At 30.2% G+C, this 72,089-nt stretch overlaps 1 protein-coding gene and 1 pseudogene across 5 annotated transcripts; one reads left to right on the top strand and one right to left on the bottom strand.

The window, feature by feature from the left end:
- Positions 1–15,837: 15,837 nt before the first annotated feature.
- Positions 15,838–59,868, top strand: LOC132942872 (tubulointerstitial nephritis antigen-like). 5 transcript variants are annotated; one of them, XM_061011550.1, is made up of 9 exons: positions 21,212–21,364; positions 21,504–21,574; positions 50,209–50,482; positions 53,803–53,866; positions 54,591–54,789; positions 55,703–55,998; positions 56,577–56,791; positions 59,078–59,229; positions 59,429–59,868. In XM_061011550.1, exons 3-9 carry the CDS (start codon positions 50,209–50,211, stop codon positions 59,618–59,620), a joined length of 1,392 nt encoding a protein of 463 aa, XP_060867533.1. In that variant the 5' UTR covers positions 21,212–21,364; positions 21,504–21,574; the 3' UTR covers positions 59,621–59,868. The 5 variants fall into 5 exon arrangements, with proteins under 5 accessions (XP_060867536.1, XP_060867533.1, XP_060867535.1 ...); XM_061011553.1 differs by lacking the exons at positions 21,212–21,364; positions 21,504–21,574 and adding an exon at positions 15,838–15,858; XM_061011552.1 differs by lacking the exon at positions 21,504–21,574 and having other exon boundaries at positions 21,220–21,364.
- A 3,560-nt stretch (positions 59,869–63,428) lies between these two features.
- Positions 63,429–67,754, bottom strand: LOC132943596 (uncharacterized; annotated as a pseudogene).
- Between the last annotated feature and the right edge of the window lie 4,335 nt (positions 67,755–72,089).

Below are 72,089 nucleotides of genomic sequence, written 5' to 3'. Positions count from 1 at the left end.
TAATATACATATTTGATCAGATGGCCGTATTATATACGGCGACAAAACATTTTTCTCGCATTGTATATTATTTATATACATAAATGTAACATAATATTATAGTGAATTACGTCCAAATTGAAATATGCATTATGTATACGCTGCGATATGTCGTATCGCGTATTGTTGAAATCGGCCAAATGCGTCATACTATATGCAATATTATGCTAGCATTTCGTACTATAAAGATCGATGATGTTTAAACGACTTAGAACTTGAAAGTATATAATTATTTATGTTCAGTTATTATTTATTAGACGTGCGCCAACTCCAACACGTGTTTACAAAGTTATATTTCGGCCCAGTAAATAATAATAAAAACAAAAATGGTAAATTACCACTTACGACAAAAAACGCGATATATTTTCGTTAAAAATTAGTCATCGCAGATGAGCTCTCTCGATTCTCAATAATAGATTTGTAGAGGCCGTCAAATCCGTAAATTTGGGTCCCTGCAGATTTTTACAAGAGATTACAAGTAAAGTTGACAAGACAAGACATATTTATAAAATGTAAACATAACTGGCTAAAAGTATGTTTGATTTATTATAGTATTGTTCTTCAAGGTTAGGTTAGTTCAGTTTGATTAGTAATAAAATAATTTTGATCATCCCTCCAAAAGTATCAACTAGATCCTATTCGAAACAAGAAACCTCATTCAAAGTTGAGGATCGAAACATTTTTTCTATCATAAAATGTGCCACACACACACACCCACACACACACACACACACACACATACAAATCACTGCACATCTTTGTAAAACCAATGAAAAACTTGATTAAATTTGAAAAAACTTAGGTCTCTTTGATATAGTTACCAAAATATTTTGCCACAACAAAGTATTGTAACTGTATCCCGAACCTGATAGTATACCTGTTTAGTGCTTAATATATTCAATACCTATATTGAATTACTATACGCAACTGATTTATATAATTTTTAGTCGATTATAAACTACACAACATGTATACCTATCTCTGTAAAATATTTTTTTGTACAAGTACATAATATATTTTACATTCTAATATTCTATAAACTAGTTATTTTTTTTTTTGAAATTTTGGTTTTCGACCTGTCCAATTCGATTTAATCAGCGTAATGTATACAAAACCAATTCTCTCCTCATATAACTAATGCATACATTTTAACACATAAACGCATGTTAAAGAAAGAAAAAAGTAAAAACAAGTTCATGTTACGGCGTACCTATATCCAATATTAAATATTATAATAGATATTCGAATAAATATTATGTCAGTAATATTACAATAATATCAAATTAAAATTAATATAATAAATGTGTGAAATAGTAATTCAGCCGACCAGCCCGATTTAAATATTATTTCACACGATTTTATTTTGACACCTGTCCTAATAAAATATACTGTTTTAAAATGTCATAAATTATTATATGGCACTATTGTATCGATATCTGGCGTACAGACAATTATTATGCCGGCGGGTGACTGCACATCTACGAATACAATTATTAATATAATAAGTATGTGGCACTAAATAATATAGCTATTGACAATACAGGGTTATTTTACACGTAACTTCATAGGTTATATATGGCGGAAAATATATCACCTCATCGGTGGCCTTGATTTTTCTCGCCCTACATAACTTGCTTACTGGCGTATCCGGAGTGGCGCACTCGCACGTTAGTACAACGTAACATTATAGGTATACATCATTTGGTAGATCGGAGATCCTCTGTATTCCTGTGAACCAAATAACATAGTATGTAATAATGTATGAATGCTATTATTTTTGTGAACCACTGATGCAAATGCGATTCAATATGGAAAACAGGCGAAGGGGATCTAAAACTTTTTGAATCTATTAAATAATAATTAGAAAATGTATAATACCCATCACACTTGTAACTGTGGCCCAGTGGATAATTTTCAGGAATCGAACTTGGAGGGAATTCCAGAGAATGCTCGGGAATAACAGGGAATATTGAAAAATTCACGGTAGTCAATTTATATTTATTAATCATTATCTAATCCATGGAGTATTTCAATAATAAATAGAAATTCAAATATATAAACACAGTTAGGTTACTTATAAGTGAAAAATATCCTTCTGGGTATTCTCGAGAATATTCGCGTTCCCGAGAAATTCATGGAGTTCATGAAAATCCTTTCTATTATTTTTAAGAGTTATGGAATTGTACATAGTACAATATCATGTACAAAATGTTTGTGAAATTACGAGGCAATGTACGTATTTATTTTTTATTTTAAAACAAACCGCTAATTACCACTTAAATTTAGAGTGATGATTGAAGATTCGTAGCCCGTAAGCGAACATTAAAAAAATAAAAGCAAGTGGGTCACGTCATGTTATACTCAAAATAATATACATAAACATATTGTATAAATTATTGCCTATATATGATACAGAATTTTGGCAAAACATTCTTATTTCTTTGTGTGGATTTATAGTTCTTATAGACTATTATAGTTGATAATAAAGTAAATACGGCTGTATGTACCTTTGTACATATAAATTAATAAACAGATAAGCCCCCGTTGTATATGGCGATCGCGTTTGAATTTGAACTACTGTACCTTCTACGCAATGTTCATTTGCTAGGACGGCAGGACCCGTAAAATCAAGTATAATAAAACCATAGGAATGAGTCATGAGACTAATAGATGACAATGCGTTCCGTTCACAATCTATATCAGCCAAAGTTCGAAACGATGTGTAACATGTTAAGGTATAGTTACTATAGTTAGGTACCGGCGCTAGCGACCAAAAATGTGGCAGCCTAGACACTATTGTAGCTTTAAAAAGTGATAGACTACTAACATAATATAAAGTAGGTACTCGTATTGCTGTAAGTTAGGTAAATGGGAATTGTCAGAGACTATTAAGTATAAAGTATTACACCTTTTTCAAATTAACTAATATAAACGAGAGAAAATCTTTAAAATAGCATCGAAAAGGAGGGCTTTGTGTCTACACCTGGTTATATACCTATAAATATGACTGCTAAACACCGTATTGAGTCATTCAAGTGATAATGATACTTTAAAGTTTCTCTTTGGCATTCTAACATAAATTTAAACGTATATTAGTCATATTATTTACCTACGAAATACGAACATCTATACCTACGAGTGTGATGACTGATGAATTTATTGTTATTACACTACATGACCGTGTTATAAAATAAATTCCATTACATATAGGTAGCGTGGGTGCGGTACATTTTTATTCTAGCAATAAATAACCAATAAATTAATAATAAGTTTGATTAGCAATGCAATATTGCGATCTTGAAATTAGTTATTACCTAATTATTATTGTTTAAAAATAATCATTGTGAAATAAAAGGGTTAAAGACTGCAATATAATTTTAATTAATTAAATAATCAAGAAACATAATTTATTAAAAACCATATTGAAAAAAAAATACTTATTTGTAATATTAATTTCTCATTACAGCCAACAGGTTTGGCAATCACTAATTTAAATACAATAAAAACGTGTTTATAATATTATGTTTTGTAATATTATAAACTATAACTTTTTAACACTATTTAAACTATATGCGCACGAAAAAGTTAGGTGAAAAATTATATTATTGTAGGTTGGGTACATTATTTATTTTTACAATTATTTTATTTATTAAAAGTACGAGCCCGATGGTAAATAGTTACAATAACGATATAACAATTAACCAATGTATCTCAAATTAATATAAAAAAGAATACGAGCAATAAATCAAAATTAAAATAAATAGTAATTATTCATTTATGTACAGTGCATACGTATTTATTTACTCTGTATTATAATGTTATACCTGTATAATAATATTACTTTTCTTCGCCAGAAAATTATTATCAATTTTTAAAATGTACCTAATGATAAATAAATTTTAAAAAAATCATGCTTTAATATTAGAGATCTGCATTTTGAAGTTGCGATTTATCATTTTTCGTTAATTTAACTGGAGTTTTAAATAAACCTCTGTTTGGTGTTCTTTAACTACTTCAATAAATTTTTTTTTTTTTTGAAATTGAGCCCGACATCTATGACCTAATAGCTATATTTCTAGGAATTATTGACTATGGTTGGTAAGGTTTGGTAGAGTTGGTCCGGTAAGATTGTTACGGTTGTTACGGTTGGTAAGCAACACGTGCATGTATGGCAAGGTTTTCGCTACTACGAACCCGGGTGGTCACCCATCCGTGAACGAGTAGCAGCGGACGTTGCTTACTCTCAGTCACAAGTGACTGGTAGCAACCAACGCGCCACGCCAAGCCATTTCAATAAAATTATAAACTGATAAATGTGGATTGTAAAATTGGTCTTTCAAATGACGTGTTATTATTCTGGACCATTGCCGGTATAGTCCTTCGTTCGTTCGAAGGTGGCTCAGTCTAAAGATTGGTAGCCGGGTAGGATGTCTGCTTTAATTTTCAATAAAATTATACGAGTACATGTTGTCGAAAATCCAATTTAATGGCAGTTTATACTTTATAGATACCGTAGGTAGGAATATACTGTAAAGTTATCTTAAATGAGTATCAACCACCGTCGTAATTTGTTACGATAAAATACGATGCATTAAAACTAAATTTAAACGGAAGTCCAATACGACTGCTGTTTTTGAGATAAAAAAAAATACCTTATATTTGAGAACTCAACAACAGCGATATCATGCGTTCGACAAATTTAAACTGAAACGAATGAAACTTATAAAGTACAAGGTAATATAATTTATTTTTGAGCTTTTATCTTGCACTAGGTACTATAATAATAATAATAGGTACAGTGCACCTGGTACACTAATCAATTTTGCACTTTTAGGCAATCGAAAAAATAAAAACAGACGATTGGACATCTTCAAATACGATACATATTATACTCAACCAATAAAGGAGGCTATAGTAGATACTTAAAATTATAATATTATTTAAAACGACAGTGACGAACTTCGACAACAATAATAGAGTACCCGCGTAATACGCGCAGTGTTTCGGTTTGTATACTGCACTGTGACAAAATGATTTTTGAAAAAATGTATATTTCGTATATATTATTGCATCCGTAAATTCCTAAATATCATATCATTATCATAATACTATATTTTACGACCGGCGGCGCGTACCAACTGTCATAGCTATTATAATAGAGTATATTGTGAACGTATACATTCCACGGACGAAGTCGTGTCCGCTTGATTGGTTTATTGTTCGGCGGCGGCGACGACAACGGTAATATATTTTGTGATCGTATACTTATATAGTATACTATCTTCTCGTTCGACTCATCTCGGATCGAGCACTCGTACATGCCTATTTTAATTATATTGTTATTTTTTTTTTCGCCGAGATTTCGGGATTTACTTCCACGATTCGGTATCAATTACCTACTATATTACCGCCTACCGCAGTTGTACCTATCCCGCAGTGGTCGTTCCGGATATTCGCTCGAAATTCTAATACGGCAAGAAATACGGTGTCAGATTGGATATAGCCATAGGCGCAATTTGGACAACTGATTTGAGAGGGCTAAATTTATAAAATCAACACAGACCCGTTGGGGCTCCGCCCCCACACCACCTCGCCTCTTGTTACAATTTTTACGGTAATAATATATTACAAAAACATTTAGTTTGGTACTCAACAGCGAAAACAAAATACTTGATAAATGAAATACAATAATATACAACTCAATGCTAATTAATTATTTATTTGTAATTTATTATAAAAATAAAATAACATAGTTACCATGTGTTAAATCTTATAATTGCAAACGTTGATTAGACATAGCGAATTTATTTAATTTATCTTAATTTTAATACTACCAGAAATGTCCTTTTCTTTATATGTCACAGAAGCATTTGAAAATCTATCTTGATGCATAGATGTGCGCATCAAATTTTTTATCTTCCTCATAGCTAAAAAAGACCCCTTATTTTCCCCTTTAGGGGTTGAATTTCCAAAAATCCTTTCTTAGTGGACGCCTACATCATAATAGCTATATACCATCTGTATACCAAATTTCAGCCCGAATGGTTTGAGCTGTGCGTTGATAGATCAGTCAGTCAACTGTTTTATATATACAGATGACATCTCCGTAAATTCCATATTCTAAAAAAAAGCTAATATGCGATAATAATATTTGAACCCGTGTTACTACTATGATATCAGGTTATCTATACTCAAGCTGTTATTCAACGATGTATCATATTATATTAATATCATTAAAACTAACATTAATAACAATAATTGATTATATTATATTCTATTAATTGATATTAATTATTACTTATTATTTATTAGTTATTAGACAACATACGTACACTGATTATCGAGTTGGCTAAAAAATTCCATATTTAATTTTTTTTTTAATTTGATAATTTTTTTATTAGGTGGATTTAAGAATGAATATATTTAAAAACTTAGGGAGCTCAAATAAAACTAGAGGGGGTTATGCCCCCTCTAGACCCCCCAAATTGCGCCTATAGATATAGCACTTGGTATATTTTCAAACGTGGTTGTAACTATAGACTAAGGAACGGCACTTAGCGGACCGCGGTCTATATATCTGAACCACGAAGGGAAATAACCGGATCGCTAAAAATATGTTAATTTAATGCTGATTTTTGTTCATAATTTGTTGAATATAATTATACCTAAAATAACTTGCTATAAAAAAGACCTCAAAATTTATTTTCATACCATCGACCCCCTTCGAAACTAATTGCCACCCCCTGTTCTAGACTTAGGAACTTTTCTGATATTTATAAGAACAATCTCTGAAATGTTCGTGAAAATCGGTCTAGAAATGTTGGAGTCTATATTATGGTACAAATGGTAGCCAAAAGGTTTAGTAGTTTTCAAGTCTATAAACTTCATCCAAACGTACGTTAGTTGATTTATATATATAAAATACTAGCTGATCCCGAGCACTTCGTTGCCCGTTAAATGTATTAACTCTATATAACTCAAAATTTATTCAATTCGGTGTATGGTGTTCAAAATGTATCTTAAATTTTCCGTTGCCCGGAATAAAAATCCATCTACAGTGAATTAATATAATCAATTTATACAAAAATCCTATTCCAACCTAACCGTACTAAAATCCGATAAATAAAAAAAAACAAATTTAACCCTTTGTAAATATTAACCTATCTTCTTTCCAGAGGTCTAATCTACCAACTAACTATATAAATACACAAACTATAACTATACAGACTAAACTCTGGAACTACTAATCAGATCTTCTTGTACATATTATAAATGTCTTGATTTTTTTTTTAAACGAAAGAGTATTTCACGGAGAAGGTTTATATATAAAAGAAAATTTTAGGAAAATCCACCTGTGTATAATATATTGGTTGCTATTGGTTAATCGGGCATATTTGTTTATTTGTATTATTGTCTTTTGTCAATATACATATAACTATATAAGCCTATCTCTGACTTGGTTGAGTCACAAAACGAAAATTGTATCATTGAAATTGTTGTATTATTATCATTGACTGTTACGATACACTATATTATATGCGTAGGTATATAAAATGTATATTATATTATTATGTTGGGTAGTAAATAAACATTATAGTGTGGGGGACGGAGTGGCCGAGCGGAATAAGGCGTCGGTTGTGACTCACACCGTCGTTGGTTCAAACCTCGGTTCACGGGATTTTTCTTCGGGCAGGTCACGGTGTCCGGAGAGAAGTTCCGCCATCCCCCACCCGGGCATGGCAGATACCCACAGGTACCCACTAAAAAATCTGCCAAAAACTACACACACGTGTTACACCTACAGTTCCCTCCCCTACAAACAAAAACAAACAGCTAATAGCCATAGTTGCTGGGCTTCACGATCAATAATAACAAAAAAAAAAAAACATTAGTGTAATACTGTGCTGGCTTAAAAGAAGAATATATATTGTTCTGTAAATGTTTAATCAAATTAAGTATTAGATTGTTTATTTATATCGTAATATTTCGACAGTGAATTGTTTTAAATGTATCTAAAAAGTTTTTGAATTTTAGATTTAATATAGAGTGTTTAAAGTAAATATTTAAGTTAACTAAATGGTTTTTCTTCTACTTAAAATAATCAACACAGTACACTATGCGTGAAGTGATATTATATCAAACATTTGAGAAATGGTTACAGGTCGTATGCAATAGTTTTAGTTAGCCCATATTTTACTTGCGTTAATATTATTTAACAATAATTACTGTAGTTGAAATTAGTTGTAGAATTATGGGTGGACTTAGAATAGATAAAACAAAGAGCGCACCTGTCCCCCATCCAAAATCTTCTTTTAATTAAGCAATGCATTTTTATATAATTTATTAGTGAATGGCATTGGCCATTATAGTTGGTAAATTCCCATTCCCTTCCAAAGATAAAAGATAATAAAAAGATTGAAAAACTAAAATGTATTGGAGTAATACACTAAGTTAAATAATACATATAAATGAAAATATTTGGTGACTTAGTATTTTAAATATTACAATATAAATTTTTTTTTTTTTATTGTAATATTAAATGTATACTTTAGGTATACTTTCTTTTCAATATAAAAAATCACAGTACATAATATATACGTATATCACGACTGACCGCAACTTTACAACAGTTATATCACAAAATAAGTTTTTAAATAGGAACTTAATTTTGGTGTACCGTAGGCAGTAAATAAAATCTCTGATGAACCCGTATAGTAATGTATATATGAGAACTTATGTGCAAATTTATTGTCAATTTAATTGATTTAAAATTACTTGATTGGTTTATACATTTATTGAAGTGTTGTAATGTCGGTTTATTGTTATTGCTACATTTTTCACCAATATTTATGTTAATATTAAGAAACCCATAATTCTACAGAAAATGTTATAAATGTCATGTTCCTAATGATGAACCTACGTAACTATTATATGACTTCATGAGCATTGGCAGAAATATTTAACAGAATCAAAATTGTTAATACAAATATTCACCAGCGTGTGCGTTTAATAATTAAAATAATATTAAAGTCTTATGACATTTTCTATTTATTTAAAATTAAGTCCACAAATTCACCAAATAATCTCAAAAACTCAAACTGCAATAATTGAATTCTATAATGTTCAAGCCGATCGTAGACAGATTTATGAACATTTTAAATTTTACCATCATTACATTATTATTTTTCTAATTATTGCTAACCGTGGTGTCCTTAGCGATCTAATATATAGCTAGGTACCTATGAAAAAAACAAAAACTTTTCCACCACTGATCATTTACAGTAAATTACTTTGTGGTGAAAGTGTGGATAAAATTGACGCTCTATTGGTACGTGTAGATTAGGCCCTAACGGGGATACCACAATAAAAGAAACTCGCCATGTTTAATACCTCATACATTTAAACGGAATTCAATATTTCAATTTTGCCGTTTTTGTGTTAAGGTGGTGAGTAAATGTACACAGCTACTTGTGTAATAAATAAGTTATGAATATATAATATGTTTATACGTTTACCTACATGTTTGGTCTACGATGCACTCTTCAAACATTAAGTTATAGGGTTCGTTATATCATATAATTTGATAATTTATCGTGTAGGTACCTATTGAATTAATTGCTAATGTGTGAAAAAAAGTCATTAAAAGTGTTTTGGACCGTGGAAAGGTTTGTGAGTTTCAAAACAGACCCCCATAGAAATTATAGTTGGTGATACCGCGTGAGTACATAATATTATTATAGGTACCATCAGTACTGCGCGGCTCACGCAACAAGTGTGATAGGTGTTTGTAAATATAATTATTTTGGAGGTTATAACCATAATAATCGTTTCGCTAAACGACCTTTATGCAAACGTACAGTCTATAAAAATTAATATTAAATAAAACTATTGGAAATTGTAATAGAAATCGTTCATATTATTATTTTATACTCTTCAGTCCGTAATAACAACATATAATAATTATGTCTCGAGTGGTTTTATATATTATTATTTATGAGATCTCTATTTTTAAACAATAAAAACGTATGTAAGTTATACGCAGAGCGTGCACTACCGATGTGCATATCACAATATCACAAGCATAATATTTATTATTTTTTTCCTTTATGAATCGATGCTGCGTGATTTTCAAACGTAACTCTCATATCGTTAAATTAATTATAATAATATTAATTTTCTCATTTCACAGTAGTTGTACTTGCCACGAGCCCGTTGTAATAATAATAAAAAAAAGAAACACAAGTCATAACAGAAACATTATACGTCTTATGTGTGCATATATATACATAATAGTATATGCACCAACACAAATTATTATTATAAAACGTATTCGCGTTTACTACCCGCGGCAGGGTAGAATTAAAACAAATGGACTTATAATTGTTTATCAAATATTACAGTAATAAAGTGTCACGCTGGCCGTTCAATTGCAACGATGAGAGTTAAGTACGACTATCATAACTATTATTAAAGACCATTAAAAAGCCATTGTCGACCGGTGCAGGAGAAGAAAACTATGAGCATGTATGTCACGTTTGGCGTCAAGAGTAGCTAAAACCGCCGCCATTGTATACGGTCTTGTGTGCAAATTGCAAACGGCCTGAAATTTATTTTCGTACTAATTGTTCTGATCGCACTAACGATACTGAGGCGTTTGCCACGCTCTATTGATATGTCATAATCATAATAATAAACGTCGTGTTATTGTGGTTCGTTAAATAACTAACTGGTCTACCTAATTTATCATAAAATATGTGAAACATCGATTAGAGTTATTTGAGTTATTTCAAAACGGCGACGCACAGCGGCGAGTTAGGCCAATATTCTTAGGAAAAATGTATTTATATTTTTAATGTGAATTGTGTATAGTAGTATAGGTAAACCTGTAAAAATGCACTGATTGCGAATTTGTTGCCAGTTATGTATTACTGTACTTTTTATTACAGTTTGCAGATTTCATGGTGAAACGTACGTTTTAAAAGGGTATATATTAATAATGTAATGTATATATACTTATACATAAAGATGTAAATTATCATGTAAAATTATTTTATTTAAATAGACGATTTTTCCAAAGTAGTAAACAATAGCAGCTGGAAATTGGTTAATGTTAATTAAACTAATGAGTAGGGCTAGGGACTTCGTGCCCTTAAGAACCTTAAAATATGCATTTATTTATGCCCTTAAAAAATCACTAAATATACCCTTAAAATAAATGGGTAATCATTTAAATATGCCTTAAAACAGCAACATTTTGACTACACCAAATATCAGAAAAATATTTTTATTGATAATATTATTAATTTATGTTGTAAGCTGTACCTATACATAAATCTACGTTGTATACAAATCTAATTAGCTTATTAAATCTATGTAAATCGATATTTATATTTTCAGACTTCGGGTCTTTTTAAGCTAGTCTAAAAAAAAAAACGAAAATTTTATTTATTAATTTGTCTATAATTATTCAAAAATACTAATTACTACCCAAATTAATAGTTGTAATAAATATTAATGTATTAATGTATGTACATCGTGAGTTTATAATTGATAAAATCATGTCGGTGGTTCATATAATTTTAACTATAAATGGTCCCGCCGACGAGAAAAACATAACCCACACGAGTTTCTTTGAATATTCTTTTAGGCATAGGTACCAACATTTAATTTTTTTTACCAATTTAAAGAAAAATTCAATTCTAATTTAAAATATATGTAAAATATGCACCAACACGTGAAAAAGAATAAAATATGCAAGATATGCAAAAACAATGTCTGTAGACTTCTGGTATTACGAAACAGATTTCTATATCACTAAGCTATATTTTTGAATGAATATTATAAAACATGCAAACTCCTATAAGCCCCTAGCCCTACTAATGAGTAACTTCTATGCATAAAATGCATAAAACGCATAGCTGGGCAAGTTAATGATTTTTTTAAACTCAGTTACCAAAATTTAGTTAAATTAGAAAAAGTTAAAAATGAATATAATTTATGGTTAACTTAGGTTAGTTACAACACTATTTTTAAACTTATTAAGTTAAGAAAAGATTTTTTTTTTGTTTATAACACTAGCTTATTTAATTTTTAATATACGGTATATTTTATGCATAGTAATAATTTATTAATGTTTTTTTATCACTATAAAAAATAATTCACATCAAATATAAACAAATATTTTTTGGCATGAAAATGAAATCGATTGAAATGTAATAAAATAAATTAACTTAACTTAACTTAAAAGTTAAAACGATGAATTAATTCTTCGATTTTACATTAGTTAAGAAACAATTTGATAAAGTTAAATTAGTAGTTAAATCAACGGAAACCCAAAATAAACTAGTTGGGTTAAAAAGATAAAATACACTTTTCAACTTAAATTAACCTTTATAACTAGGTATTATATTGTATATATTTTCTACATTTTAATACAATATGTAGACATAATATTATAGTAATGGGTAATCATTTTTTCACACATTTTACTCGAGTTAATTTTTTTTGCATAGTCAATCGTCATCGTGAAAAATAATTTAATGCATCTACTGAACAGTTGACCGAATATCACGCAAAAGATTCTTAAGTCAGAAAACTCGATGAAATTCTAGTCGTAATTCTGTGTGGCGGCGAATACAATCCGTTGCCTAACAATATCTTATTATAATTTAGTACCTACCGACCTATCTATAATGAGTATCATAAAAATTGTGTGACAGCAAATGCACTCTGCGTCGATAACAGCGATTGAGCAAATTGTCTCCGTGATAATAAATTATGGTTTTTCACGTATTTATACACCACCTATTATGACCTAATTTTACTACCTAATACCTACTACATAATATTTTAATATTATTATACCGGGCGATTCTCTTATTCATTATCTTAAAAAGTATTAACTTCTTCAAAAATTCGTTTGTTATTTATCGAAATCGTCTAAAAATAAACTTCACAACATGATTTTAAAAATATATGTTCATTTGATAACTATAAAAATTACAACGATTTTTAAATATATTATGATAATACAAAGAAATAATTGATTTTCATATACCTACTGGAAAATTCGCATTCGCGTGTATCTTTTTTAAATGTAGGTAATACTTTTTTTTTAAATAATGAGTGTTAACTGTTCAAATAGTCGACCTGTATATTAGCTATAGATACTATTTCCCGTTAAGTCACTTCCCATAAACACATAATTATTAAATTGTATTGGTAGGTGCGCTCGTTCTTACGCGAAACCAACGGATATAATCGTGTGCGTATACTTATTACCTACAATATTAATATAAAATAATGTGACATGATTATAATATTATTATGATATCATATTTAATTGTCTCTCGATGTAGCTACTATCCTTATTACTTATCCTTATATTCGACTTTGCCGGACAGAAGGAGCGTGGGAAAGACAGACGGGGGACTCCCCGCGGTGTATATTTAATATGCACGTTTTGCAAACTATATTACAACATTATAGCAATATATAGGTACTATCTGTTGTGAGTTTGGGATTTTGTTCTTAGCATTGTTTTTACGTGTGTAAATGATATTCTTACCAATTCGACTCATAGTATTTAACTATTAGTAAGTATTTAACTATTATATCTATTCGTGATAAATAAGTAATTTAAGGCCCGGATTTTTATGCAAATCTCAAATGCATATTCTTCTACAATTTACGAGAATAATTTTCATTAAAAATGTCAACGTTTCATAATGTGTAAACTGTAGAGTATATTATAATGGGTACATTTTTTTTTCATATTTTTGCACAATTGAGTAAAAATTACTAAATTGCATATTTCTATATAATTGCATAACAATATAATTTTTTTTATAAATAATAAATACTAAATGAAATTTTTTTGTAAATTTTGCTTTGATTAACAAAGTAATATATTTTTTTTATTTGGCTTGATTCAGCCTTCTATTATGACAAGAACTTTCAGTTGTTAATACATTTAATTAAAATGATGCAAGGTTTTAGGTTTATTTCTAATATCCGAGGATTATTTAAAGATAGTTAAATACAAAATGAACGTACAGTAATGCTATCCAATTTTAAACACATCACAGAAACCATCATACAAATAGAAAACCTCAGAGAAACTCTCGCGTTGGTACAACATGTTGAACATGAGTTAAGTGAAGAAGCATATAATTTTCTAAACTATCTCAAGTATCGTATAGTAAAAATTTGAGGAATATTAGCTTAACATTTTAGATTCAGAACTGGAGCAACTTTATCGGAAGTGTAAGGTATACATTAAAATATATAAAACGTAAAATATACACAACTGGTAAATATATTTATAAAAATATTTGGGTGGACATTTTTTATTCTTCATAGTTCCAAACCCAGTCGACCACCTAAATCTCCAACGTCGTGTTTTCTCTGTTTCTCTATTCCAAAAGTTTTGGAAAAATGAATGCTCATAATAGGAACCACAATGGCCACCAACTCCGAAACAATGACAAACACACAATTTGGATTTCACAACCACCACACCACAATTTCTGAATTAAATAACATTTGAAATATGAACATAATATATTGTTATACTGTGATTTTTAACTACGATGGCAGCTATTTAAGGTTGCCTACTTAAATCAAAAGTAATAACAAGATTTATCTGTAAAATAAAAATATATCCATTCTTGCTTAAATTAAAAAATAAAGAAAACAAGTAGGTGTGTAGGTACGTCTAAACAAATTTAAAGTCATATACTATTCATTGCTGAGCAATAATGTTTTAGCGAATCGGATTTGACAGGTCAACATGTCCCGTGTTTTTTGGATGAATAATTGTCAATTTAATCTCAATATATGTAAATTTGTCATCGAACGTGTTTAACATCGTCGAATAACTGTAGGTAATGTTGTTTATTTTGATGTCATGTTTTATCCTTCAACACGATATATTAATATTATGTTCCTCGAACAATTGCCAAATAATCTGAATCCCTTCGCTATGTGTAAATGTTTGTGCATAATATTATATTTTATCACACCAGCGGCATTTTTATTCTTGTACACTATCATTTATTATTAGGTATTCTGTATTAAATTCACAAACTGTTTAATTTTGAGTTAGTGTCTTTTCCCCGTACTATACAATAACAGTGTATAGCCCGGTGTAGGTGTATAGGTACCTACTAATGAACCTTAGACCAAATATTGTTCACTTTCACTGAGCTACTATATTATGATGTAGGTATACAATATAATATTATAACATTGTCGTCCATGCAAATTTCCCTTGCTCGGAGCAAGCATCTAAAATAATATTATATGCCGTACAGATTATATGATAGGTATGGTATATAGTTTTAGTATAGTTAGGATACACCGCCGTTATATAATAATATGAGACATCTGGTGAACGGGCATAATATTATAAACAATTTTTTTTAAATCAAAATTTCTTTGTAACAGTCAAAAAATGACATTTATCATTATTATTATTTTATTTTACTTTATTGTTCCCTACTGCAATTTTAATCTTTGCACCCGGTGGTGGTTCATTTATAATGCTTAACCGTCGTCGCGGTGAGGTATAATTTATTCTGTTTTTCGTCGTGTGTATAATGCGTCCCCACGAAATGCATTCTAAACACTGCAATGTCCCTGCTGTTATCATCAAGAGCTTAGTTTATTTCATACATTCGTTGCGTGACCACGGGTCTCGTTTGTGGATAATGTGTATGCTTAGATATACATAATAATATGATCGTCGTTCTGAGGTTTTCATGAACCGTGTCGCTTAATCTGAAACCACCGGGTACAATGGTGATTGGTGAATAACTGGTTAGTATGTTTAGTAATGGTATCAATGGTATAGTACCAGAGAAATATGTACAATATTTTTTATATTTCCCTGCAAAATTAGTTTTTTACCCTATTATAGCTATAGTGCATGCTATATAACAGCTCTATAACTTTGTATGTATAAATACTATATACATCATGACAGATCATTGCAACCGTATACCTATGCTGAGTACCTTTTTTGTACCACATTTTGCATTTTTCAGAAACCAAATGATTTTTTGAAATCATAATATGAGGATATAATATATGTTTTTATAATATTGAATGCATAAAGCGATTTCACATCAAAATGTATTTAGAAAATAGTTGAATAAGCATCTTGTAAACGAAATACAATTAAATATGATCTTAAAAAAAAATTTAATAAAAGAAAAAACACTAAAAACAACAACAATAAATTTAAATATTTAAAAGAAAATCGTTTAATTGTTTTTTAATTGTTAAAATAACAATGACCCATATAATTTTACTAACGTATTAATATATCTATTACAGCTATATCAGGTATAATTCTGGTATATACATTACACAGTTATTTTATTTCCAACAGAATAATCAGTAAACCGAGTTACAATCCAAATTCAGAGTCGCACTCATATTTTTTTTTAATATTTTCAAAATTATATTTTTATTTTCGCACAATTTGTTTAAAGATTATGTTTTTTCTGCAAGACATTTTAAATTATTTGTTTTTTAAATGTATATGTTTTAAGAAAATGAAATTGAAAGTGTTTGAAAAAAATTCACTAAAACAGTAATGGCACTACCATGGTATTCTCAATTATTCAAGTGTAAGTAAAAAAAGCTTTTCTTGATCTTACTGCTGTGGAAACTAATTTTCAAATGAAATGTATTGAGCTACAATCGAATATTCAACTCAAAGAAAAATGTGATTATTCCTTTTTATTCAATTTCTATAAATATTATAACTACTCATTAGCACTCAAAAAAACATATCCTGTCCTCCACGATCCCATATTATTCATATTTTCGCTTTTCGGCAGAACTTACAGAACTCGCGAACAATTATTTTCAAGAATGAAAAACCCCGAAGAATCGCTGTCCACTATTTCAGATAAGCATTTTGAAACTGAAAGTAGTTTGAAAATTGCCACAATTCCAATCGATTATTCATTTATTACCTTTATCAAATTTCAAATTTAACATTAGTTAAATAAATATTTTTAAAAATATGGCTTCTTAAATCTGCGCTTGTGTGTGTGTGAAAATGCTGTTTCGACAGAAAATCGCTCGCTGACTACATAATAATCGTACACATGCACAAGCGTACATAACGAAACTCAAATTCATTCATAAAAGCGTCGTACAAGAATAACGCGTCTATCGCAATACGTCTATAGTTGAGCGTAATAATATGTAATTTTGTGCATTTTTAACGGTTATACTCATCAACTGACGGAATTCATCTCACGAATTCAATTGTCAAAACACACGTAATAGCCAACTGTATGTAGTGTTGTAGTTCATATTATTATATTTATTATTATCAGTGTTATTAACGTTAAAATATGCACTTATGTGTATGGGCTGATGGCCACAATATGTAATTATGTATGCACTTAAAAGTAAAGACGCAGAAAGAACCACAATCATTTTTTTAAATAAATGCATTTGTAATTAATTTTTAAACATTTCAAAAGAATAACAAAAAAGAACTAAAAATAAAACAGAATATATACATAATATTGTATAGTTTATATGTATGGTTAGTAGGTACCTAATCTATTAGGATTGAAAAATAGTTATTTTTTGGATACCACGCATTGATGGTATATAATAGTATAATAAATAGAAAAATTTTATTTTCCTTAGAAACTGGTTATTAAAAAAGTATGAAAAAATATTTTTGTCAGTGTCGAATCAAATTTATATTTGAGGTAGATGGGTTATACAATTTTCAATTGTATACAATATATTTTTTAACATCATTATTTATATTATCAACTTATTACAAGACTAGAATGTCCAATGGTATAATTATTCTTTAAGGCGTATCTAAATAAAATAAATTCTTTAAATATACAAAATACAATTTTAAACTTAATTTATCTACACTTAAATATGAATTTTTTTATACTCCGTCCAATGTGGGTATGAAGTTTCTAGAAGTTTAGAAACCTTGCAGTATTATATACGCATGTACATATTTTGTTGTGGCATTTTCAACCACTTTTGAAATTCATAGGTATTCAATATATCGTTATTTTTTTTTGTCGTTAACTTGTATGAAAACTTTATTATATGTTTAATGATATAGGTAGTGTTGAGTTAACATTTTTTTGTCCAAAAATAAATAAATAATAGTATCTATACAATTGGTAGCTTAAAATTGTATATTATTTACTAGCAAGAATTTGAATACGTATAAATCATTATTATAGACTGGCAGCAGTAGGCATAATGTTATTATGGTCATTTCGCTATAGTAGAAGTCGTTTCATAGGCATTTTTCTACATTTAAGACCATAATTTATAGCAGGTACCTATCTACATTCATACATTGTACCTATTATAAAGTGGTGCCATTTAAAATTTTTATAAATGTCTAACAATTTTCTACAGCCTAATAATAATTGATAGTAATTTATAATATTATTATTGATAATGATGCGGTCTCTTGTACGTGAACTCGTATAGACCTTTTTCGATTGTACTCAACATAATATTGGGGATAATAATACTTATATAAAATATGATCGGTATTAGAAATCGCAATACGACAATACTGTCTCGATAAACAATATGTTTTGCCAAATTATTTATTACTTTTATATTTCATTATTTAAATTCCTACATACGTAATAATATATGTGCATCTGCGCATGCTTCTTGCAGGCGTGGATTAATAACGAATATGGTGAGCGATCGAAAACTAGACTTTATACATCGCGATTCGTACTAAATTACCGGACTCGATTATACCCTTACTTACCTATCACGTAAAATAATGTACATTTAAAAAAAAAGTTAGGTATATACCATAGGTTATTCATCCGCGGACAACTGGCGATGTTTGTTTTGTCGCCTGCGGGTTATCGGCTCTATATATCGTGGGCGTGATGTCATAAACACTGTCTGCGTTAAAAGTCACTCTACATATTTCTCTCTCACACACTATACGACTACGCGTACTGTTTAGATCTGAAACTGGTATTTATAGCGTTTAAAAGATTAAGATTTTTCCGGAATTTTTTTTTAATATTATTTTAACGTGCACGCAGGTATTTTTAATGCACGAATTATGCATATTTTAGGAATTCCATTGCGTAATCATAATATATAGATGTGATATACCGACGTTCGAGTGCGTTTATATTACCCCATGTAACAACTATGCGTTGTAAATACCAAACGGCTTAATTTATATTACACATGCAGTCGGCGAACAAGCCTACCTATTAATGAGATCTATATCGATGATATGTCGGTACGAAGTACGAATTAATGAAAAAAGTGTTTGCGTGTAATACCATGTCCCTAACCATGTAGTATGGATACCGAAATAGTATAGGAAATACGTTTGGTCATCGATAAGGTAACCCGCGGGGTCTTACTTTTGACGGGAGATATTATATAATGTATATATCAAATTATTGTTTGCAAAAATATATTGAGGTAACGCAGTTATTTGTTTTAGAATCATCAATACCTACATCTTATCTTTGTGTACACTTACATTTCAATTTAATATTGTAAATCAGTTTTTGACGTTTTATGACTCATATTCGTGTAGCCGTGTAGGTAACCTACCCACTTCATAATATTACTGAACATTGAATTTCCTTTTATAAGAAACAACAATCTCAGCCTATTTTATTTTACTTGTTCTGAGCCGATCGTTTCAAAACATCGCGTATCAATTGTGATTGAACATAAACATAGGTACCTAGTTGTTATATTTTCAATAAGTACCTATTCATTTTTCAGCACATAACCATTTAAACGAAAAATTGCTCGTAGTAATAATGATACAAAACTGTACGCACAACATGACAGGCGATGAAAAAGTCAGAAAAAAGTATAATTTACTTAGGTACCTAGTTTATTGTACCACACAATATTGTACTTATTACACCGTTAAATGACGATAATAATTTTTACATATTTCCACTTCAAGGGCGCTTATTATAGATATATTATAATATCATATGGAGCCGAGATATATGTTGAGCTCATTTGCAAGACGCGCAATTGAATTGGCTCGTTGGAATTCTATTCCGAATCGTCAGCAAACAACTCTTAAGATAACAATAATAATAATAATAATATGACATCTTTGTCTACAAATTAATGCAATGTACCTATAATATTAATAATAATTATTATTCACATACGATATAATATAGATAGTCTTGGAATTCGACGAAACAAATGAAATCGAAATATTTTATGAATACAATTTGTCCGTCCATTGATCCGTCCATCCGGCAACGTCGATTTTTTTTTCGAAAATTCTAAAATTTTTCTCGTACATCGTCGGCGGCGGCGGCGGCTTGTACACGCGTGAATGATAAATTCGTACACAATAACGAGCGTGTAAAATATCAATAGTAAGCCACTACAGTAAGTAAATAACGCGTACCTATATAGGTAGTAGGTGTATCGAGACGTCGTATTATTGTTTTTAACCGTACGCGTTTTTTTCGTCTCTGTCGTCGCATGCGTAAATTATGATATATTATGTGCGCATCGATCGCAAAAATAAAATAAAAAATGCGTACACAAATAACATATACTATTATATTATATTTATAATATTCGACTCGCGGGCCGAATGCTTCTATAAGTGAGATCATAGATCCCGCGCGCGCCAGCCAACGGCGCCGAGGCCTGAGACACCGATCGCTGGTCACAATTTGTGTGCTATGTCCCAGACAGCATTTTGTAATGATAATATTATGATAACGTTATACTAATATTATTCGTTATTACAATGTTATAATAATATTATTAATCAAAAAATTGTTGTCCGGGGTGCAGTGTAAAATAGAGGTTCATCGGTCAGGCCTAAAATATAAATCATGTAAAATATGTAAAATATCAATATATAGTATAAGCCACTACAAATTTTCAGTGCGTATATAACCCGTAGTCCGTACCTGTATAGGTAGTATAATATATATATACGCCGATACGTCGTATTATTATTATTATTATTATTTTTAACCGTATATTATACGATATGTGCGCGTCGATCGTAAAAATAAAATACGTACACACACATAACACATATAATATTATATTTATAATATTCGACTCGCGGGCCGAATGATTCTATAGGTGAGATCATAGATCCCGCGCGCGCAAGCCAACGGCGCCGAGGCCCGAGACACCGAACGCTGCTCACAATGTGTGTGCTATGTGCAGTGTAATAGGTTCAGCGGTGCTGTGACACAAGCCTCGTCACCGCCGCGCGTGCATCAGACGCGTTTTTAACTGTCGTCGCGTCTTAAACGTCGTCGTAAGTACCGTTCTGTTTATTTTTATATTGTTTTGCGGATTTCGATGTTTTTCTAAAAAAAAAAAAAAATTCTCTATAAATAATAAAACGATAATTTTTTTCGACTTTTTTTATTATTTACGTCTCGTTGTAACGCCAGACGCCGAGAATAACAAAAAAACGTAGTGCTTCTGGATTTTTCACAAGTGGAACGCAATTAATAAATACAAGGTAAAACGTTATTGTATAGTAATATTTAACAATCGTAATCGAAATATACAACTGCTACAGAATAATAGTTATTATATTATTAAGCACGCGCCATTTTAATATACGTATATTATAATGTATAATGCATATCAAGTTATTTTGCAAAAATTTGTTTTTTACTTTATCATAGCAATAATATTTTATAGATTCGATAGAGTGGCCAATACAATATAATATTAATTATAACATAATAAAACGTCATTTTTTTTTTAATGCTTATTACATTGGTTCAGTTCGAAATTCTTGTGCACTTACGTACATGTATATTACAATAACCCAGTCCACAGGTAGTTAATTTTCGTACTCACAAACGTACATCGAGTTTATCTTAAAATTTTTCACATTTTTTCGATACCACTTAATGTTTAACTTTTGTCTTCAGTTCGCTATACTACTTATAAATTTTCGTTTTATTTAAGTTACGAACGAATTATATTTGTATTCGCATTACATTGATGGGTTTGACATGCAAATAAAACAGTACTATAAAATCATAGGAACAACACCGTATTACGACAGTATTGTACGTCTTCGTACACGGTCACTCGTTTTGTAAATTATTTATACCTTTACCACAATATTGTTAATCATTATAATATTATATTAACACCGTACAGTGTAATAGATAGGTATTTTTAATTAAGTTTAAAATGTTTGAAATCCGTACCTACAAATATTACAATAAATATTTTATATTAGATACAAGTTATTGTATTCAGTATTCATATTCAACTAGGTATGAAAACAATAAACTGTCACTTAGTCTGTTCGTATATTTTTGCGCGGTATTAATCTCGAGCGACAATATTAACGTGTTTCATATGTCCAATACAACATCAATTTATCTGCATTTATTCACTTATTCATAATTTAAAATAATTTAATACATCAATAACATTATAACCATCACGAAATTAAAAGTTATAAAAGGCACGCGCAAAAATAAGCGATCTGCAGTTGCACATTGAAGTCAGTATAATTATATTGTCATAATTCAGCGTTGTTTTTTTTTTAAATAATTTTTAAATCGTTAATTTAAAAACATAAATCCGCAAGAATATGATTAAATGTAAATATATTTCGTTCGTCGTCACGCCACGAATTAGTCGCGTGACTGTCTATATACAACATTATAATGTACCTGTTAATATTATTATAATATTATAATCATCGCGTAATAATATAATGCATATTTCACATGATATAATATTATAGTCCGACGGGAAACACGAAATCGAGGAGATTTTAATATTACAATAAACGTGTATTGTAGACTGTTGAGCATCGCACAATACAGCCTTAGAATATTATAGACTGTTTAATAAATATAATTTAATGGAAAAATAAATCTGAATAAAAAAACAGCGATATCAGCAAAATACCTCTAACGCCGTTCGCCGCTCGACCTACCTGTAGATTATGGTTCAAGACAAATATTGTTATATACAGTGTCGAAGGATGGTTGTTTTGTCCACAACGTGAAAACAAATGTTATCTCGCTAAACACATAACATAATAAATAATATATGCCTGAAATACTCGAATAAGACGTCAACTTTGGAGACGTTTTTTTTTTTAGTTTACCCGTCGGCGACATAGGCAGCGTGTGATGTAATTTCCGCAACGTACGAGTGAGTATATACTCAACAGCGTCGGAAGTATATTATTATGTACCCATTATGCCTATACACATGTAAACACAATGGGCCGTTACGCGGACGATGATTTTTTCTATCGACTAATCGAAACCAAAAATCGATGATAAGATAATGATTTATTACAATAATTGTTTTACAAACAGCGAATGTTTTTTTTCTTTTGAGCCCTATATTTTCCTTCGCTGCAGGTTTTTGCAGATTATTCACGAACTCTCGAACATCGATTATCATCGGTGGGCATAATATTTGTTACATATATATTATAATAATTAGGGCTAAGATTTATTATTATGCTTTGGTATTTTTTTTAACAGTGTCTTATTGCATTTATCATATACAATTAAATATTATAATTTTGGCATTTATCATTGTAGTGCTATATTTTGAAAATTATTTCCAAGCTTCCTTTTATCTCGACTACCTATACATAATATGCAAAACGGGACTTGGTATATGATGCTTGGTATATAACCCTGATAATTTCAATTCCGTAAAATCAGTGGTTTTGTCTGAACGAATTTTTTTTTAAATCCATTCAAATTGCTGTATATTTATTTCCTAGTAAGACTATTATCAACGATTTAGCTTATCTGTAGGTAACTTTGAGTTTCTCACTCTATCTGTTTTACATTTAGAAAATGCTTGATTATCACTTAACGATAGTTTAAAAAATATTGGTAACTTTAATATTATTTATTTTATCTTATTTTTATTGCATATTTTAGCACGTTTTGACAAAACTAAATGCAGATTTTACTATTTTATATTGCAGAATATAATAAATCTTAGCCCAAGTAATAATGAATAAAATCGTTTGATCGTATAAAACTGCAGTTAAACGTGTGTTGCTAACTTTATTGCCAAGTGGTCACGAAAAACCAACGCACGGCCATCACAATGATTCGGCAACGATTCATTTTTTTCTCAACGAGATGTTAACGTTCATCCGACAAATGAACATAAGAAAATATAATGAACCAAGACCGACCACGTGGTTATGGTAGGGTCACCGCCTACGCAAGGGTGTTTTTCCAAAATATTTTAAGCGTACCTACTCTAGACATTAGAAGAATTGTATATTTATTAATTATTTTATCAATATTAAAAAGTGGAGATTTTAGGGTAAACTTTTAAAATTAAAATGTAAATCTATGTTTTTAGGGATAATATATAATTTAATTCAAATGTTGTAATGAATTTCAATACGAGCTATTTAAATTAATGTTAAAAAATTTTTGACTTTTGGTTATTTAATTTGTAAAATATCGACAGTGAATAATAAATATACGTAATAAATAATACTATATAGTTATAATATTAAACGTATGTGCTTTCTCATTGTACACTTTTCCTTAATATCTGCGTGTTATCAAATTACGTATCAATAATATTTATTACAGTAATAAAATGCTTAACCAATTAAATGGTTGATATAATCATTAATCACATATTGTACCTATATTTTATCAAATTTTTAATGATGTCCTAATTTAATTTCCATATTTTTCTGTGATTGATATTTATATCAAATAATTGTAGTTATCATCTAAAAATAAAATAATATTATGTTATTCTCGTTATAATTAAGATACCAAACACTCGTTTTAATAGGTAGGTACCTACTAGATATAATAAATTGGTAATTTAAGAGTAGGTACACAGATTATTATAATGGCAAAAATTACAGCGTAAGTGCATATTACTACTATACTATTTACTGTTGACATTTTACATATTTACAAACCATAAATTCAAAGTTTTCTATATCCTTCAATATTATTGACGCATCAATGTACCTATAAACCCATACAAATCTCATGAAATATTGAACCGTATTTGTATGAATCATATTTTCATAATATATGTTCCCATTTAAATCTTAAAATTCAGCTAGATTTTACAATTCTAAATGTTTTTTTCACGTGGGGCATTTTTTTCCTAATTTAAATATTTCATGGTGAAATCTACTGTCACATACAATTTGGAAGACATAATGGATCATTTATAACACTGTGGTTGTAACGTTGTCAGTCAATATCGTCCAAATGTTACAGCGGGCTGTATTATATTATATTAAGTGTATGAGATTTAAAGTTCAAGTTTTTCTGCAGAATATCATATAAAAACATGTTTACTTTTAGCGAACTTTCGTAACCTTTTCTAATATTAAATTACTTTTTCATTCGAACTCTTATCAATAATACATTATATTATTATATAATAAAATATGATTTTTTATTATGTTAATGTTCTAAACGATAACACATATTATTATTGTACTACACCTACTACGTACGTCAAACAGATAGCGAAAAAATCCGAGTGAAGAAGCTCTTTATCTATGAGTGCTGCGGCCGTGACGAGAGCCGTGTGTGATATATTTGGTTTACTCAAGTCCTGTGCACATTAATATATTATTATTATGATTATTATCTTGTATACCTATACGATGTCAGTTTTTTCGTCTTTAAAGTCTACGAAGAATTCGGCACACACAAGACGAAAAGCATTTGCCGACGAACCATTTTATTGTGTTCTATTGTATACTATTTAATTTTAAACGTTTCGGATTCTGCCGTGGCAGTATTATGAACGCCTTTAAAAAAAATGTTTATGCCAAAATCTGACGGTCGTTTAACATTAACGAGCAACTTGCGTTTGCCAAACCGACCACGACTGCAGCGAATGAACCGCATTCACATACGCCAAGAATATTAAAAAACAAACAAAAACCAGAAAAATAACAACAACCAAACGACCCTTTTTGTGGGCACCCACACCTGCAGCAGCATGTTAAAACCGGTTAATGAGATTCGTCCGGCGTGAAAGTTGAGAGAAACAATGTGAACGTAATTATTAAAAAAAATGCATATTCAAGCAGGTAAAATCTATTTTTCTTTACATTTTTATTATTTTACACGAAGAATGTTTGCATATACGGACACAATTACAATAATAGATATAATAACACCGACGCGTATAAAATATATTTTTAGAACATGATTACAGAACCCTCCCCGTCCACAACAAGGAAAATGATTATTTTTTTATTGCTCTAGGAATAAATAAATTGCACCGTGAACTTTCTTAGGCGAGTACACAATTTTAACGGATATATGTGTACCTTTTGTTCAATTTATATCTGTAACAGTTTATATTATATATTTAAACGTTCAAGGTGGACGCAATAATTATAGTAGGTGGATACCTACATTATTATATAAATTGCAATGCATGTTCGCGGTATACAACTGTAACGCGTTTACAATATTATGTTGATCGCAATAGATTTGAAATGATTGATAACGAACAACTTTTCAAATAAAATATATAATATTATTACCGCGATGTAACCATGAATACACGATGTCGTGATAATTTAGGTATGAGCGGTATATATAATGTATACCATATAGTAATACATAATATGTTATGATAAGTTATCTAACGCTCGTATTATGTGCTTAAAGCTTAGGTACTAGCTATACTATTGTTATTATTATATGACTATATATTGTAGTAAAGAATACCATTCATTATTCTAGTCAAAATAATTGCAAAATTGGGGATAGTGCGTTCATCGGGTATATAAAATATACCTTAACCTATTATACATTTATACTTGATGACAATTTATTCTTGTCAATTTCGTAAACGACTATTTTAACACACTATAGCATATTATATTATGTATTTTGCGTTTTGATTTTGTTCTAGAAAACCCGAAGCACACCACTTGTAGAGATAAGGTGGCGCCCGCAATTATTGTCTGGTCTTCTGTAGTAGATACCAATAATAATTGACATATACGGACCCCTTAGTGTTGACATAATGATATGTGGTAGAAAAGCAGTGTATACTGCAGTGGTCAAATTTACGTGACGTGGCGTCCTCAGAAATTTCCAATGGGGAGGAGGAGGGGTTGTGAATAATTTCTAGGAACATATATAGGGGGGGGGGCTATCGGCGCACCTAAAAATGAGCACGTAAAAAAACAGCCAAGGGGGAGGGTTTAAGCTCCATTGCTCCTGTGTGAGCACGCCCATGTACATCATCCCGGTCCTACCCAATTGGAATTTTGGTAAAGACGTACACACAAATATTAAGTACCTATGTAATTTATATGAATTTGTACATTAATTTTCAACATTTGTACAATCATTGTTCGGCAGCAATTACATTTACTTAAAAAAAAAAATAATAATCCTAATAGAAATTTTGTTCGTTAAAACTAGACATATTTACGTACCTTTATATATTGTATTTTACAATGGTAGTTTTGATTTTACTAATTGCTATTGCCTATTTATACTTGCATACTACTAATAGTAAACGAAATTATTAATATAATACCAATATAAATATATGATAAAATGTACATAGTAACTAATATAAGCTGACAGACCTTCTCCACTTAGAATTGTTTTTCGTATGCAATGATTTATCATTGAATTACAATAATTTTTAACTCGTATATTATTTCAGTGATGACCTACTTAATGATGAGATACGACTCCTGCTTTACAGAAGAGCGGTTACTTACTTGCCCAATTTTTTATTTTCAGGTATTTAAAAATGTATGTTATTCATTCTATTTTCCAAATTATAAATTATAATGTTTGAATGTGGTGATCTTTGCTCACGTTCATAGTATATAATTTCATATAAATATTTTTAAATTATTAAATTGTCTTTTGTACCTTTCATAATAAGCACTTAACATTTTAAAAATATTTAATAATATAACTATAATACTATATAAGTACTTAGTACCTACTTTACTTTATGTATAAATGTGAAAATCGTATTATTTTAATGGGATACCCCTGGAATCTGAAAAATAAGAAATAAAAATTTTGATTTGTGGTGGGGCTGGGGTAAACGTAGTTGCCGCGAAACAATAATCGTATGAAGTTTGAAAATTGTCGTACAAAGTCATATAAATTACGTACCTGATAAATTACTGTTGTCTCTGATAACGGTAAATCCGAGGTCGTACAAGTTTTGAAAATGTTTGCACAAACTACAAATACATACAAATTACATATTAATAACTATTTGGGTAGGTATAAAGATTTAGGTATTAAGATGGATTACAAATGGGTGGTGCCAGGGTAATGTACGTGTCAAAGTGGACCAGGAATAACACTAAGACAGAATAGGATGAATGAATAACAATAATAATTATTGTATTCTCGGTTCGTCCAATTAAATGTTGTTCTCGCTTTATATTATGGTGGTATAGTTGATGATCCATTTATGAAGCGTATTTGCTCTACATTAAATATAGGGTCGCGGATCATTGGCATTTTCCATGGAAAAATAGTGGGAAATACGCGTAAGCTTCGTACCTATGTTTGTCATTATGCACTGTATCAAAGATAGCGAATATTTGCTACGCGGACATAGATCACATATTATTATGGATAATGTCAAACCCCGAGTACGAATAATAATATATATGTTATTTATGCATATACGTTGTTTATAATACGATTTCAACGACCGTAAACTAATTGATTTTGTCGTATGTATATACTTAATGATTCATAAAATTATAATATATTACGTACAGTCCTCGTTATTGTGTACCTACTTAGTTAAATCGTGATTAAAAAAACAACTCGGCAGCTAGATTGACCTATATTATAATATTATTATTATTACAATAGTAAGTAGGTACATATTATACATAAATAGGTACACACATTATTATACGCCACTGTACGTGCACAGATACTTTAATTATCGTTTTATGTCATCGCGCGTCTCCGATTAGCTGTTTCAATACGTATATACACGCGGATTATAATGTATGCATTGATCGTGTAGTAGAAAAAGATAAAATAACAATTATTGGAAAGAACATAAAATTCATTATAATAATATTATGTCTGTACATAATTATTACGTACCTGCACGCGGTAATCTCCAGTTCACGGCCGTCGTCGTCGTTCCATTCTTGAAGATAGACGGTGCCCGTGCAAGTCGCTCTCATACCACGGTCCTGGTCGAGGGTTGACGCATCGGGCATTAAATTATTGTAATCTCTTGTCAAACATCACGACGACTGTCTCTGGCCGCATATCAATGTCGATCCATCTGTCGTCGTACGGACGCGAATACATCGCGTTTTGTTGTTTTGCAATCGGGTCAACCACGGAGCACATAGTATATTGTAGAATAACATATTATTATGATAATATGCCTAGGTATAAATATCATTATAATAGCGGTAAAAATAGTTACGACCTACACTCCGGTGGTCTACTCGGTATCCCTACATGTCGGTGGGGTGCATTCGATATTATATTCGTCGAGCGGAAGACTTTCACAGTTTCACTCCTCAGGCCTATAATATATTTAAATGTTTTTATCAAACAGCTGCTGACGGTGGGCGTAACCGGCTTCTGTATTGCACGCTCGACGAACAAGTGATCAACTATCGTGTCACATATGTATTTTATCGGTTGGCTAATAGACGTCGTTGGTTTAAACGATGTCCTCATCAGTTTATCTAATAATATAGTATTAAGTATTAAATGTTTTATAATATGTATAGTAGGCAGTAGCTAGTGAAGCGGTGTGTGATATTATACTAATAGAATAGAGCCAAGAGAAAAAAAATATTTATACACAAACATGGAGTATTCATAAAATGCCCAAAAATAATAATACCTATAAGTGGCCTGGTGTGGCGTGGTGGTTGACTTCAGTCACAAAACGTGTTCTGAGTCAAGCTTCGGCCGTTGCCACTAGTTCTCGGATGGACGACCCCGGTTCTAGTCACAAATATTCACCATATACCAGATACCTTGTCACTTTAGTACTTTACTTGATGAGAAGTTTGAAATTGATTATATTTTTAATATTTCTAGGTAGTTTGCATTAAACTTGGTTGTTCTAATCAGCAATTAACCAATCATTATCACCTTTTATTTTATTATTTTTATTTAGTGAAAATTAATATGTTCCAAAATAATTTATTTTCCAAATGTCGGTTAGCTAGTAAGCTGATTCGAAAAGCTTGACTGCCCAGAACGGGCTCTTACCCCTGACCTCGGACACCCCTGCCCAAGAGTACTGATCATACGATATTATGATGTCGATGTCATAAATCATAATACTTATGCTAACCTATGGTTGGTAAATAAACGAACATAATATTTAGCTTCGATAAGACGAAATGTGTTTAAAGAGGTACAGTTCGTAGATTACATGTCATCTCGTAATTTATATAATTATATATATACCAGGAGATCCTGTATGACGTTGCCCATGATAAATTTAATAATTCTAGTGGATTTAACTCTGTTGTAAGCTCCGTTAAATCTAAACTATAGTTACACAAATTTTTAACACGGTAATTTGGATGGTTTTTACCAAATATATAAAACTACATCCAATTATAATAAATATTTTATTTTCTGTAACCAATTTAAAACCCATTATACAAACAAAAAAAACATTTGTTTTTCATGAGTTCAACAAATCGCTATGTGGACTCATATTTGAAAAATTGTCATCAACTTTCGATTTGCATATCTTCGAGTAGGTATCTTTATACAAAATTACCTGTGTTCCAAATCTCAGAACCACGAGTGCGATAGAATTGATAGTGGATCACTTACACACACAGACACACACACACATAGACACACATATACACAGACAAACACACACACGTTATACAGTCACACAAACACAAACTCAACCATTGCCTTTTATTAGTATAGACATTGATTATAAATAATTATTTATTATGAAACTATTTTAATTTGTAAATTACAATAATAATCAGTCTTCCGGACATTATAAGGCTCTATCCGTGGGTGTTGTGTGTATAGAAACTCTACGTCTGGACGTCTTTTTTTCGGCGCATCGGAACACGAGTGCTTATCACCTGCCCGTGATTTACGCGGCCGTTATCAACTCGTGCGTATATTTTTACGGAGACCCAATTTCGTCCGGTGCCAAAAAAATCGCGGTGGCGTCGAAATTCGCCATTATACACTGTAGCAGCAGCACTCTCCTCGGACAGTCTTGCGGGCGATCGATTGGTAATCGTCCAACTAGCTATTCTCTGTCGATCGATTCCGCACTATATAATCACATAGTGCATACTATTATAATATATATTTTACATATATATATATATAGAATGATCCGTATAGGTACTCCCGGGTCGATTTGCGTACGGAGCGTTCCATTAGACCGCGCCTGCGTAAATAACAATAATAATAATTATTATTATTTTCCTAGTCAATTGTGTTGCGGTGGCTTTTAAATAATAATATAGTGTTCACGATGCTGCACATTATATTGTTTGTGCGCAAAAGTTGGCTTTGAGAATCAGCAGCCGTGTACACGGCTGTGGTAAATTATAACCACCCCGTGGCCAGGTGCAAATCATATTATATGCATATTATACTTACAGAGAAACGGCGGGGAGAGAAAGCAAGATAATAATAATTAATAACAATATTGTGTTGACCGGATGTCGTACAGCGTGATAATACATTATACCGCCGGTAGTATATTATAATAAATATACACGCGTGTTGTACACGGGATAGGCGCAACTAGGGCAAACTCGACACAATGTGATATTATTATGTGTGTAATATCGCGATGACAAACGCGATTAATCCAAACGCGTGCACAGGTGTATTATTATATTATTAGGCATAATGTTTTCATTGTTGTGCCGGTGTATAATATAGGTAGTGTAATATAATGTGGCTATGGTAAATTTTCATCGTGACTTGTCAAAACACGGCGGTAGCGCTTATTGTTATGTATATGCACGTTGTATACATATATTATTATATACCTATATATTACAAGATGTATGCTCGGTCGGTGAATTGTTTTCCTTTTATAAGTTTTATAATTAAAAAAATTCAAGACATCAAACCCTCGTATTTAATAGGTTGCAGTGAACTTTTGTACGGAAACTTTTTCCCGCACGGATCTCGTTTCCACGACGAAAGTTTTTCATTCGACAATTCGACGACTTCCGTACGATTTATCCACGATTGCTAAACATTCTCCTAATAATTAGATATCTGTGTAAACGGTAAACCCTATACATGAAGATTACGATAAAAAAAGAATGATCCATTAATAATCCATATAGGTAGGTTCAGTGATAAGGTACATTTAGCTTCACAACGTATACAAAATGCGTGACATTTAAATATTTTAAACAATTTAATTTACCTACTTACGTTTGATAAATAATTATAGATTTGAGATAATATAGATCATCAAGGAAATCATTATTTTATTATCATAATATTTTAGGTAAAATCTGAAAGTAATAGATTTTTTATTTAAAAATTAATTTTGATCAAATTCAGATGGTTTCATCGTGTTTTGGATCCTGTGATATTTTATTTGGGTCTCGTTCTGATTCTGGTTTCATTAATTATTTCGGCTAATATGGGTTAATATGTTCTATTATGGTATAACAAGCCCTGATAAATGGGCGATTGTAAATTCCACCGATTGAATTCTCTCGCGTTTAATATTTAATAACGACTCGCAGTCGATACAGTTACAATGTACAAAATCATTATGAGACGCTTCTGTACATTTTATGAACGCCACTGTACGATACACATATATAAAAAATTTAAAAAATATATATTGGTGATACGCTTTTGTGCCTGTGTAAATGATCAATGGTTTGTATATTTTATACCATGATGATAATATAACAACAACGATATACCTACCGTAATAATTCGTGTAATGATTAATATACTTTGTTTAGCCGCGTACAGTAAGGGCGATAGAGTGACCTTATGTACACCTATCTACGCGCTGGCTATGTACATTGTATACCTATTTATAAGTACAATATGATATGGTTATAATATGTCTCAAGGATGAAGAAAATTGTATACGCGCGCGTCTTCAAACCAAAAACCACCTTCGGGGCAAAACAAACAATATATAAAATATATTATAATAATATAACATATTAATATCCCGCCGGTTTGTTAAAGAAAGCAGTGTATTTGTTCTCCCCCTCGTTATTAATATAATCTCTGTTGACGTCATTGTACAGGTGCCAATAAAAGAGTTACGTCGTTTGATTAAATATAATATTATGATGAGACAGACGTGTGGGCCACGGAATGCGATCGGCTAGCAATATTTTTTCTAGTTGTTTAAAATTTGATTTTAATTATATCACGCTGTGTATTCTAAGACCACCCGCGCATCTGCACCCGGGAGTAAAAAAAAATGGAAAACTTTTTTCGATTCGGCACACAGCCAATTGATTTAAAACTTGATCGATCTTATACAGAAAGTATAATAAGATTATATCTTAATGGAGAAAAAATATAATGTAAATTGTAATTGTTTTTTATGACCGAATGGCAAATATATATTTCTAATAATTCTTTAAATTTGACAAAAACATTCGTACATAAATGTTGATTTATATTTGAACAAATTTAAGGAGTGTAATCAAAGAAAATTAATAATAAAAATTACCATACTGCAGTGACTATTGTTTTACATTTTGTTCATAAATAATAGTAATACACTCATAAGGAAATATAAAATGCTCAATTCCAACTTTCACTTTTTATTCAGGAGACGAAAAAAACCATAATATTATGTTATGTTTGTTATTGATTATACAGAATATGTCTTTTCGACTTTCTTATTTGGTTCCTTAGGATGAGTCAAAACCGTTAAATAAAAAACTTATGTGTACCTACTTTAGAAACTGTATTATTAAACATATATTTTTTAATAATGGAATAGGCTCTCGTTTTTATAAATGTCTGAAATGTATTCTATAGTCATCGATTCTAATTTTATTGATTTCAAAGCAATCTATTTTTGTTAATCAAATCCATTGTGACAAAAAAATTTTTTTGTATTGAACATTGAAAACAAAACCTATAAAATATATCTATAAGAGTATAATATACGCGTTATCATTTTATTTTGACCAATTAAATGACTACTGGATAATTAATAGATTTTCTGATAAGTATACACACAAGGTAGTCCGTTTAGGATGTATATACTCATTACTTATTTCGAAAAGTTAAAATATTATTTTTACATAAATTGTAAATTGATATCATTGCAAACAATGCAAACCAACTACTCTGAAAAAAATGTCTTTTTTTACAATTTTTCCTCGTTACGGCGAACGGAGTAGTGGACCAACATTTTACGGGGTAGGTATTCCCGTGCCTCTCTACCTTGCTCATCTTAACTTTAAATAGGTACTCATAACGAAATATTTTCATAAAAGTTAAAACTTTTCCAAATGTGGGTGTTGTAGATACTCAAATGGTTCACCTTGTTTATTATACTCGATTCGATAGAATTTATGTATACCTACAACATAAGTTATTTTAAACATAATATTATATAATAGTTAAAATATATAGTCCTACAAGGTTGTTGATATAGCTGAATATGTTAAAATAACAACAATAAAAGTAATTTGGTTCATTATATACATATAGGTACCTATACTGTTCGAGTTTAGCAGGTCTTAAAATATTTTTTACGAACAGTGTTTTGCATTATTCTCATCATTACCTTCGGAGACTTTACTGCTTAAGTAATTATAATATCATCGTATAAATTCCAGCCGTAAAAATAACATTATGTGAGTCACGGTGTTCCTATGTATACAACGGTAAGTTTCAATCATTTGCCCATCCATATCACGTCATAAGAACACTTAGATTTAAATAATGCAAATAATAACAGTTTTTTAGTTTTGTTTTTTAAGTGATTACCTATCCTAGCACTGCCTAATCTATTTGTATTTTACCGTTTTCGTCTTGTCATCTTATACGCGCGTATATATTAAAATGTTTTAATGGACTCACACTAAGTCAATATAACATAATATTATACTAATATTGTAAACATAAATACGTATTAACATATTATATTATTATATTATAATATGATCGTCGTTATTATACATACGGGTCATTTATTATAAATATTTGACTGTTGTCGTATTGTGTACCGAAACGAACCTACCCATATTATGCAAAACGACCATAACGCGCAATTTACAATGGTAGGTATAGCCGTATAGGCATAGTATGTAATATCTACCTATCATTCATAAAAGGGAATTTATCATTGTTGTCTCGACTCGACTTAAAACCGATGTGAATGATATTATTATAGTAAAAAGATTATCCCGCGAAACGTCTGCAGCAGATATTTATTCCATACGATCCGTTCAAATACTTGAATCGATAATATCGATCAATTCTACGAAGGTGTAAAACTATCGGTTGTGTATAAAATATTCGGTATTTTGTTATTATCGATGTTCGTCGCGTCTTCTTGCATAATATTTCTGTCGCGAGTTCAATTCGTTTGGACGACATTCGAATCGGGTCGAGCATAATATCTGGTGATAAGTTAAAAGTTTCACACGCGATCGCGTTTAAATTGCTCGATTTTGACCTCTTCTCAAAAGTTTGATTAGAGTGTTGCTGTCGAATAAGAACCACAAGCGGTGATAATATTGTAATGTACGTCGCGGTCGATCACAAGCCGACGCGCAAGTTCAAGGGTGGGCCGCGTTACATTGACACCAATATAGTGTAATACAGGCACCTTACTAATAAAGTAATTAACCATATGATTTCTGTTCTGCGCATTACGGTTGAAGCGCAGCCATAAATATAACGCATAATGTATATAATCATAGCGTACACGAAATACGACATAATATATATATATATAATATCATATAGCTTGTAATGCGACCCATTAATGAAACAATTCGTAGCCCGTTAAGTGTTCAATACGTTTGTCATTCAAAGAAATTTAAAACCACCAGCTATTGACTTAATTTCTAACTATTTGCAAGTCTTAATTTATTCCGAACGTTCTTGAATTGTCACGATATAGTGATGGCTCACAAATCACTGTAGGTGATTTATTAATATATACGAGATCAAAACGTAAGCATAATACATGCGTGCACTCCGACCCCAGATTTGTTGAGCACGGTGTTATTAATTTGAATTCACTCGCGACACGATAAAACATTTTATAATATCAAATCGGTAAATGGACGAAATTCCCATTTTTTTATGATTTTATAATTATAGTTGGGGAATTTTGTCTCGTGCGCCTCCCATTGCAGCACATCGTTGGGAGGATATATCCGGATAATTTTGTCCTAGATTTTATAAAACCGAATACTTACACGGTAATGGAATATTATGATAATAAATTGTCATTTATCGACAGATTCAACGGCGATATTGTATCAGTGTAATACATTTCTCTTTATTGTATTTTTTGTTAAGACATAGATTGATATTATTATGTAAACGTATTGTAATAAACGTTGTTTGATTCCAATTAAGAGGACGCTACACAGACATTTGTTGTCTCCGTCTTACAAGTGCGTAACATACCTGCAAACTTTACGCTCAGCAAATCACGTTCAGCTCCGTTAGTTTAAAAATTTGAGTGAATTGACTTCTTATAAAATTTAAAGGTAAGATTATTTGACATCTCTTAGAATTTGTAATATATATTTTAATTTTAAAGCGAGTTATGAGTATTTTAAAATTGTAAATTGTTTGTACATCTTAAAAACTCATAACTCGCTTTAAAGTTAAAATATAAAAAAAGTCTACGAGATGCCCTAGATAATAAATGATGATTTTACCTTTACATTTTATAAGAGGTCAAATCATTTTAATTTTTAAACTAATGGAGCTAAACGTGATCTGTTGAGCGTAAAATTTGCCATGTTATGCACTTGTAAGACGGACACAACAAATGCCTGTGAAGCATCCTCTATTAATTTGACTGATATTTTCATATTTAAACCTCGTTTACCCACTCTTTATACCGAAATAAGGATTATATGGTACAATTTAATGTCATGGTAGGTATTTTATATTGTACCTTTATAATATATTATAATATAGAATGTATCATTATTTCTATTTTCTGTTTACAGTTTGTAATGTTGGTGAATAAAATTGTGGCAGATAGTTAAAATAGTAACAGACATGTTAAAATGTGTTTATTTTTAAAAATTGTTCGTACTTCGTACATTAGTTATCGTCAATACTTATATCTATTTACTTTCACTGCAATATTCATTATATTACACTATGAGTTATATATTGGTATAGGTATATTATATTAGATGCACAGTGACAATAGTTTGACATTGATAATTTAAAGATATCGACATGTCGTATAATTATCATACACTAGTATACCTACTATAATATTATAGTTGAATAGTACTTATAGCAGAACTTTTATTATACAACTTATTGGACTTCAGAGTCGTTGACTTGTTTATTTAAAGATATTATTATATTGATACTGTACAGTATAAGAGTACCTACCTATATCGGTTTTTTTTTATTCTAAAAGTAACTTTTCCGTAGGTGTATGTACTTGTGTTCAGAGACATTCCAAATATAGGTCTAAATGATGCCGACCTACGTTTCAAAGTGAACAATTATTCATCTATTTATAACTTAGAAATAATATCTATGTGTCGATGGACGATGACTGAAGGTGTACATAAAAACCTACCTGCAGTGATATACTGAATTGGACTTGAAACCAAAAAAAATTACTGCTACTGCATTTACAGTTCACAAATGTCAAATAATAAAGTGAAAAAATTCAATTCAAAAAATGATTTATTATAAGTTCACATAGATAAAAAATCAAGTGGATCAAGTGGTGTTTGTAGCAAATGAAAAATAACTGTACTCGAGACAAAAAGTTGAAAATGAAACATACTTAACCTAACCTACCTTCAGTGTATTGATATTTACGATATCTGAGGGCGTATTGTATTAATATTATAATCTACTAACAACTAACTGTATTATATAAAATACGTATCTCAACCTGATTTTGCTCTAACCCATCATTCAGTGCACTTATTTTTTCGCGTCAGTAACAACATCGAACACGCCATGGTGAATACATTATATAGGTACACGTTGCATTTCGCATTAAAATAATATTACCTACATATGCGTCTGCCAACGACCTTGACGTACCTCTGCCGCCAGCTCGCGACTATTATAATAATATGATACATAGCCACTAAATATAATAATATAATATACGCACGTATATAACATTTTTACACATACATAATATATATAATATTATTATTATTATTCAACAGGCGGGTGCCAGCCGGCCGTCATTCCCATTTGATTTTCGTAGGTTCGACCGCTTATGGGCGCGTGTCTAAGTAATATAATAATACTGTAATAGGTAATAATGATAATATATTATCGTCCGCTGAACCCACCGCTACAACCGTGATGGCATACAAATCATTGTTATTGATTGTTTTTATTTCTTTCGTTCGATATCTGAAGCACAGCTCTTTTCGTATTGTTATTATTATTATTTTTTTTTACTATAGTATCTCTGGCGCCAGACGAATTATTGTTTAATTTAACCGTTTATGTTTTGGAATTCCGACCGAGAATGGTATTTCATAATTATGAACTGTGTACTGCGGAAACGCTAAGTACGCAAAGCAGGAAGTTATGCGTAAAAATATTATGGTAATAATGTGTGTGCACTGCACTATCTATATGAAAACTCTATGATGGGTCACGTCAATTCTTCGATTATTTGCAGTAGTAAAAAAGGATTGAAATCGTAACTACAATATATTAATATATTATAGGAAAAAAAGCCAATTCCGAGATTTTATGGATTTAGTGTATCCCATAAATCATGTATAATTGTTGTTACAGCCATTAAATATTGACAACCATCATGTGCATGGGAATGCTAATATGAATATGTAGGTGTGATAACGAATAAATTATGGAGTTTCACAGCTCGGTTTCCCAGAAAATGATGAAAAATATAATACAATTATAGACTAGAATAAAACTATATAGTTTCAAATCTGTTTTTTAATATTTATCACTTATCAGCATTCGAAATACTGATTTCGTTTTAAAAATCAATTAAATCATTATAATAATATAAAATCGAAAGGAAGTTTTAAAAAACTATACTGCGTAGTAGACTTTTTGGAAAACTATAATTTAATACAATACGCGGTAGAAACGAGCTATAGGTAGGTATCGAAGCACAATTATTCAGGATCATTAAAATAATATACCGATACTCAGATAAATTTTAAACTTATCGTGACAGTCGAAAGCAGTTACAATACCCTTTGTAATTAAAAAGTGCGACCGCCAATATTAGTATAAACAATGTACATTATAATAATATTAAAAACACGTTGTAATTATATAGTAATATAACGTGCGTTACGATTATTGTGGAGTTTAGGTCACAAACGCACGACGGAAAAGTGAAAACGTTAAACAAACGGATACATGCAGCAATTAAATTTAAAAGGTAATCGGTCGTGTATTATTGGATTGTAAAAATGTTAACGGTTTTATAATTCCTACATGGTCGTATGATTTATACAATAAAATCGTAATGCGTGACCACGACATCGACGATCCGAAGCAATCGGTCGTGGTAATGTATGCAGATAAATAATAATATAGAACCGATAAAGTCAAACTTCATTCAACACACATATATTGGTATTGGGTATAATAATTGAAACCCGTTAAATCAAACGCAGTGATCAATCCAGCTAAAAAGGAAAACTTATCGATTTATCAAGGGCCAGATTTCAGTTTTATCAAACACGTATTGTTCTGTTTTTCCTTATAACAAAATTAATTATAATCTTTGTTACTAAAGTAATTTCAATTTACTTAATAAATATTGTATATAAAACAAAATCGTTAAAATTAAATACATACGTACGTATAGATGCATTTGATAGACAAAATAAAATAAATGATATTATGTACGCGTGGTTCATGAGACCGTACAGTAGAGTCGCGATAACACGAAAAACTAGACGACTCGAATTTTTTTTATGCTCTTGAGGTTAGGTTAGGTTAAATTCGAGTTAGTATCTCGAAGCGATTTTTGATCTCTCTTCAACTACGAGTTATCGCAAGTTTATTGTAAATTAAAATCGTAAAAACAGTAATGCATAATATATGCATTTGAGGGAGATGATTTCGTTAGAGTCATTAGAGTAGGTATTTGGTAAATAAAATAATAAATTTTTTCTAGATCTAGCAGTTGATTTGTTTCTAAAATGCAGATGTTCAATTTTGTATGTCCTGGACAGTCCGAAATATTAGCATTACATGAAAATAAGCGTATTATTATTCTATTTTGCATATACATCGTACCTACTCGGCATCATACAATATAATATCTCATCTCGTTTCACTATCGATTGTCATTTGGTACTTGTAACTTTTTAGGAATGTCGTCAATAATATCTTAGTCTTCGGCTAGTGTTTTGAACACGTATTTAAAACTGTGCACTATTCATTAACTATATATTGTATGTATCACGTCCGTTTGAATATTATCGTCGGTGTTTTAATTATACGACAGTGGAATGGCATATGTGTATGCGGGCGAGGCGAGAAACCTCGCGAGTCTTGTGTGACACACGTGCGAGGGCAAACTGTTGTTATTGCTCGTCTTAAATCCCATTGCGACGAGGACCATCGTAAGATATAATCAATTAAATATTATGAAAAACAACAACACCGTCAAACGTCAAATAACTGGCCACATAACAAGTGTTACTTTACCTAACCTATACCTAGCTACTGTTTAATAGTAACACATAATTTTATAACGCGATCGTGTAAGTTTTCCACGACTAGTGAAATACTGAGGCCTTTAAGACCACTATAATATGATAACTGCAGACACTATATAGTGGTAAAGTAATATTAAATTGGGTCGTTCTAGCAATACAGCGTGCAATAATTATTATCGTTTACTTTACGCAACCCGCGGTGCATGTTTAATTCGAAATAAATACAATTAATTTTTTTAATCGAAAACTAAAACATCCGCATGGTTTTATAATGCAAATAATAATAACAATGGTCAGCGCATACCTATTATTATATTATATTATATTAGTAGACACTGTGACTGGGGGGAAGGACGTTTATTTTATCGGACGAAATTAAGTTATTTTTTTCTATCGACTACGGTACGACTGAACGAGCCACGATTAATTTTTATGGTATTTGTTCTGACAGAGATGGATGTTTAAAAAATAATAGTTTTGTATTTTAAACATTAATTTTGTTTGAAATACATTGCCAATTTGTTTTGCACCTATATCAAATCCACTCACCAATGATTTAATGACCCACATTATACTTTATATTTACTAATATAGTAATATTTTATACCAGAAGACAACGTAATACACTAGCACAAAATATAATATGACCATTAAGTATTATAGGTAGGTACCTACTTCAAAATAATATATACCAATACCGTTTAGGCGGTATTTTACGGTATACCGTTTAACAAAATAATTTCAAAAGACCGGTAGACCGGTATGCTCTGTGCTAATATAAACAACCAGTGAACATTTCATGTATCTACGGTAATTTGTTTTTTACTGTCCTAAAAAGTGATGACACACGCAAAAAATATTAAAATTAAAATTAAAAAACACGCATCATTGTAAAATCAAAGCAATTATCTCTCCACTCAGAATCTAAAATATTATCTTGGACATCTCAAAGGATTATTTTTTGATTTATCAATTTTGAAGAATGTTATTAAAATTTTTAAACTTTAGATTTTAATTAGATAGAGTACACATACATAATAATAGCTAATAACTAATTTACCTATGTAAAATAAATTAGAACAAAACTTTTCTCATATATTTGACACATTTTGAGTAACATTTAACATTTTAGATTTTTTTAGTATAAATGTCGATTAAAAATTTGATTCAAGGTCAGTCTTTGAAAATGTAATACAAGATACTTCATGTGTTATTCATATACTAATTAATATAATTTATCAAACATACGTAGTCACAATATTTTTTTTATAAGTAGTTTAAGTTAGAAATTTGCAAAAAAATACGCTGAATCCAAACATTTTTGTATTCAAATTAAAATATAATTATTATTTATTAGTATATATGTCTATACCTAATTAAGGTTTGTTTGTTTTCATTTATTTTTTATTGTTAGGTATATGTTGAAAACTGAAATTAATCTTCTTTATACAAAATAAAAATAAATAAATAAATAAATGTAATTCTGAAATTAATATTTTAGCCGTTTATTATTATATTTTGTTGCAATGGAATTCAATTGCATGTTATTTATCACAGGATTGTCTCAACAGTATTTAACTTTTGATTAATCGTCATTCGATTTTCTCGTGTTACAATATTGTGTAAAGTTGACTATTTTCAATTTAATAATGGATCGTCAATAAATTAACACAACTGTGACTTGGGTTCGCACGGCTAGGCTGCTGACGGTGGAGAACATGATATTATGCATTCAAATGTGCTCTCTCATCCGAATAACCCACTGGAAATTTGGAAAAACATGGTAAAAATCGATGAAGAAATTACAAGATACCTTTAAGTTAACGACGGATCAGTTGGGAATTTCTAGAGATGGTGGGCAATACTTTAAAGTCTGCGGCTATGCGCAGAAATTCAAACGTGGCGCCAAGACAAATGAGCGTGATGGAATCTTATTAGACAGACATCTGGAAGTTGAGTGGCGGAGACGCGGAAGGACCGCAACAGCTGTTCACGGACTGCGTGCACCGTGATATCGTAAAGCCAAAAATACAACCAGTTCTACAGCTGCAGGTAGCAAAGAGACGCAATGATTACGTGAAGGTTGCAACATTCGGGTTGTCAGATGTATTGGCAAAAGCTCTACGTGCGGCGGCCGTGCGCAGATCGTTGAACTATGTGAATTTTCCTCGACGTATTACTATAGATGTAATCGGAGAAAAGCCTTTTGGCAACATTGCGATAACGGAGCATAGTACCACAGGTTTCCGGCAGTCGATCATTGTAGAAATCGTACCGGACTTACATCAGCTGCAGTCCACGGACTGTGTGCAGATAATATGTGATCATGATATTGTAACGCCGGAAATCCAACCTGCATTCCTGCCTGCAGTGATAACAGCAAACCAATGACGATTTTGTGATCGATGAAGATGTTGACGATGATCGGCCAAAAGCAGCAACAGCTATTCGACTACGTAGGCCGAATTCTATCGGTTTTAGCGAGAAGACTCCTTAAACTAGGTAGGATGTTGCTAGTGCAGCGCAGTACCATCCGAGAGTACTGAATACTACTTATGAGCTCGTCTGCCTCTTCGAGACGATGAGAAATTAGTTAAGGTTTGACTGAAAGAAAATCTTCGTTTATCATAATAAATATTATATTTATTTTATTGTTTTGTTATATATTGTGTTATTTATCAGGGTAATTACCCTGACGACGACGTGTTATAATTATTTAAAAGATGTATTAAATATTTTGCTATTAAATGCGTTCATTTTGTTCCATGTATATTGTTATTGTTATTATACATTGTATATTGTTAATAACAATTACTTACTTACAAATCACTTGTTAATTTATTCAATTGACTGGTAGAGGGATATAAAATAAAACAATTAATAACGCGTTGATTATGTAATTAATGTAACTAATGTAATTGATGTAATTAACCAAAATGAAAATCGGCCGTATTGAAAATGTGGCCACAGAATTTTATCAAATTTAAAAAAAGTTTAGAATGAAAACAAGTAATATTGTTGACATTATTTTTGACGTGAAAACCTTAATTATAAAATTGAACATTTTAACCACAAAATAATTGTCAAAGCTCGTTATTTTGACAGGTGTTTTAAAAGCTACCTTATGACAAAAATTATATGATAATAACAAAATTGCAATAAATTATTTGTATACAATTTATAATTTGATTAAAAGTGTTTATAATATTAAACATAATTACTTTAGCTTAGTTTTTATTTATAAAATGGGTAGAAAAATCATTAGATTCTTAATTATATAAACCACGATTCTGTTTAGAACTTAACATTCCCAACACAGGCTGATCTTACATAGATTGTTGTAGCTAGCTATTATGCTATTACATCAATAATACATTTATAAGTATGTATTTTTGTGGTACAAATAAAGCCTTAATATTATAAACAATAATTATCGTCAGTCAAATAGACAATAGTTGACGATTAATCGAATAAGCCGATACTAAATTTGGTGCAAAACACACACTATTTTCGACTACTAATTTGTACACTATTTTTGACCCACGATGGTGCAAATTAAATGCCTTTATTTTTGTTGTAAATGAATCAAATTAGTATAAAAGTTTTAAAGTCATCAAGCTAAGTTCAATTACTTAGCAGACTATTTTAATATAAATGATATTATCCATAATTCCAAGACTTAGCTGTATCACAACTTTTAGAGCCTTTTTTTTACATGGAGTATTTTTGTTAGGATAGTATCATTGATCTATTAACTAAAATATTTAGTTAAGTAATAGGTCTATGGATAATAATATGCACCTAACTTATAAGAATAATATTATAGACTTGACGAATGTGAGTGTAGCGTTCTGTTGGTAATGAAATAAAATTTAAAAACGTGATAAATACCTAACCTAACCTAACAATATTAGTAACAGCATTATATAATTTATTTTTGCACTTTTGCATAATATTTGAAGGACTTAAAAATATGACTATAATACCTATTGTATAAAAACGATGCGTCTTAGCTTCTAACACGTTGATGGCTGAATAATCCCACCCCTCCGATATCTACCTAGGTATCAGAGTAACACGAAACACACTCACACTCTCGTCAAGCCGACACGTCGTAGTCTTGCCCCGAAACACTGACTTGCTAATAATAATGATATATTGCTGTCACCGTGGCGCCGACCACGCAACGTCCGTAAAATGTGTTTAAGAGGTAGTCAGCAAACAATGGCGCTCGTCGTCGCATGTTATTAAAATATAATATTATTATTATATCTTCTGTACAATAGAGAGGTATGTGTGTCATTCGTAGACGGACATAATCTGACGATTATTGCACTTTCCACGCCGCCGCCGCCGCCGCCGTCCATTCCAAGACTATCCGCCTAAACGACCGCGCTGAATATTTTATTTTTTCTATATTTTTTCTATTTCTTTTTTCATTTTATACGACGTCGCTGTTATAATACAAAATAATATTAATATTGTTACCATTTCGATATCTCCGCATCGTCTCACAGACGACTATTTTGCCACGAGTTAAAATAGTATAATATTATCACAGTTGTTATCGTTATGGCTGGAGATTGGAGACATAATCGATTACATCTATAGCATCATACAATAATTATTATTACTATGTAGTGTATCGCGTGTCCGTGTGTGTGTAGCGGGCGCGCGTCTGAGTGTATGTGTGCGTGGAATAAAGATTTTTAATAATTGGACGTTATTTAAGCTGTTCGATTCGACATCAATTCGGTGAGTAATATAAGTAACAATCTATCTCATAATAGATGTGTATAATAAATGATATATGCGATTGGGGTGCCTTATTATAGATATAGGTACATTATAAATATAAAAATAAAAACAAAAAATAAATATATATATATATTACCTATAACATTTAACGCCAGTGGAGCTGGTTAACATTTTTAAACAATGATATAATAATGCTTTTAAACGAATTATTAGGAGATTAAAAAAAATCGGATAACGGCGGTATGATAGTATAATAACGCAATTTAAATTTAATTGGAAAAACTAATTTCATAATATACCTATTAGACAAAATAAGAATGATGATTGAGTTGCGACACTCGCCTAAACCACAGTGGAAATCTAAATATCACTTTAATAGCCTACGATATGCATCTAGGATAATATTTGCATTTCACAGTTTTTACGTTTTGTTTATTCAGAATGAGTATGGTATTAAAAAGCCGAAGCATTGTTAACACGACGAGAGGCACATTGGAAAGCTATTTTAATTGGCTTGTGTTGAATTTGGAAGGTTTTATCATTGATTATCAATCGGTTATTACTTTTTGGTTGTTTTATAATATATAGGATCCTTCACGCAGTTATTATTATAATTATTTCCTTAAAGATATTATACTTCCTAAAGTTCATTACACTCTATAAAATGAGTCGGTAACGTGTACGGCCCTCACATAGCAATTTTATTCGGCCCATGAAAAAAATGTATGATTTTTATAAACACTCCTAACTAAGATAATATCGATTGAAAACTACGGATTAAAACTTGTTTGTTGGTTGACACCATGTTAAATGAATAAATCTAACAGTCGTCAACTTAAATAAAGTCAATTTGATATAACTATATTATACAGTATGCATTTTTGTTTAAAATAAAATAAAATGATACAAATTTGAAATTTATATTTATTTTTTGGCCCTTGACATTAATAAGGTTGCTTACCTCTGCTCTAAATCAATAGTCAAAAGTATTTAGTACAAAATATCTAAAAATGTAGTAGGTATATATTACATTAGATAGTATTATTGTTTTATTTTTCCGCTTTTGAAATGAGGTTACGAGAATTTTAACGTAATTTTAAAGAGATTTAAACGCATATTTCTAACATTTTTTTATTCTACTTTATTTAGAATTTGATGTTAATTGTTTGAATAATATATCTGGATGGATAACCAATATTGTTCTCATGAATCTACTTACCTATAAGTAAATCAAAACATTTAAACATTTAAAATTATTTAGTTTATATTGATAATAATAATATGTGTGCAATATCCTAGGCTGACCAAATAATAATTATAATAAAAAACAACTAAAGTTATAAACAATGCATAATCAGTTGGCCAATTTTTTTGTATCCATTTGTAGGTACCTACAATATGCGATTGTCGAAATACAATAACGGTTATAACGGTTAGGTAGATATTTTATAATAATATGGTTGATGGGTTTTAATTATGTTTCAGCGTTTGAAAATAAAATACAACGTTAAAATATTATGATTTTGATTTTTTTTCTGTTTACATCAAACAATGTAAAAAACCAAATATGTAATACCTATTCAGTATTTATGATTAATTTATGGACATTTTAGTTACAGAATAACCTACTTACGTGTATCCTTGTTTTGAATTTTCAATCCTTAGCTATATAAAAGTTGAACATTTTATACATTTTTAACTACAAAATAATTATGTCAAAATTCGAACTTTAAATGTCTATAAAAAAAAGTTGCCAATGTATTTTTAATATTTTTTAACTTCTATTGTAATAACACATCAGTAGCCTTGTATTAAATTTTCAAAGTTTTTGACCCAACAAATAACATTTCATTGACATTTATAGAAAAGAAAAGAAAAAAATTGAAAATGTCAGTAACAGCTGAAAGCTAGTCAAGGTATTTTGAAAATATCAAGTATAGGAATTGATAAAATAAACATAGGGTGTAAATTTCAAGTGTTTACGGTTATGGGTTTTAATTTACAACAAAATAAGAAAATCAGTACATGAGAAATCAAGTGAATATCCAATGTGGTAAAAATTTTAATTTCAAAGGCTCATAAAAATTTAATTTGACTTTTCGGTTGACAATTTTTTTTTTTTGGTTAAATGTACACAAACTTATGAGGAATCTTATATTTTATTTTTAAATATTATATTTAAAAACAAAAATGTTATAAATTTCTAACTCAAAATAATTTGTACAATTTCGTTATTTTTACGTTTTTTGTCAAAATTTGAACTTAAATACTAATAAAAAAAATGTGAATATGTATTTTTAATATTTTTAACTACTATTGGAACAATATGTTGGGAGCCTTGTATTAAGTTTATTGAGATTTATAGAAAAAAAAACCAAAAAAATTGGAAACTGAAAATGTCCGTACACAGATCAACACAATAATCAAAATGCTGTTCCGCTCAGAATCTAAAACAGATTCAAATTAAAGGTCTTCCTGTAAAAATATTTAGAGTTTAAATTAAATTTGGATACACTGTATAATGATAACGATGCAAGTAGGTATTATGTCATTTAGTATAACAATAAAACATCATCTTAAGTGCCGCAAGCCGTTAAATATATAATTAAATGTATAATATTATAATGTTTACGCCGTATAACTCGCAGCCAAATAAAGTGTATACTATACATGTTATTTTACACAATATACGAGCATAAAACCAATGTAAACCTGCGTCGGAGATACATAATAATAAAAATATAGCAATTGTCGGCCCTACAGGTTACAGTAATATTCTAATCGTTATATTTTATGCAAGGTACCTACCAAGTCCGCGATTTTTGAATAGGAGTAATATGCTTATAAAATACATTTATATACGCAATAATATATAGGTATATATAATATGCAATAACTTTTATTTAAGTACTATTTATTTTATTCCTCGTTATATTGTATTTATAGCTATTCATAAAAGATAAGCTTACCTAATATTATACTCGAGAAATGGCGAAATATTTTCGTTTTCATTTTTATAGTATTTTACTAAAGGTTGGATATTATAATGTAGTTACTGCAATGGTTTTATGATAACATATAAAAATTAAATATAAAAAATGTATCACATAACATTTTTTTAGTAGGTGTAATGTGTATAGACTTTTATATTTTAGGCAGACATACAGCAAAACATTTCGGTGTAGTACCATTGATTATCAACAACTGATAATTAATAGATCATTAATAGTAAAGACAATTTTTATGAAAAACTAATTTAAAATAGTAACGTTGACGATGGGACTTCCTGCTCCTGCAGATAATATTTTGTTGTGAAAAATAATTGAATGGGTATAATATTATCATTATTCTTCATTGTTAAAGTAATATTATAGAGTAGTTAAAAAAAATGGAATTAACGTACAATTTAACGATAAATTTGCCAAATAATCTTTAAGTCTGTATGTAATTTATGTAATGGTTTCTGAAAGTTTTCTAACAGAGTTTTTTTTTCGACATTTCTTATTTCTTTTTCGTTTATTCGAAAATTAAGTGGCCATACATAATAAAATACATTTATTTATATGTGTGACATAACTGGGTCATTATCTTTAAGGCTTAATTATATTTTTTATAATTATATGAATATATCGTTTCAACCTATAAATACATTTTAATTTTATAAATAATATATAAAAAAAATTATATCTAATATTTAAACTTATTTTCCTATTTATAAGTGATTTAAAAATAAATAAAAATTAATTTGTATACTCAGTGTACGTGGAAAGTTGGCCATTCGGGTGGGTGCGTTTAAGCCATGTGAATCATCGGGTAGGAAAGAATTATTTGTCAAATAAAAGTTTAACTTTATAAAATTGACCACGACCCAGTAATATTAAGCTCATATAAGTATGCTCCAACAACTTCAGTTTCTGTTGAACGATAATTGTCAATTTACAAACATTAACGGATAGACATCATAGCTTCATCAAATAAAATATTGAATTCTACTGTAGTTATTATTGTTCCGTAGACTGCCTACTGAAATATGTATAAATATAATACTATTGTCCGTACCTGTTAAAAAAAAAAGTCTAACAGTCCAAGATTGGTTGCTAAATTTTGAAAATGTATTTTGAAAATGACTGAATGAAAATTATTATTATATACATTTGTTATTAAGAAAAGCATTATTATTATAATTATGTACCAATTTCACTATATTATGTAATACATCATGATATCAATCAAAAGTTATAAAATATGTTTTAAACTGTGTACCACATTCGTTTGAATTATGATTGATAGTACACGTTTACGTGTTAAAGAAAATCAAATCATGTCGTTATTCTGCGCATGGATAACAATTGATGAGACTTTTAATAAGTAAACAATTTAAAAATATGTAACATATTCAATATAATATTTAGAACTTAATATTTTATGTTTAGCCAATATAACAATAATTCGTCTGACGCGTTTGGGTTTTTATTATTTTACAGATGACGACGACGCCCGCCGTGGCCGCCATGATGGTGGTGGCGTTGGGTTGCGCGGCGGCGTTCGAATACGCTCCCGACCTGGCAGGCCGATACTGTTCGACCAGGCCTAGAGGTTGTTGCAAAGGCCGACAGGACGACTGTACCGTACCGATTCTGGACACGTTGTGCTACTGCGATGACTTTTGCAACCACACCCGGTCCGAAGACTGTTGTCCCGACTTCTTGCCGTTTTGTAAACACATAGACGTTCCTGTGGCTCCAGCGCCTATCAAAAGTGAGCACACCTATCCCAACACAACTTAACCTTATTGTATAAATTTATATGTATATACAAGTAAACATGTATAGCAGCATGCAATAGTCTGGGTTGATATATACCTCTTTTTTGGCGTCATTTAGCCCTCAGCTATCATAGACAATTTAATTTAATTATATATCATCACGAAATCACATAATACAGGTAACTGTTGACTGCTGAGTTACATTGCAATGTTTATTATATTATAATATCATACCAAGGGTAAATGTAAACTGGGCCCGCGATTACCATTTTCGTTGTAAGCTCTTAACTTAGCCGAGTGATTACAGGTAGGCAATAAAAAAGGTCGATTGAAAACTCAGCCCGATAATTTTCACGTCCTGATACGTTTCTATCGGTGAACACGAAATTACCTGCGTATACATTTTACGATAGTAATTATTGCGCAGTGTAAACCAAATTTAAAGACAGTTATTTAATGCTATCAATTATAGTTTGTATAGCCGTGATACGTTAGCCAGTATTATCCACTATAGGGTTAGTTTTCACTTAGAAATCTAACAAGTGGTTAAAATATCCATTTAGCTGAACTTGGAATCAATCCAAATGAAGTTTCGGTTTGTTTTGTCGAAAGTTCCTCAAAATCCTATAAAGATCATGAATATGATGCAGATTATTTAGTAGAACATAGTATAGCGAACTACATTGGCGTAATGTTGCACAAAAGGGCTGTCGATAAAAACGTATTATTTTTATTTTGGGGCAAATGGGCAATTCCCATTTAAGTAACTCAACTTTACCTGACCTAAACTAAACCAATCAACAAATAGAGGAGGGCATGTATTTATAACCACCGATGAGGAGATAAGTGATTCGAAAGAGTAATAGGAGACCTCAATAGGTTAGGTAAAACATTTAGGGAAAATATATAGACAGATAAAATTGACAGATAAGTGGCCAATTAGGTAATGCGATGTGCAAATGCCTACCTACCTATTATTTGATATACATAAATTATAGCTATTCGATTATCATCGTGTTTTTTTTATTATTATTGTTTGCTAATACGCTACCTAAATATTATTATGATAATTCACACACTACCATAATCAAACTATCGTTATTATTACTTATTATTGTATTGCTCATCGACGTGTATCGTGTATTCGTGTGTAGTGTGTGTAGTCGTGTACTGTGTAGGTACATAATATACGTATATTATACAATTTATACTCTCTTCATCCTGTGCGCAGCAGCTATTGTTTCGGAATTTTTCACGTCCTACAGTGCTATATTGTCGATTTCCTCCAGCTGTTTCGCGTCCATTCACTTGCGAAATCCTGTAATAATGTCGTACAATTATTTTGCAACGTTAAAACCAAATACGGGTTCAAATAACATTTATTATAATATGATAATATTATTAAATTGCCTGCAGTAAGTTATTGAACACTGTTTGAGGATCGTGTTAGGTAAAGATTTTAACGCCCCAGGTCAACAAATTCAAGTTGTTCCTTTTCCACTCTTAATTTATCGATCATGTTACATAATATGATATCATATTATATTACATTGCATTTATAAAAAAAAAATCTTTTCAAAAAATGTCTCCCCCTTGCACCGATCCTCCGTGTTCCGCTCCACAGAAATAATAAAATGACATATTACATATTATACTATAATGCACGATATTACAATATGAAACACCTATAGCAGAGCTATAAACGGAAAATATTTTTTCCTATTTCGGTTTCGGTTATTGATATCTATTTATTTTGTCCAGTTTCGGTTTTAGTTTTGGATATTAGTATTTATTTTTACGATTTTGATTTCGGCTTTGATTACCAGTATTGGATTTTTTCGATTTCGGGTTTTAACGATTTAACCGGTATTCAAAATCGGTATCCAATATCGGTTTCATGCCCTGACGTATATTATATTATATTAATATTAATACCGTTAAACGTTATTACGTCCATGGTGGTACACTGCAATTTGTCACAAATCATTTAGTTTGAAGACAGTATAAACATGTATTCAGTTATAAACTGCCAATTATTATCATATTCCATTGTATTGAGATAAATTTCGCATCACCACTACAGACGATGCGGACGCGGTGCACTATGTAAACAAATTATGCACGCGTTACAATAATCAACACACACAAATAGGTACACGCAATGATAATATTATTATGACAATAATCTTTATAGATAATAATATGAACTAAGAATTAAGACGAACACGTGTTATATTGTTATTATCCGTGTTACTGTATTTACGTGTTTGGGGCTCACTGAAAGCTGAGTAGTCTTCACTCCTCAGGAAGCCGTTATACCGCCTTTATATTGTATATATTAATGTTGTTTTCAATTATTATTTGTATTTCCATTAACCTTGCTAACCTAACCTAACTTAACTTAACTGTATTATTTTAAAATTTAATTAATTTCCGGAAATAACAATAATTGATTTTCTCAATCTAAAAGTTACCTACTCATACAGTCATATGTCATATGGTTATACCTATATGAAACCATATTATTTATTTATATATTCTCACACACGATGTGTGATGAAACCGAATGCAAAATATATTTTACTACACAATAACGCATTCGTGAATTAACCTGCTCATATAGGTACTATCAGAATTTATATATTTATAGCATATTGTACGAGATATATATATATTATATATATATACAGTAGGTGAACGATCGTACATAAAATAATAATTAATACACGAACAACGTCCTAATAATGAACCAATCTGGACTTCCGGACTTCCACTGTGTGGGTGTTGCAAGAAAATCGAATCTAAACAAAATCCAAACTTATTAATATATCACTCTATACGTCAACTTACTAATGCTCTACCATACATTTCAAGTATACGCTCCACAATGATGTTAAAAGTGTTAAAACGATCTAAGAAGCATCTGTAATATTTTACAAGCAATTCTTCTCACACTCGGCAAACGAAAAAGAGATGGCGCAAAGATCTGTTGCATTAACTCCCTCTAACTCGTCTCTCTCATAATATCATATTACCTTATCTTTCACAATCACCCTTCAAGCAAAGAATCACAAGTGGCCAATGGATGACTTCTTAATCACGCATAACATGTTTTTCAGTCTTTTTTCACATATACTTATTATGCTAAGTAGTATAGATTGTAAATTTATTATAAAAAAAACTATAATTATAGACGTATAAGGTGAACACTGTACAGCTAGTGTACATATTAATATAATGTGATAATAATTAAATAAAAATAACCAACCATTTAACTATTTAAGTAATAACTATTTTCTAAATTTTTTTACAGATTGTTACGCCAATGGACAGACGTATAAGTATGGAGAAACGGTCAACATCAATTGTAACGAATGGTTAGTAAAGTTGTTTATAATTAAAATTAATTAACTCATGTCACAAAACCCAAATTTCACAAATTATTTAAAAAAAATTAATTTAATTAAAACTAAAACTATAATATATATTTATTATGTAACTATAATGGACGTGAAATTATATATGAACTGCTAGGTCGTAGTTGGTTTTCCGATTACTAACTATAAATTAATAATGCAAGACGAAGCCATCGAATCAGTGCAGAATCTTATTTACGTTATGTCTCATTTAAATTTAACATTCTTAGACCCACTGCCACCTACTTACAGGTCGTTCCGAGTTTCCAGTTTTCTTAATTTATCTCCACTTAATGGCATGACTTGTTTATCTCTGTTTTAAAGATTCCTACATAATTTAATATTAGAGGTTATTGATTTCCCTGAAATTCTCTCTTATTAGCTTCAAAATAAATTTTTTTAATATTATAAGAGATCCAAACCCTTTTTAGAATAATATTGGTCTCCAATAAAAATTATATTCTCCACTCTGAACCGTAGGCAATAAATTTGTTTTTTTATTACTTTTGGCAGTCTTTATATCTATCTTTGTATTTTCTATTTCTATTTTATATATTACCTATATTAGCTGTTACTAAATAGATGTCACAACTTTTTAGCACTTAGATGGATACTTAATTTGTAACAGGACTAACTGTCTGTATTTTTGAATAAATAAATAATAGTTTTCGAATAATTACCGTAGCCGATGCCAAGAATCCAATGGCAAAACACAGATGATGTGCAGCTCCAACGAGTGCCTCGTCGACACGTACATTTTGGATACGCTTAGGCACCAAGCCCACCGGTTTGGATGGTCTGCTGGCAATTACAGCGAATTTTGGGGCAGAAGATACGACGAGGGACTACAATTGCGGCTTGGTACACTGCATTCCAAGAAAAAGGTGTGTGTGTGTGGCTCGTACTTAGAAAGTTGCACCTAAGTTTGTGCCCAACGTAATAACAATATTATGAATCATAATAATGTATGATATATGTAAATGGACGTGTTCTCAAATTCACATAACTACCTATACCTCAATAGCGTGTATTAATATTATTGATATAACAATTTTAAGGTGACACCAATGACCATATACCATATACGTCCTGTTTAATATGGAATAGTCCATTTTGGCGTTCATGGGGCATTACGTCCCAAAATTCTGATAAAATTTAATCGTGACACATTTTGTTATACCGTCGCACAAGTGGATCCGGTTTCTCTAGCCTATTTTGAATTGAGTAGAAAAAAATCCAGGACTGATAATATTTTTGTTTTATCAGACAGAAATAATACTTAACTGAACATATATAGTGATACTCGAAAGACTATTTTAGTTATAGATCTGTCATAGAAGTGATTATATCAAAGCAAGGAATCCAATGTACCTATAATTACACGTAACCGCGTATGATTGAACTTTTTTGTGTTTCAATTATATTTTATATTTACGACGTTTTAAATTTTAAAAGATTAAAAATGGTTTAAGATAACCCAAAATTAAAAACTAAATTTATAAAGTATCGAAAAATCATGACATCCCGAGAAATCAGTCAAGTTTATTGGAGGTGATGCATTTATAATGATATAGGAATTATTAGGGAAAATGGGTTGGGGTAAAATTAAAATACCATTTTTTTTGGTTATAGTCTACCTATTATATTACACGTTGTTTGGTTTCATACAGTTCTCGTAGTAATAATATATTGTAATGTTTCGTCAGTGACGAGACTGCGGTTCGTCCAGCACTAGTTTAATTATTGAGATGTACCTATATAGTATATACATATTTTGAATTATAACGTATTGTTCAGATTTTGCAAATGAAACCGTTGAAAGCCGCGTTCCAGCGGGGTAAGTTGCGGCGGTCTTACGACGCCCGCGAAGTCTGGGGAAAATACATCTCGAGGCCGATCGACCAGGGCTGGTGCGGCGCGTCCTGGGCCATAACCACGGTCCAGGTGACCACCGACCGTTTTGGAATCATGAGCAAACGCGCGATCGGCGACGTGTTGTCGCCGCAACACCTGTTGTCATGCAATAATCTCAACCAGCAAGGATGTCAAGGCGGCCATTTGACCAGAGCTTGGAATTGGATTAGGAAGTTTGGGTGAGTTCGGAACACTAAGCGCAACCAAACAAACCTGGATGAAACGGGAAGCCGGAAGGGGGTGACCTAGCCTGTTGTCAGCCTAAAAAGTGGTAGTTTATATTTATAGAATGAAAATCATTAAAACATTTTACGATTTCATTATTATTATTTTGCAAATTATTTGAAACACCTTATACGGAAACCAGTGTATAATATTATGGACAAATTAATTTTGGTTTGTTATTATTTTTAATTTATTTTATGTGTATGATGTACCTATATATGTACCTACTACCTATTTATACATACTATCAATATGTATGGATTTATTTTTGAATTTTAGTAAAATTTTAGTATTTTACTTTAAGTATGACGACCATAATATACCTAGTAATTATATAAAATATAATACACGATTTTCAAATCTTCCATAAGAACAAAACTACCAATTAGAAATTTTTATTTCCATCGATAAGGGCCAATAATCGCAAGACCTCTAGTGGAATTAATTTGCGCATGGTTGCGCGTAATATCATATGACGTATAAATTTAATTAATTTCATTGTTTTCAATAAAACCACTATGGTGTTCCACAGACTGATCACAGAGGAATGTTACCCTTGGCAAGGCCGAATGTCCACGTGCGCGGTACCGAAAAAGAAGAAAGAGACTATGGCGCAGTGTCCGAGTCGTGTGAGGTCCAATAACGACCGTACGACCAAAACTCGACTCCACCGGGTCGGTCCCGTTTACCGGGTGGCCACAGAAGAGGGTATCATGCACGAGATTTTGACCTCAGGACCAGTCCAAGGTACGCATTATGTCAGACAAGATTCACGGTTTATTAGTGAATTATATTATAATATTAGTAGATATGCGCATACAGTATTCATAATAATTACGATTGATTAAAATTCTATTTAGGTAAAGATGATTTTTTAGAGGGAAGGAATTAATACAATATATTTTGTAACCTATTGCAGGCTATTGCCACCCAACTGTGCACACAATATATTCCTCGAGACTCGGGAACACATAAAAGTAATAGCAAATACTACACGGTGGCTCACATAGCAATTTCAATTTGGCTCATGAAAATCAAATATTTTTTTTTAGTTATAATTTAGGTATAGGTTTGTGGTGGTCGTCGTAGGTTACAAAAATAAATGAGACTGTCTGAAATAAAAATAGAACTTATAAAATGATGAAAAATGTATGGAGAAGTTAGAAAGACAATCTGTCAAGGGATGGTAATATTTGATTGTACGGGGCGAGAAAATTCTTGATAAATCCTTGAATATTATAGCCATAATAACGAGTTATATATATATATATATATAGTATTATAGATTATCCTATACACATTATGCATACTACATATAATGTTTTATTATAGGTGCCCGTAATCCTTTTGTGTGCAAACTCTGTCAAGGTTCGAACAAGTATAGCGGTCTGTAATTACTTGAACCTAAATACACATATAGATACACGTGCGCGCTTACGACCTTCACAATTCGAAACACACCCAGGCTAGATTTTAACTTTACCGTTCTTTATCTGGGTTATTTTTGTATTCTTAACTTAACGCTGCCTTAAAGTTATACCTCGGGCTACCACCTATATCTCACTTGTATTGATGGCCAGCCGTCGTATTGATGAATGAATTATATACGTGCCAATTATTATGAACCTAACCTATGTATACAAAACGCGGTATTAATAATTTTCTGTTTTGCGTATGGAATTTTAAAGCAAACTATTCGGTCTTACTTCATACCGGCTAGCTAGACAGTACGGCTGTAAAGTACCAGCTTTTATGAAATCGAATAAAAACGTGTAGGTACGTATAGGTACGTGTAGGTACTATTGCACATTTTACATAATATATTGATCGTGAGAGAGCGAACTCAAGGCAGTCTTTGCAAATATTGTTCTGGTTTGAATAATTTGTGCAGCAAAGGTGAACGCGTATAGGTGCGTAAGACAATACAGTTTCAACTCGTGTTTGTTGCAGTGACAATACGAGTTTTACAACAATAAAGTTCTTGGGCAATACGATTTTTAAGACAATTACTGTTTGACAATAAAACCGTATTTCAATACGGCACAATGACAAATGTGTACAATGGTATTGGCAGTTTTCTAATTTAAAAATCAAATTTTTCGTATTTACATCAGCGTTCAGTATCCTACTAGCTGTTCGTATAAATATATTATTGATTTTTCGATGTGAACGAAATATAATATACCTTTGTAAGTTGTAACGTACATATCACATACAAATTTCATTCTGTACTGTTGTATAATACGTAATTACAATGCTCATTTACACATAATGTACCGAATGTGATCGTCTATAAATATTGAACTTATATAAATTAAGCATATACATTATACATAGGAATTTAAAGATTACCTATATGAGTGGTATATATAGTGTGCAAAACATTTCAAGAGCATCATAGTTATATACTGTCACTCCACTTCTCTTATCTATAGTCTGTACTACCTACAGACGACTAAAATATATAATAATCTCTATACTGTATAGCGTGATAACTTAATATTATGTGTTTCTATCGATATAATTCACCGGTGTTAATTTCAAACAACAATTTACTGAAAACATCATACTGTATAAGTATTGCTCATTTACTTGTGATACTATATAGACATTCGTTTACCTTGTGTTTGATTACTATTGTGAATAATGTTTAAATAGCTTTGAAAATAGTATTATTGACGACTTTTTGTTTGGTTTAGGACTCACGGTATGATTCTCTAATTTTGACACAAATTCACAATAATCATTACAATATTTCACTTGACCGTTATACAATATCCTAGCTACATAGATACGACTCTTGCGCAGCTTACCTAAATATAAATAATAGTAATAAGCAAATAATTATTAAAAAAAAATAATTTAAAAACGTTTCTTTACCAAAATGATAATTATATTTATATTATATAATAATAAATAGTTAATAATTATTAAATTGATATGCATATCTAATAAGGTCCGGTATATTGTTTTGTATTGATGTATTATATTATATAGAATAGTATTAAGTTAATCGTATGTCATATTTTGCAGCCGTCATGAAAGTGTCCAGAGATTTTTTCATGTACAAATCGGGAGTGTATAAATGTTCAAATTTGGCGTCCGGATCGAGAACAGGATACCACTCAGTGAGGATCGTTGGTTGGGGCGAAGAGTACCAGGGCGGCAGGATTGTCAAATATTGGGTACGCCACACCGACGCGACGGCCAAATCGCAAATAATAAAGAATAATTAAAATTTTTTTTTTACTTTAAAAATTAATCTTGTTTATTGTAGTTATAATATATAACATACATTTTTATGAAACGAGCAATACATAACCCCCCTGCCCCCCTGCTTTTTTCAATGATGACACTAATATTGTATAATGTCCGTGTTTGTAGATTGCATCGAACTCGTGGGGAAGTTGGTGGGGCGAAAACGGATACTTCCGGATACTGAAGGGCGTTGACGAGTGCGAGATCGAAGATTTCGTCATCGCTGCGTGGGCGGACATCGACGACTTTGACGTGACCGGTAATCCGCTGGGATATGACGTGTTCCTGTTGAATGGTCCAAAGTCAAATTCCGTCTGAACGAGCGCCGTGGTTAGGTTATATGTTCGCGGTCTGAACCAGATAATTGGAAAAAAAATTCTACTCCACAGCATCTACATTCATGCTGGACCACAAATATGAATATACCTACATATATATATATACGTACGATGGACAAAAGTAGACAAAAAAATAAATTTAAAAAAAAAACATTTTATAAACGAACTTTGTTCGGTATTTATAATCGCTACTTATATAATAATATATATATATATTGGATTACCATATTTTAAAACATACCGATCTGTCCACAAAGTGATTTACACTTTAACCGAGTCGCACCAAAACATGACTGATAACCATCTCAAACTCAAAGTTTCAAATCCAACACTTTCTTGTCATACAAAAAAAAATAAAAACACTGGAGCACCGTGACCAATCTGCCATAGGATCCAAGGTCCGAAATAATTTGTTCACGAAGACGATGTATATTTAGGATTCATGAAAGCATTTATTGATTGATAATATAACTAGTTAAAAAATTCCCAGTCTTAAGCTATTGATTCTAAAAACTATGGTAATTCACTAGAGGGCATGATTAAATTAGATTTACTTATAACAAATAGTACCTACTATATATCTATTACTATATATCTTTATATATTAACCATTAAAGTAAAAGCCAAATGGAAAAATGTGTTGTATCAAAATACCAAGCACTAGAATTCAGTATAGAATCTAGATTGTATTTACTACAAACGCCATTAACTCTCCAGAAATTATCTTTGAGGAAAATAGGTAAAGAAATTACGTGGAAATTCTTTGAGAATAATTGGATGAATAGGAAAAAAGATTACGTGATTAATACAACGATTATTGTTTAAATTTTAACGTCAGAACTGCTTGTCCTACGATCTTAGGTCAAATATATACATTTTCTTAATAGGAAATTTTTTTTTTTTTTTTTTTAAACTAAAAATAATCAGACCACGGAAGAACACGTTCAAATGAAATCTGTCAAAGTTAAAAATGTATGAAAGAACATTTTCATATTTTGTTTGAATCAATTAATTATTTTAAATTTTGTTCATATATTTGATGAACTTGATCTCTACTTTGGAAGTTAATGTTGCTTCACATACGTTCTGTTTAATTAATAAATATGTATTATAATTTTTTTTTTGTCTGCATTATTTTAAAAATATTTATTATTTTTGATTCATTATAATTAATAACACTTCATTTCATGTTGATATTAAATTAAGTTTAATTATATCTAGTAAAATTAAAGTTAAAAATGTCCATTGTTCTATTGTTTATGTCCAAACGTTAATGTGAAAACACATTTTTTTTGTTTTTGACAAACTTATAATGTAGAATGCAATGCCGCAAAGGGTTAATTAAGAATACTAAGTGAGAAATATAAATTTGTAATTTTAATATAAATTAAATTAAAATTTTAACACAAGGTTTTTATATCTTTAATTTGTATGAGTCTCCTTTTTATTGAAATTATTGAAATATTAATTACAAGTACAATGTATATATCCTAACATATAGTTACATGGTAATTAATACGTCGTATAAAAGAACTATTAAGGCGAGGAAAATCTAATTAATTGCATATAAAAAAAAGGTGGGTAAGTGGATGTCGCTTTGCTGTACAGTAGGTTACAAATGGGCCACTGTAATGGATGGTGTTATATTTTAATTCAATGATATAATATCATTGCATAAGAAAAACGATTCTGAGTGAAAACGGTCAGTCAGCCTATGGTATTTCTAATATATTTGATGATATTGTTGTGAATAAAGTAATTAATATATAACCTATTTACGTGGAACCTTGTTTTAAATTGTCAACCCTTAGCTATAAAATTTGAACATTTTATAAATTTTTAACTACAAAATAATTATTAAATTTTTAATTTGATAAATTTTGTCAAAATTCAAACTTTAAATCCTTAAAAATAAATTTGTGCCTATGTATTTTTAATACTTTTCAACTGCTAATGTAAAAATATATCAGGAGCCTGGCATTAAGTTTTCACGCTTTTTTACCAAACAAATAAAATGTTATTGATATTTATAGGAAAAAATACAAAAAAAATTGAAAACAGACAATGTCCATAAGCATTGCAAAAAAAGTCAAAATATTTTTAAAATTTTATCGTGTATAGCAAATGAAAATATAAACATTCAATAAAATGTTCATGTATCTACAGTTATTCGTTTTTGAATAACAATAAAATAACAAAACAGCTACATGAGAAATCGAGTGAATATCCAATATTGTGAAAATATGAACTTCAAACGCTCGTAAAATATTAATTTGACTTTCTTATAGACAGTTTTTTTTGTTGATAAAGGTAGATAATCTTATAAGGGATCTTGTATTACATTTTTAAATCTTAGATTTAAAAAGAAAAATTTAACCTAATAAATAAAGTTTTATTGACATCCTTAGAAAAAAAGACTAATAAAATTGGAAACTGAAAATGTTCCTAATTAGTTCAAAACAAATCAAAATATTTTGAAAATTTTATCGTGTACACAAAATGCTAATATAAATGACCAGAGAAAATTTCATGTGTATACGTTCATTTGTTTTAGAGTTACACCAAAAACCAAAATCGATTTTGTGGAAACCCGATTTTGCGTAAAAATGCTTGTTTTCCTTAATTTTTATGTTGTTTTCCCGGTGCTTTTGAAAACTATTCACTTTCCCATCGAACAAGATACTTATCGTGTACACAGGCACAAAAATAAAAAAAAAAAAAAAAAAAAAAAAAAAAAACACACATCATTGTAAAATCAATATATTCATCGTTTCACTCAGAATCTAAAACAACAACACAGGCATAAGCCGTTACGAGAAAATTTACGAAATTGTGAATTTAGTTCAATTTTACTATTAAAACTAGTTTTAATAAGCTTCCCAAGATCTAGAAAACGTACTTACAAAAACAAAATCACTGAGTTCCCCGATTTTGCTATCATTATTTCTGTATAGGTTTAGACTATTGAGTTTTATTTATTTTATATTGATTTCTTGTAAAAACATTTAGTTTTATTAATCAACCTAAATGTATACAATTATAAAAATAGAAAGAAAATCAAACATATCAAGATAATAAAAAATTAATTTCGGTAGGTACACGAATATATTATTCTCTATTCAACTAAAGAAACGTAGTCGTACAGTATAGTAGCATGACTAATGTGAATTATGCACAAGTAAGTACCTATATATTTATCACGTTTTCGATTTATTCCTAAAAAAAAAAAAAAACATTGTGTAAGTACTAAAAATGTAGTAATAAAATATATAATATTACCTGCCTACATTACAATGTATAACTGAGTGCAGATTAAGTGTATGATTTTCTTGAAAATAATAATATATATTAATTATTCAAAAAACTAAAGAGTGAACAATCGTTGAAAAAAAAAGTGAAAAACATTAGATTTATGTTTGCCGAAACGAAATTTCTGTGTTGAAATCGTAAAATAAATAAAAAATGTAATGGTCAAATAAATTAAGCACTTTAAGCACAACAATATATCATCAAATATACTTACTTATATTATAGGCTAGCAGAGCGTTTTCGCTTAGAATAGTTTTTCGTATTCATATGAGTGCATTTAAATTTAACACCATACAGCAGAGCGACACCCAAAGCACTTACTCGCTTTTTCGTTTAGGGTTATTACGTGAGTATAAGACACATAAATATAATATGTCATATTCAAAAACTTATTGTAGTATTCATAGTTAATTTTTCTAACAATTAAGTTATGAAATAAAATCTACCAACTAATGTATTCTTACATTTCACATGTAAGTCCCTATACGAATTATAATTGTATTTGTCTCAACAATAAAATATTATATTTATTAATTTCAAGGCCATGTTAAAACATTACAATTATGTTTCTTTGGTATTTTGAAACGTAGGAAATTGTTCTCCACCCCGTTTGTCGATTGGTAAGCTAAACTGCTCAAAGGCTAATTAAGTCCGTGAATGTTAGTGGTAATTGCAATAGAGGTGGATTGTCCGCTGGATTGCTGGTCCACATGGTCCATGTTTTCTTATTGAAGTCAAAAACCCCTTAAAAAAAAAAATATTTATATTAACTTAGTATGAATACACCAGTTAGTAGTTACACGATTTTTAATGATATTCTCCAAACGTAAAAGAAAAGTTTTAATTTAAAGTTTGCATGAGTTGCAATACGTTTCAAAATCAAACGTAAAAATTATAATATACGTAAATATGTAAACGTTAATGTTATGAAAATGTAAAATATATTATGTTTACGTAAGAAAGATTTCACATTGCTTAATATAGTAATAAGCACAACTTATGAGGAATCCTGTTTGAAATTATTATCAATCTTTTTTACCAAGCATAATTTTTTTATCAATAGAAAAAAACCTAAAGAAATATGAAAATTACTTATTATTATGTCTATAAATATTAAATAGCTTAAAATTAGTCTAATTATATTGAAAATTTCATTGTGAAATTCCACAGTGAATAGTTTCAAGTGTCTACGCTTAATATTTTTTTGTTTAATCACAAAATAACAAAAATCGTTACGAAGTTAAATCGTTGTTAGGTATAGGTACGTTTGAATAATTAATAATAACCAATATTTAAAACATCCAATTAAATAAACTTATGACCAATCTTGTATTAAATTTTCAAACCTTATGTGTTTAAGTTAAACATCTTATGCATTTTTAACTTTACAAAATAGACAAGTACCTACATAGTTTCATGGGTTTAGTGAATTTTGTAAATATGTACATTATAACATTTATAAACAAACAAATATGACAAAGTATTTACGATATTTTTTAATTGCTGCAGGAACAACTAATGAGCAACATTGTATTATATTTTCAAGCTTCACTCACTTTCCGATTTTCTACACATATATGTCAGAAATAAACTGAAAAAAGTATAAATTTCAAAAGTCTATAAATAGCACAAAAAGAGCCAACATTTTTTGAAAATTGTTCGAAAAACTAATACCTAAATGCTAATATGAATATTTACTGTAAATTTAAATTTTCAAGTATCTAAAATTTTTAATGTTCAAAAAAACTACATAGGTAATCAATGTTTTTAAATTTGTTTTGCGCATACAAAATTTCAGTTTTAGCATAATGTTTTTGATTCTGAGTGGAGTGAGGAATGTACGGATTTTACATTGAGATATCTGTTTTTATTATATTTTGTGTCTGCCATATAAATACTCATAAAATAATTTATTTTGATATAACCCCTCCCATTGTAAGTATCTGTGTACATCATTGAGTCTAATAAATAACAACCTCCTACTAATTTGTAGATATTAATGGCTTATTATATAAATATTTGTGTGCCATTAATACAAAACGCTCACCGAAGTTAATTGTTTTGTCGCTGGCGTCGGGTGCGTCACTAAATATTGGCCAAGGTTGATCTTAACCCTGAAACCTAACCCTGTTTCCAAATATCGTCAACAATTCTTTAAGGTTAGTGACCTGTTCGTTCGCCGTCAATTGTCTGTTCTGCTTTTCTCTGGCCACACTACTGGTGACCCCGGCTGAGTGACAATTCCGGATACTTCAAATGGAGTAGTCTGCAGAAATGTATAAATGTAGAATAATATGAAAACATAAATACATCGTATAGGTATGAATCAGTGATAAGGATTTGTTGAGGGGTTTTTTGGGAGCTTTGAAAATTATTTGAAATACAAAAAAAGTATTTAAATACAAGTATTCGAATACCTAACAAGACTGATAATAACCTATATATATGCGTATCATGTATACCTACATTTATTTATTATAATTTCTGTTTTTATAAATTAATAATGCGTATATTTTACGCAATTTATGAACCTTACTTGGCGGCTGACTTGAATGTCTCATTACAGACATTTAGTGGTTCAACTAGGGGGGGATTAGCCCCCCTGACTTCGATTTAGCCCACACAAAAATATCCTTTATTGATATGTCCGCGTGGGTTATTTTAAATTAAAAGTTTCGTTAGGTGGGCTGTAGCCCCCCCACTCCCCCAGAATTTTAACCCTATAGTTGTGGCCTATGCAGTGACATTACTGATATCACTAATGTATAGCGGTATTGGTGAATTGATTCTCGAGACTTACTTTATGCATTCATTGATTCCCATCACACATACAGTTGATTCCCGAACTTCAGCCTTTAAGCGTTACCCAGGAGACACCAGTAGGTTGGCTGACAAGTCTCCAACATTTTTATTTATGGATATTAAAATATTTGTTCAATAGTCATGTTTTAATTCATCATGCTATCATTAGTCATTATTAAATATTTTAAAATAGATTAAACTTGTTCGATTGGTTTATTAAATGTCGTAAATTTTCATAATAGTTTCAGACTTTTTTTCGTACAGATTTATCGGGGGAATATTGAAGGCGTTTATACATGGCAGACGTAGAATCTAAGGTTGATTCGCGGCTCAAAGTGACCTCATATTTTCTTTTTCATGTTATGATTGCAGATCGTATAAAGTATGTAGGAAATACTGTTTTCAGTGGTTACTATAATTAAATGAATACCTTGATTGCGTTTTATGTATTTTTACGTATTGTGCTTTCTAGTCTACAAAATATCCGAAAGCAGTTAAACGGCGAAATTGTAAAATAAAGTGGGATGAAACTATGATGGGAGCAAACAATTTTTTTTTTTAAATCATGATTATTATTAAACTATAATTTAGGTAATTACTATAGTATACTATACTATTTATTAAATAGGTGAATTGCTTGTATTTTCATCATTCCAATTCGTATTGGTCGCCGCCGAGTACAGATCATAACTTGAATAGAGTATAGGTACCTCGTAAAATGGTACTCCCGATCCGTCAGCAAGGCCCTTCATCTCAATCACATACTATTTTTTGGTCGCATTCAAACTTTCTTCGTAAATCTGTCGACCTTCAGGTTGGGCATACAATTTTAAATATTCTTCTTGTAGTGGCTTGTACACGCTTACAACCTCTTTAATCATTCCTCCAAAAGTTCGTCCCTGTGAAAACGTTATAGAGGTCGTTCTGTTTAATAACAGAGATTTTCTGAAATTATGTTTGCGGGATACTTTTTCATGTTATTCTACTAAAACAGAGCATTAATAATTTAGGATAGGCCGCCATAGGGTGTTGTCCGATTATATTTTGTTTGATCAACATATTATTTTTAGAGTTTCGAATATCGAAAAAAACTATTTCTATGGAAAATTCACTGATATAATTATGGTTTATGGGTACATTGTAGAATGTATTTGAACTATGCAGTATATATGCAATAATAAATATACCACACCTTGAACCTCAAAGCACCACTTGGAATTTGAAAATTAATGTACACTATGTTATATGAACATAGTATTATTATGATAGAATATATCATCGGTCAAACCGTTATTGTTTATTATAACATAATATAATATATAATAATATTTATTATACTATGATTAGTTAGTTATAGGTAGTTGGAACCTACTTATAAAAGAAGATAATACTGATTCGACACACGTATATCATAATAACAGAAAATAACCCTCAAATAACAGTAGATTATTTTTGTTAAGTATAATTTTAAATCTAAAAATAAATCAAATGAAATCATCAAAATTTATTTTAATTTACCGGAATTTAACAAATTGGCATTTATTTTAAGGGAACGCACGCATATTTTTTAAATGACAAAACGATTGACGAAATCTTAACAAATAATTTTACTTTATAAATTTGAGATATATTCACTAAAGTTTAATATATATTTTAATTTTAATCGCCAGGACAATAGCCGGAAAAGTTAAGTTAATTATATCAGTGATTTTATTTAAATGTAACGTAATATTATAACTACTGTAATCTGCGCACCTATAGGTATTGCATATGTTTAGGTGTTTTATTTCTTATCCTTGAGTGATTAGAAAATATTGTCTCCATTTGAATATTTCGTAAAAAAAAAATAAATTGGTAAAACGGGTGTATGCGATAACGAGTGTACTTATACTTACAACTCTGTATCCGATTTCATAGTGTGTACCCTCGACGTAATGTACTGGTATGGAGTTTTGCCTTGGGGACACTGGCGGGCATCATGATTCTGATTCTACAACCGACATGATTGATTTATTTAATTATAATATTATATTAATTTTCATCGAAAAAGTATGTCTTATTTATTATTATTTTTTTCACTTATAGACCGTCGAAATTACCAAACGGTAAATCGTTATAAATTATAATTTAGGACGGCCAACAATGAGAACAATTACCTAGTTCCTCATGCGGAGGTTACGAAAACCGGTCAATATTGTATAAAAGAATCCGAAAGCCAATCCTTCGATTTTTTTTTTTTACCATAGAACGTTAGTTTAGAAAGAGTTCGGTTGAAGTAATGTACAACGTATCGTGACGTGGTCGATATTTGACTACGTGTCCGGCCTAGCATCCAGGTTCTTCTAAATCAGTGGATCTCGACCTTTTTTAAGCTGCCACCCCCTTTAGAAGCAAAATGTGTTTCAACGCCCCCCTAAAAACAAAACAATAATTTTATGCTTTGATTTTATTCATTGCTTCATTAGATGAGTTGAATAAGTTGCATGTTTGACGGTGATTGAATAAATCCAAATTTTAAAATAATCTGTATTATATTGCCCACACTTTATTTTTGCAACCGACGTGGTTGGATAATAAATAGTTCGAAAATAAATCGGAAACAGAAACGTGAACTAAACTAACACACATGAAGCCTGGCAACTATAGCCTTTAGCTGTTTTTTTGGGTAGGTTTTTAGTAGGTTCGTTACTGTGAGGGAGAGAACAGTTGGTTTTTGAATACTTATATGTGTATGTGTATTGATTTACCACTTGTATTCTATTATATCACGTTTATTTTATAAATAAATGGATATATTGTTCGAAAATAATTACAGATAAGTCATGGCGCGTTGCTCAGCATAATATCTGTATTTCAGTTAAACACCACCCTACCATTATTAAGATATTCTGTATAAAATCGTCAGTTACCATAGATAAATATTATTTATTCGAGTATCATAGAAATAGGGAGTAATATTCTACAATACTAACCCTTTTTATGTTTATTTATAAAATATGTTTAATTATTATTTCTAAGTGAAAATTAACTGCGAGTATACATAAATATATAAATATATATAAAAAAAATACGAATACTATTTTACAAATATAATTAATAAATAATGTACAGGTAGTAAGTAACTACGCGGTACACTTTACATCGGCTTTTTGTAATTTAATTTTTATTAAGTTCTACAAATTTACTTGAACTATTGTACATATTTTCTAATAAATTATTGTGTGTTCAATTTGTATATTATTTTTATAACTATTAATTAACTAGCTGACCCGGCAAGCGTTGTTTTTCCATATAAATTGTATCATATAAATACATTTATTTCTCGCGTAGCTGTACGGTCGCCAACCATGATTCCAACATCATATTTCCAACATGATTTTTTCAATAATCAGATGTGTTTTTTTCACCCAAATATTTTTTTTATGATGTATGCTGATACCTTTGTTATCAGGATTGAATGGTGTAAGGGCGATGCCCTCCACGAAATGATTACCCTAACTATATTTTGCACTATTGAACATTAAGTCTTTGGGCGCCCCTGATTGTTTTCCCTTCAAAATTTTTCCTATCTATGAATGATATAAAGCACTGTATACATACATAGGTAGTATTCCAATTTACAAATACCTACTTTTTCAAACTATTTATTACTTTAAAAAGATACCAAAACGTATATAAAATTATTTTACCTATTATTATTTTGTAATTTATATTTGTTTAATTTTTATTTTTAGTAAAACATTTATCTACCCAAGCAAAAAATTAAGTTGGTTTTTTATAGTCTAACCATCCTTTGTACACTGTACGATATATTAACACTTATCAAGGATCTTAAACAATTGGTACATAAATTTAATATAATTAGAATTTTAATCATGTTAGGTATGTTAAATTATGTTAATGTTTTTGAGAACTTAAACTTGAAAATGTTAATGACCGTCTATTATTAATTTATAAATAATACATTTTAGGCGTTTACCTTTTACTAAAATAACAATCGTATTAATAAGAGTTCACTTTTATGTGTCTTGTGTTAATACTCTGTATACACTATTACACTAACTACAGTAAGTACACAAATAAATTAATTTAATTAAAGCTTATTAGATATGATTATATTTTGCATAGGTAGTCTATATTTAAACTAGTTTACTAGTATAAGGTACTAGTAACTAGAGTATATTTGATTAACTAATGTATTTTTTTAACTTTGGAATTAAGTATTATAATGATTTATATATTTGAATACAACTGAGTAATATTTTATTTTTTTAATATTAAAATATTCATATTTAGTTATTTAAAAAAGTACCTATATAACAATACCATGTGTGTCCGCAAAAACAGGGAATACAAAAAAGTTTAAGTTGTTGCGCATGCACAAAATACAAGAGTTAAAAAATTGGAACTTATAGGAACTTATGATCCAATAGTGTAGACTTTTAAAAACGGACTTTGCGTAAAAAATTCCCGTTTTTCCTTTGTTTTTCACGTCGCTTTTGAAAACTACTGGGAAAATTTTACTTTTGACCCCCAATAGTACCAACTAGATTCACTTTTCTATCAGAAAAGTTACTGTTAAAGAAAATTCAAGCACTTTTACTGTCCTAAAAGGTGATGACAGACACAAAAAAAAAATTGGAAGTGACTCTGCTGAACAGTAGGTTACAAGTGGGTGACTGTTATGGATAGTGTTAAATTTGAATTCAATGATATAATATCATAGTATACGAAAAACGATTTTAAGTGGAGACGATTTGTCAGCCTAGGATATTGTATACTATATTTATATTGATATTATTAAATATTATTGATACCGTAGCCGGTTAAGTTGAATTATTATTATTTGTTTATTATCGTATTTGTATATGATAATATATTTTAGACGTTTCAATTACCCACGAATAATATTTTTAAAATAGGCATATTATGTATATATTACAAGTAACAACGAATTGCTAAAAATAATTGCCGGAAATCATTAGTTTTTAACTGAAAACGACAGGGAAGTCTGAACTTGGCGGTCAGTCTTATTTTTAAGTTATATGTATTATAACTAATTGTAATTTTTGGTATTTTTATATGTACCCGGTATACCACACTGCGCTTGCTCGAACAATTAAAATCAAAAACATCCCTCGACTTGTTATGTAAAACCACCATGGGTGGGTGTCAGAATTATTTTTGCATCATCAATTTTAAAACGTTGATTTACCTAGATTAAAAAAAAAAATTAATTTGTAATACTTAAGCTCGGTAAACTTTAAGCGTTGTACGGGTGCGTAAAACACCAAAAATCGTGAACTCCGTAAGACCATACCATAAAAACCAACGATTTGCAGGTAGTCGAGTTTTGGACAAGTACCTACATAGGTAACTTATAATAATTAATATTGTAAATTAATTAGGTACCAAAAAAATATAACTTCTCAAACACTTTGTCTATTGGCACTGGCGGGAGAATGTATTAGAATGTCTATAAACTTGCGGACCAGTTTGTATAGTTAAATTTGGCATGCGAACTATAATTGAAATAGAAAACCATAATAGGTGCATTGCAGATCACAAAGATTTCTGTAAATACGATTTTTAAATATACCGTATAGGTATACTGAGTACTTATATAATAATATATAAGTTCTTTGGATTTATCATAGTAAATAATATATTTTATGATATCTATGGCAATCGTCAATTGTCGAAATTCGTCGGCGACAGTTAACAATTCTAATAATTTCAGCAATACTATTGTATTATAAATATAATATATTGTATATTTTGATTTCAGTGAACAAAAAAATAATAGGCCACAAATTAAAATAAACGGACAGTTCGTTAAACCGTATAAGTTATAACACAAACTCGCAAATTTCGTTTGATCAGGTTATTTTCATAAAATATTTCGATACTTTCAAGTTTTAGCTCATCGGAGTGAGATGATTAGATGAAGATGGATGAAGATAGCTGTTTCTTCGGCGATGGCGGCACTCTAGCTACGTTTCACCGGAAGAGTAGATGTTTACGAGTAAGTTTGTTTTCATATTATTACCTACTATTTTACATTTACTTTTTAGACTTAAATTAAATATTTATCGCCACGGACAATCTGTTAACTAGGTGACGTAGAAGCATTTATAAGTTTAATCCCAATAGCGCAATGTATAAAATACGCGAGACCGTCTTCTTTTCACCACGCCAAGTTAAATACGCACCTTTTTGCATGTTATACTATAGGTACGCCGTGTATCACCTTAGGTTTGCTATTCGAAAACACAATTTCGTATACCTATTATTATTTACTAAATATCTACAATTAAATTAAACTAAAAATAAACATA

Source organism: Metopolophium dirhodum, chromosome 4 (assembly GCF_019925205.1).
Source record: "Metopolophium dirhodum isolate CAU chromosome 4, ASM1992520v1, whole genome shotgun sequence".
Classification (NCBI taxonomy): Eukaryota; Metazoa; Arthropoda; class Insecta; order Hemiptera; family Aphididae; genus Metopolophium; species Metopolophium dirhodum.
The sequence above is the reverse complement of the archived record's forward strand: the minus strand, read 5'-3'. Positions and strand labels throughout refer to the sequence as shown.

Coding starts and splice junctions, on each gene's coding strand:
- LOC132942872 (XM_061011553.1), top strand. CDS start 50,209: ATGACGACGACGCCCGCCGTGGCCGCCATGATGGTGGTGGCGTTGGGT. Junction 53,867..54,590: donor AACATCAATTGTAACGAATG/GTTAGTAAAGTT, acceptor TAATTACCGTAG/CCGATGCCAAGAATCCAATG. Junction 56,792..59,077: donor GACCTCAGGACCAGTCCAAG/GTACGCATTATG, acceptor CATATTTTGCAG/CCGTCATGAAAGTGTCCAGA.